Source organism: Corella eumyota, chromosome 1 (genome assembly GCF_963082875.1).
Source record: "Corella eumyota chromosome 1, kaCorEumy4.1, whole genome shotgun sequence".
Taxonomy (NCBI): domain Eukaryota; kingdom Metazoa; phylum Chordata; class Ascidiacea; order Phlebobranchia; family Corellidae; genus Corella; species Corella eumyota.
The window spans coordinates 22,453,649-22,508,064 of record NC_137490.1 but is presented as its reverse complement, the minus strand read 5'-3'; the positions used below and the strand labels follow the sequence as shown (position 1 = coordinate 22,508,064).

Sequence of the window (54,416 nt, the reverse complement as noted above, 5' to 3'; positions counted from 1 at the left end):
TCTTTCTATTTCGTCATCTCAGGAAAATGTAAGTAAAGGTTTTATGTGAAATTTGTTGTTAATGTTTTGTGCATGTATGCGTAAAAAAACTCATAGTCGTATAATAAAGACTAAGTTGATGTAATACGGTACAAAGTTTTCTGTTAAAACTGCATAGGTTCGCGTGCGAATGTCGAAAATTTTATGAAAGAATGTTTTTTTTTAGAATAACAAAATACATTTAAAACCGCGATTTTTTGGTAGAATAACTTCGTTTTAGTATAACAAAAGCTTTTCAAAAGAAAAAAAGGTTTAGACCAGTTAAAGCAACCAGGTAGCAAATGCAGTGTTCTACTATAACTCGTTGGCATATTTATACTTTAATTTAAAAAACAAACTAGATGCTACGGTATTAGAAATAAATTTACAAAAATAAAATTAAAATGTATGCCTTGTAAACCTATAAACGAGTCAGAAAATGTCGTTATTACTGGCTAACACAAGAATTATAGTTTTTATTTTTAGTACAATTTTATTATAAGTTTGTTCCAAAAAATTTAATATTACAAATTTTGTCTAGGACGTAGTTTTACAAACAAGCTAACAAATTGTTGACGACTAATGCTGTTTTTTTAACTTTTATTGTGACATCATTTTATTGTTCAAAAGTCGACGTCATCATAACCCCCTCGCGCGTCTATTCATGATTAATAATAAATAGACGCGACCTTTAAAAGCCAAAAGAATTTTATTCTTGTCTGAAGTAAATTTACTCGATAAGAAATAAGCATGTAGTGTTTAACTTTATTATATCTAGAAAACTTGTAAACATCCAGGAAAAACTTATATATATGAATAGCCAATCATAAATAGAATTTTGAAAATAAAAAATATAAGTCAGTTTTTTTTATGCAATATTTGGTTTAAAAAATGGTTTTAAATTTATTTTAAGGGTTAAAAAAGTTTTTATTTTTTAATTAGTTACAGTGTTCAGCTAAAGATTAAGGAAACTAAACCTTTATTTTAATTGCAAAATTTAGATTTATTAACTGGACATAATAATGTCCTACTGTGATGACTCAGAATATAACTGGTCAAATGGTTGCTTAATTCGTTATGACTCACCGGAATTTAAAGAACTTTCTTATAAAGATGGTTACTTGTCAAATGGTTGTTATATTCGTTATAACTCACCGGAATATGAGTCAATTTATTATTACGGATGGTTGCGGGACAAACTTTTCGACAAAGAACTCAACATCACTTTGTACTCAGGGATCAAATATCATTCTCCCGACAGGACCCACGGAGAATGTAATTGTTATTTAAAAAGATTGCCATATTGTGGCGGTATCTACGATGAAATACTTCACGATGGAAATCCTTGTCGCATTCTTATCGACGATCTTTGGGATGCAGCTTATGGTTGGGAAGAGAATCTATTAGAATATAGGTCAGCGTTGTGGTATGGATTTGGCATTAATATAGATCAGCGAATAAGAGAAGGGTGGGCTAAAAAAAGAAGGGAAATTAATAAACTTACCACTTTAAAAGACAAAGCTGACATGAATGCAAAACGATATATAAAACAAAGACATCGAAGCCCTATACAACCACTTCCACCTTTTCCTAGTAACTACGAAATTCCTCTCAAAAAACTGAACCCTTTTATCTATTTTTATTCGCCTGAGAAATTTATACCTGACTCTGCAACTAGTAGATCCATTCCTCTTGCGGATCTACTAATTGGTTCCGTTACTCTTGAGGATCTACTAGTTGGTCCAATTTCTCTTGAGGAATAACTAGTTGGTTCCATTCCTCTTGAGGGATAACTAGTTGGTCCAAGAGGAATGGGACCAACTAGTAGATCCTCAAGAGTAACGGAACAAACTAGTAGATCCTCAAGAGGAATGGAACCAATTAGTAGATCCGCAAAAGGAATGGGACCAACTAGTTATCCCTCAAGAGTAGTGGAACAAACTAGTAGATCCTCAAGAGGAATGGAACCCATTAGTAGATCCTTAAAAAACTATTATTAAACTATTTAAATTTGTTTATAACGTTTATAACTTTATAGTTTTGTAACACAAATGTTATAGGGTACCTATGGGTAAAATTGATAGAAGAAGCTAGTTATATTATTTTATAGTTTTTGTGGAATAAATTTACAATATTTACCTTCATAGTTTAACTAAACTTTTCTTGAGTTTACCTCAAGACAACCTTAAACTAAATTTCAACTAAAAAATGTATTAAAATTAAGTCATTAAACTTTAATGCTAAATGCTAAATGGCCAACCTTACAATCTAAACACGGGCTAATTTTTTTCGCTTTGTTCTGAGTTTTGCCTATTTAAAAGAAAAACTATTGACTTTAATGCCTGTTCATTAATCATTTATTTCGGGCTTGATAAGTTAAGTTAGCTATTGGTATAAAAAGCTTACAATATAAAGACAGTAAACTAATCGGTTTTTATTTCTGTATTGTATATCTAAATTACCAAAAGCTTGTAAAAAAACAATTTTTCTTTTGAATTGTAATACAATATAAATACATATAGTTTATGTTTGTAAAAAGAGAACTTTATGTAAAGCAAAAACTACTAAATTTAAAACGTTTTAGCGACAAAATACACTATAACTTGTTTAAAAATGGTCGTGCAAAATAATGTGAATTTTATATCGAAAAAACATATCTTACAAATGTTTAAAAATAAGTACCGTTACTAGTTACAATAGTATTTTTAAAAAGCTGGTGTTCGAACTTATAAAAAGTTTGAAACTGTTTTAGTGAATCACGACTAAAACTGTTTTAGTGAATCAGTCCAGAAAAATAATGGATATAGAAATAAAATTTTTATATCAAACAAATATATATTAGAAAACATGTTTAAAAATAAGTACGGCCACTGGTAACAAAAGTATCTTTACATAGGCTAGTGTTTAAATAAAGAAATGATTAAACTTTGTTAGAGTTCCACAGCGAGTAAAAACATTTTCTCCCAGATGATAATGAATAAAAGTAGCGCCATTAACAACTGGCGTCCTAACAAGTTTATTCTTTGAATTGAAAAGGGTCGTATTACATTATAAATAAAAAACTGTTATGTAGGTTGTTACATAAATTACGTTTTTATATCAAACAAGGTTGTTATTATAAAGCGGTTTAGAAAATGCTTAAGCAAGGCAGTCCTTTTAAAAAAGCAATAAAGTAGCAAAAAAATAATATAAACCGTTGTCGATTTTTTTAAATATTTTATTTGACCAAATTTTTTTTTAAATTGGTAAATATATGACATAAAAAAAAGGTTTAAATATTTATTTAATAGTTAAATAATAAAAACACGATTTTTAAATACAACCACTAAAACTTTAAAGCTGCTATTTAAACAAAGTTGCTATAATTACTCACCACTCTTTAATAAAAATATTTAATTTGGCTTTTTCTTAAAAAGTTTAACTATTTGAAATGTTATTATTTTATCAGTAAATGGTTGTATATAAAAAATGGGAAACTATTTGTTTGCTGATTCCTGGCTTAAAGAAAATATCAAACATGGAAGATTAAACATAGTTCTGCGCTCTAGGACTGGTGATTACCCTCCCATGAATCAAAACAGTTGTATTTGTAACCATTATAACTTGCCAAACTGTGGTGGGATCTATCATAAAGTTCTTCATAATGGAGTTCCATGTTTTTCTCTTATCAATAATCTTGAGGTGGCTGCTATATCGTGGAAAAACGATTTAAAACAACTGGAACCACTTTTGAATGAGCGATATGAAATTAATGTAGAACAACGTTTAATTGCTGGGTGGAACAAAAAAATTGCAAAAATTGGCTACTACAAAGAACTAAGAGCTCGAGCTGATTGGAATTCGGGTAAACCCCAGACTTTATACTTTATTAGTTTAGATGGATCAGAAGTTTCGGCAACACGCATTTATGGTTTACCAAATCCTAACTAATATGTAAACATTAATACTTTTGGCATGTTTTAAATCATTAAATTAATTTTGTCATTTTTTTCCGTCGCATTGTTGTAATATTAATTGTATATCGTATTTATTATTTACTTTTATCAATGTGCGAAAAACCAAAATAAAAAAATGGACATTTAAAATATTAACCTTTAAAATTGTATTCGCGATTATGTAGCATTATTGTTGTGTGATTATTTAAAAATTTGTAGCATAAATGTTGTTGTATTTTGTAATAAATTTTAGCCTGGATTAAGTTTTTGTTTTCTCTTACGTATCTTACAAACGAATTAACAACATGATGGTTAGTGTATAGAATAAATAGGTTTACAACATTTTTGATGTTGGGTTTAAATTACTTTAATAGACTTAATATAAAACAAACCTAATCCGGACTAGCCTTAATCCTCTGCTTGTCAGTTGTCAAACTTATTTAAATTTTGCGCTTATTAATAGCATTGGTTGTTTATCACATTTTTTGTCTTCCTTTTCAATGTAAAAATCGCAAAAGCTACCACATGATGGTGACAGTTTTATAACACTAAAAATATTAATTTTTAGCTTAAAAACATTTTTAATAAAAATGCCGGCAGCGTGGTGTATTGGTAAAAACACTTGCTACACCACTATGAGGTGGTGGGTTCAATCTCCACTGCTTTCATGTTGTAGCGCCCTTGAGTAAGGTGCTATAAACGATATAAACTTCTGCTGAGCCAGCACTTAATCAGCAGCATGATGACCGGGCAATTATAATCCATAATATCCCAAACTGCCACAGGCACCTCGAGACTGGGTCGGAGTAACTGATGTTACTCTATGTTTAAGTCGCGCATTCGACTTTCCCACATCGAGGATAAAAACGTATACAAAAAAAATGTTGTTAGTTTAAAATTTATGGTTTTACAACAATATTACTTAGGTTAGACCCTTTTAATATATTGTAGTGAGCAAAAATATTACATAATATGTTAAAGCAGTTTGTTATAATTTTAATAAATGCAGATATAAATAATAAACAACAATTAAACAAACTGCTTTGTTTACTTTGTATGATGTCTATGGATGTGGTCATGTGACTTTTCGACGCTTGGGTGTTGACAATTTTACATTTGTGACGTCATGCGGTCAGCTGATTGTTATTTGTTGTGTGCAGTTTTACGTGAAAATTCTTTGTTATGGTTTTAACTGTTTACATTAAAACAATGAACCAGGTTAGTTAGAAGTTAGGTTAAGTCAAATTACTTGGATTTATAAAGCTCTAACAGTTTAAAAGGTAAACAGTCGAACTTACATATTTAGAATTTTCAGAAATTTTTTAAATATAGTTTTGTCATTTTGTCAACTGTTCTGGTATGCTTAGATGTTTACCTATTAGTTAGTATTTAAATAGTGTTATCTTTGTTTTACGAACTTTGAAGTAGATTGTGTAGTTTTTATCACTAGTTTTTGTTTACATTTTCTTTTTTCTGTATAGTTATTTTATGTTTTTTTCTATAGATTATCGCATTTTAATATATTTAAGTAATTCAATATCATACTCTAAAAATGAAGTGGCAATTTAAAGCAGATCATAGTTTCGAACATCGCTCGAACGAATCAGCAAAAATCACAAACAAATACCCGAGTCGTATTCCTGTTATCGTTGAAAAAGCCGAAGGTTCTACAATCAAGGACATTGATAAAAGAAAATATTTAGTTCCTGCTGACATTTCTGTCGCTCAATTTATGTGGATTATTAGGAAACGAATCGACCTCTCTGCAGAAAAGGCGATATTTTTGTTTGTTGATAAAATGGTTCCTAATTCTTGTGCGACGATGGAAACAATTTATTCGGAGCACAAAGACGAAGACGGTTTCTTGTATATCGCTTACAGCGGTGAAAATACCTTTGGAGATTTATAAACTTTTTATTTTTAGAACACATTTTATCTTATTTACCCCATACATGTTTTATTGCTGTACCAACTGATATTTACTTTCTGTCAGATCATTTCTCCTTTTAAAAAGCTTAATATATAACTTGTATTTTGTTTTATATTTTGTGTTGTTTTCTTTGTGTTTAATGTTTTAATAACATAACAAAAAAACTTTCTTTTATTTGTTTATTCATGTAATCAGTTCTACATAGATTTCATTGGTATTGGTTTTATTTTAATTAGAAAAAAATAAATAAAAAAATGAAAACATTCGACTTTTTTATTCTTTAAAGTTTTTTTTCATTTTAGTATTTGGTGTCATAAATCATTAAACTTATTGAGGAGATTTTATCATTACCTGACTAGGCATAATTCAGATAATTCTTACATATATTTCAAAATTAAAATTCTTTGTGACTTTCTTTTTATTTTGAAAGTAAAGATTTAAAAAACTACATTTTTTCGTTATTATACACACTATTAAAGCTTTTCAAAAACCTAATATTTTGTTGTCTTTGTTTTCAGATGTAAAGAATGTAAATTAAGATGAAACTTAGGTTTAGTTTGTTAGTGTTTATAACACTGACCACTAGTGGTTTATGTCAAAACAACAGCACACCACCCACAACAAATGGTACCGATGTCACAAAGTTAAACTGTAGTGACCCTACTGACCGATTGAATTTACAGTGCATCAATAACGATCTAAAAGGAAGGAATTCCTCGATTTTGATAGTTTTTATTGTGACTATTATATCTGGGTTATGGTGTGTTTATTTAACTTACTATAACTCCAGATTTGTCGGTTTTATTCTCACAAAGATAATCAACCAATTTTCAAAAGGTAAATTATATGTAGATTAAATGTGTTTTCTTTAGTTTAATTAAGTGTCATTAGATAAAAAACACTCACACCATTACTGTAACAGACCAGCAGCATAGTGTAGTGGTAAGAACATTTCCTACACCACACATGAGGTCATTGGTTTAATCCCCACAGATATCATGCTGTAGCTCCCTTAAGTGAGGCGCTATAAACGGTATGAACTCCTGCCAAGCCAACACTTAATCAGCAGCATAATTATCGGGCAATTAAAATCTATAAAAACTGCCACAGGCAACTCGAGACCGGGTCGGAGTAACTGATGTTACTCTATGTTTAAGTCGCGCATTAGACTTTTCCACATCGAGGATAAAGATATATACAAAAAAAACAAAATAATTTACTTTTATTTACCAATATATTTTATAGGCTATATATAATTACAACATAAATTAATTAATATTGAATCATAAACAACATTATGACAATATTTATCTTTTAAAAAATGCAAGCTATTTGTTATTGTTAAAACTAGTCATCAAACATAGCATTGTGAGTCATAAACTGATGGTTTATTACTTAATAATCACCTTTATTAAGTGATTTACAACTGTGCAATAAATTAACATTAATTAAGCCAACCAATAAAATAATTAGCACAATTTTGGGCATAATTTTTAATTGTAGAATTTGTATGCAATAACTTAACATTTTTTATATTTTGCATTTGTTAAAATAATCTCTTTTGTATTATAATTGTAATTCCTGGCATATTTGTTATTAAGATTCTTTAAAATCTACGTAAAGGCCATTTATAATACACCCCTTTATGAAACCTTACTTTAATGATAGGTTATTATTATTTTATAATCTAGATAATTAATATATTCATCTGGTTTCCAATATTTCAAGGTTCTTTGAAATATATATTTAGATACCTTAATTCTATATAATCTAACTTTAATATTATTAAACAGCGATCGTTTATTTATTTATGAACAATAGAACTATTACATATTGTTCTTGTTACTTAGTGATCAAAATTTTTGTGATCTAAGTCCAATTTTCTAATTTCAAAAATCTCAATTTTTTCAGACGCTTATATTCACCTTGGTTCATTCTCAGTCTCAATTTTATCCGGGAAATTAATGATCCGTGACTTCCATTACATCACAACCGACTACTCGATTAAAATTACCGACGGTTATTTTATTTTTCGTTGGTGGAGAAGTTATAAAAACACAAAACTTATTAAAGAATCAGGTTTTTAGTTTGTTTAACTTAAACATTCCTACCTCTAGAATATTTGATTTTAAATCTAACTTTTAACTTCTTGATTTTTATGTTATTACTTTTGTTTATTATTATTCATCCTTAATGTGAAAAGGTCAAATTTACGACCTAAACCTTGAGTAACAACAGTTACCTTAACCTAGCCTCGAGTTGCCTGTGTCAATCTGAGATATTATAGATTATAATTGCTCGACAATTATGCTGCTGATTAAGTGCTGGCTCAGCAGGAGTTCATACTGTTTATAGCGCCTTACTCAAGGGCACTACAGCATGAGAGCAGTGGGGATTGAACTGAGGACCCCTAAATAACCAAACTACACTACACAACAAATTAAATGCACTATGCCAATAACCAACTTTAAATATTGATATACAAATTTTATATACACATTGTAAAATATATACATGGCGTTTTTACTACAAAATTAACATTTTCGTATATTTCAGATTTAAACCAGGGGCATACAAGGTTAAGCATAGTTCTACATGGATTAGATTACCACCAATACAATCGCAATAATGAATACAATCGACTTCGAAATTTATTTGGAAATCAAGACCAAGAAGTTAAACCAGGTAAACTTAAGTTATTCTATAATTACTTTGAGTGGCAGCTTTCTGCAGTGGTCAAGTTCATTGAATTGCCACATGTGGTCCTGGGTTTAATTTGAAATACTACCAACTTTTAAGTGTAAAAACAAGATTTTTTTTTGCAAACTCTGAAGTTGACTTTTTTTTATGTTAAATGTAAATATTGTAAAAAATTTCTTTACAAAACTAAATGTAATAAAAACACCCACCATTTATATTGTTAATAAAATCAAAGATTAACATTCAATCTATATCCTTAAGTTGAAAATACACAAACTTCAGCTTCTTAACAATATTGACAAATATTTTAGACTCAGAACCTAAACTCAAAGAAGTTGAATCGACAAAGAAAAACGATATTGTTTGGTGGAGAACTTTGTTCCCAGTTATTAAGATTAATATCAGTTATGGAAGGTTTATTTTCGGGAACAGATTGTTACCAAACACTCAAGGTAAGTGGGATCGAATAATGTCTTTATTGTTTGTAAACTTTTATCATGAATTTAAATTGAATTTCTATGTCATTTAATTATTTGGCTTACCTGTTATTATCATCAATGTTTACTTTACTTATTAAATTTATAATGAAGCTAAGTAGATGATATAAAAATACTTATTTCCAATTTATAGGTTGACAAAATAAATAAAACTACTGTTTGTGGTACTCAGGTAAACTATCACGGGCAAATATTAGTTAAGAGTTGGACCCATATTACAACAATTAAAATCCCGTAGGCTATTGACTAGTGTTAGCTAATATGTTTAATAAATCTATGAGCAGCATTAATTATTTGGTTTAAAGTTAACTTTAAGGGGTGTTTTGGTAATAATATTTTTTATTTAAAGTATATTTGTATTTAAACTGTTATGCCTATACTGTATGGGTCTTCTTTTATACTTTTAGTTTTTTTTATATTTAAAAAAATATTTTTCAGTTATTTCCTTTGCTGAAATTGAATTTCAATATAAAACAACATTCGCGAGCAACAAACATGACCTATTTATGCACGTTCTTGATGGCAAGGTCGGCTCTTTAAAGGTGACACTTGTCCCCAGTGTTGGTTATGACCCTTCCTTCACCCCAGCAATGTTAGGGGTGATAGGGATCCATAACGAGCCCCCTCCAAGGAAGATGGGGGAGGGTTACATCTTGTTTCAATCGGGGGATGTCGATGTTAAATACACTTGGGATGAACCGGGTAAATTTTCAATTATTTTTAATTTTGTTGTTAACATTTCTCAATTTAAAATAATATTGTTTAATAAAATATACCAGGTTTACTAGTTAAAAGTGTATGCTATTTATTTAGCCAGTTATTAGATAGTAAATAAAGTAAGAAAAGCCTGCTTCTCAATTACTAAAGCACAAATGTGGTCAAGCTCAATAAAACACACAAGCTATGTTAACCAATGTTTATTACACCCTAATTACTCTATTTTTCCAGGCATATTTTTAAAGTTCAAATGTTATACATTTTGTTGAATTTTTTTGTTTTTAAGTTAATTTAAAGTGTGTGGTTTTTAATATTATAGGCAAATGGACCGAACAAAGTCTTCAATTTGTAAATGAAGAAAGAACAAAGTTGGATCGTCCGATTTGGGAGCTAACTGTTAAATGTGAACAGGGAACTAAAACTTCTCTCAACTATGGACCATGGGCTGATCGGTAAAACCTTAAAATTTAAAAAATTTAATTAAGTTTTGTTCAATTTATGCATGTAAGCTACTTATTTTTTTGTTTCTGTGAGTAAACACTGTAAAAATTCAACATTGAGTTTGTAATTGACTTTTCTATAGACTTATCTTTATATTAATCATCTAGATTTACACACCACAGACGAATAGTTAATTTTTTGACTTAACAAACTTATTAAAAATTTATCGCAGGCAACGAGAATTATTATGGAAATTCTTCTTTCCTGCTGATTATCAAAGTTTAAAGGTGAACGACAAGCCAGTAATTGGCCACATGAGGGAGCCACAAAGCTTCAAGATATACATGGACCTTTTAGATAAAGCAGATATCGATATTTTGTTTACAGAAGGAGATAAAGTGAATGGGATAAGAGTTCACACGTCCAAGGTACTAGAAAAAATATTTACAATATTATTATTACTTTGGTGTTTAATTTGGTATTTTTTTGGATTTTATGGTAAATTAAAATGTTTAAAAGTTGTAGGATTAATTTTTGCTACAAAAAAATTTTGAATTTTTAAAATAAGCTTGTTTTTAAGGCATTTAAAAATATCAATATTCTTACTATTTTATATAGGCTATATACATTTTTTTAACGGTTGCAAGTGTATTTTTTATGCTTAATTTATTTTTATTTAGTTTATAACTTCTAAAAAAATCTTTCTTTTGTTTAATTACTTAACATAAGGGATAAAAACCAGTGACCTAATTTTAAAATATTGATTAAAAAAGTAGTGTAAATTGACTTTTATTCTTACTATTTAGAATTTTTGCTTTTAGCTTTTTTTGTTAAATTTAATAAGATTATTGTCTTATTATTAATTAATTATTTTTCTAATTGTTTTTCAATTTTTTTTAAAAACTAATTTAAATATTTTATTAAAGGGTTCTTGTATTGAGATTGATATTCCTATGATAGTAACAGATGATGGTTACTCCACCCATATTTCAGGTTTATTATATATTTTTTTTGTATATATCTTTATCCTCAATGTGGGAAGGTCAAATGTGCGACTTAAACATAGAGTAACATCAGTTACCCTCACCCAGTCTCAAGTTGCCTGTCGCAGTTTGGGATATTATAGATTATAATTGCCCGGTAACTAGGCTACTAATTAAGTGCTGGCTCAGCAGGAGTTTGTACTGTTTACAATGCCTTACTCAAGGGCGCTACAGCATGAGATCAGTGGGGATTAAACCCACGACCTCATGTGTAGTGTAGCAAATGTTTTTACCACTACACCACGCTGCTGTTGCCATTCACAACCTTATACAATATTACCAGTTTTTAAAGCATAATTTTTTTTTTCTATAAATGGTATTGAAAATACTAAATCTGATCTAATCACTATACCTTCATTAATTATTTAGGGATAGAATTTAATTGGAATTTTAGGTGTTTTTAATTGTATTTAAAACAAGTAGCAATGTTATACTTATAAATAATATATTTCTGGGGGGAATCATTATATTTCAAATATACTATCAAAGACATATTTTGTTAAAATAATACATATTATGATTCATTTTCATACACTTTAATTAAACATGATAACAAATACTCTACTACTATATGATATATTACTAACACAATAAAATAAGATTAATTAAGTTATGTTATTCTGCATAGACCTTTAACCTTACCCATTTTACTTTAAGTTGTGATATATATTACTTTATTTTTTTTAAACAAAAACAATTTTGTAAAAATATTTTTTTTTAGGTCAATTGTTTTTTGTTGAAGCGTCAACAACTTTAGAATATCGGAAGCTTTTATCTGCGGAAACCCTGCGTTTTAACATCACTTCCCATTATCCACTCATCTGGAACCAATCACAAACATGGGATTGTGACATCACTGCAACAAAGGTTATGACTAATTTTATATATTTTCAGTTTCAGTGCTTTTTAAATTTCTCAGTTTTTTTCTTTTTGAGTCATTACATTGTTTTTCTATTGAATCTAATTTGTTACTGCAACCAAGTATATAGTTGACTTGGCTAGTTTGGGATATTTTTAATTATAATTGCTCGAACATAAAACTACTAATTAGGTTTTTGGTTGGCAGAAGTTTAAAATAAAACCGGCAGCGTGGTGTAGTGGTAAGAACACTTGCTACACCATCATGAGGTTGTTGATTTAATCCCCACTGATCTTATGCTGTAGCGCTCTTGAGTAAGGCGCTATAAACGGTATGAACTCCTGCTGATCCAGCATTTTATTAGCAACATTCTTATTGGACAGTTATAATCTATAATATCCCAAACTGCCACAGGCAACTTGAGACTGGGTCGAAGTAACTTTTTTTTACTTTTTGTTTAGGTCGCACATTCGACTTTCCCACATCGGAGATAAAGATATATATACGAAAAAAAATGTTTACGGCACCTTACTTTAGAGCGTTACTGATTAAGAGCAGTGGGAATCAAACACAGGAAGTGTTTTTACCACTTCACTTTCTTTTATTTATACATTACTGTCTTGTCTTTATGGTTATGTAAAACATTCAATTCTAAAATGATATTAAATTTGAGAACTTCTCAGATCGTTTTTTAAAGTGTTTAAAAATATATTTACAGGCTTCAGCATATTTAGTTTTTGCGCACAAAGATTTTCTGGCAAGTTTAATTGATGATTGGTCAAGTAAATCGTCACCTGATCTTCTGTTCTTTGTTCCTTATTCATTCAACATTAAAACTTTACTGAAGGACTTTGAACTTATTTTACCAACCAATTCTTATAACTGGATTGACTGTTTATCCAAACCTAAAGATAATGGTGAGATTGTTTATATTTTTAAAGTATATTTAAAAACTAAAAAATGGTTAATTAAGAAATATATTTCATTGTTGATAATATATTTAAAATTTTTAAATATTATTTTTATTACTTTTTGTTAATACCAGTTAAAACATTTTTTTTTATACTATAAAATTCTACTAAAAGTCTACATTTTTTGTTGTTATAAGGTCACATGGTTATATTAGTCAACTCTCAACTAATATTTACCTATTATAATTACTTTCGTACCACCTATGGCAGTTTTTTTTTAATTTTAAATATGCTTTTAAACCGACAGCGTGGTGTAGTGGTAGGAATACTTGCTACACCATACATGAGGTCGTGGGTTCAATCCCCACTGATCTCATGCTGTAGCGCCCTTGAGTAAGGTGCTATAAACGGTATAAACTCCTGCTGAGCCAGCACTTGATCAGCAGCATAATCATCGGGCAATTATAATCAATAATATAATAAACTGCCACAGGCAACTCGAGACTGAGTCGGGGTTACTGATGTTACGCTATCTTTAAGTCGCGCATTTGACTTTCCCACATCGAGGATAAAGATAAATACAAAAAAAATAATTGGACAAATATATATCATTCACTAAGCTTTATCACAGATTATTTTTATGACTTATTTTAAGCTTATGTGGGAGTTTGTGGAACTGAACTTAGCATTGATTTTCTTCTTCCCTTCGAGGATTTCCTTCCACCAACTTTCTCCATTCCTTTTAAGTTTATCCTCAATCAGGGTGAACTCTGCATCCACCTCCCTGAGTCAAATTCAGCTCGAAATGTCCTCATCAACCTGGCTCAAAGTCAAGATGAGTGGAGTAGGAAATTTGAGTCAGATTTTGGTGGTACTGACTCAATTCATAAGATCAGGTAAAAAATTTTATTGATAAGTATACTTAAAAAACTTAACTTATTACAAACAACCATTAAAAGAAAAAGGGTTGTTTCTATTCAATTAAAAGTCTTGGTTACCCATAAGAAATCAAACATTATTGTAAACCTTATTTTAAGATTTCTCATGATCTAAATTGTAAAAAAATTGCTAAGGGGTTTTTCTAGCGAGACACACATGAATTGAAAGTAGAGAGAGTTTAAGTTTTTACATAGTTTTGGTTTTACATGTTTTTTTTGGTAGTTTTCACAATAGGGATCTTGTTATTGAAAGGGTTTGTTGGAAATCACCTAAATAAAGTTATTTTTAAGGAGTACTACTAATATTAAACAATAAAAGGTATATATAGGCCAACCGGTCATGCAGTTTTGTTTTCTGTAAACCATCATCAAGGCAGATTTGAGACTTGCATTCTTGGTTGAGATGCAAAAAGTTTTTTTTCTTACTTTTGTAATTTTTTGAGGACATTTCACCCAATTTTTTTTTTATTTAAACAGAAAACAGGATACCTGGGGTGAGATAAATGAGGGTAACTGGGTGAAATGCTGGGATGTGCCGGGGTTAGAGTTAGTGTTAACGTATACCTGGCATCCTATTGTTACAACTTTCCAATCTGAAGATATGTTCCGTCCACCTGGCAGTTTCTCTAAAAGACATTCCAGTTTTTCTAAGCGGTAGGCACTTTTTAGTAAACACTTTTTATATTTTTAAATATTAATATTCTGACAGTAACAACTTGATGGTAAACACTTTAAATATTTTTAAATTATTTAAAGATTTTCGGCTTCTGATGACAAAAAATCGAAATCGAGTTTACTGAAACCTCGAAGTGGTGTAACCTTTGACCCTACAACCTTGGAATCAGATGAGATTAGAGTTGACCTCTGCATGACCCCTAATTCGACCTTGTATTTGTATGGGTCATTACTTGACCTTTTAATTGCTATTAAGGTAAAAATATAGTTTATATCTTTTTAATTAATATCTACTTTTTCATTATTAGATTTTTAAATACTGTTATGGTTGTAATTGGTATTAACTTTTGTATTTCATGAAATTTATGGTCTTTGACAGAATTCCTGAACTTTTTCCTCACCAAATTTTTTTCATTTTTTTATGATTTTTTAAAATACGAATTCATATACTTTAACTTTAAAGAAACTTTAGTGAAATATGATCTAAATTTAATTAATTTTTTGTTGATTATCTTCAGGATATTTTAAGAATAAGGCTTTGATTTTAATTTGTTATGTTTTAGGAAAACTACTTTGGTATAGATGATGTTTATACAGATTTTATGAGCGAGAATCCTTCGAGTAAAGTTGAAAATCTAATCTCTGTTAATACTGAAGCTAACCCCCTGTTTTTCAGGTAATTTAATTTAAAACCATGGTTTGAATTTAATAACAATTATATTTTTATCTTTTTTTAATTTTTTTTCATATCACCTTAAGGTGATAGGTTTTATATTTTTTATTGGGGAAGGGTGTGCTGTTATGACGTGTTTTGAGCTATCCGTAAACGCCGGGTTCAAGGGCGAATAGTGTGACGTTGGTGCGGCTCGAACTCGAAACCTTTCGATGTGTATAAGCTATTCGTTAACGCCAGGCACAAGGGCAAATAGTGTGACGTTGGTGTGTCTTAAACCCGAAACCTTTCGGCTCGTAGTTCCAATGCCATGATCGTTTTTTTAATTATATGTATATATATATAACAAACTCCTTGGTGACATACAAACGTGTCTGTAAAACTTTAAGGTTTATAAAATAAATAAAACTGCTGTTTGTGGTCTGTGGGTAAATTATTATCAGCAAATATTAGATTAAAGTAACAACCATATTACAAGGAATACAATGACAACCATAGGGTTGGCTATTAATTAAGTTTTATAATTAAAAAAGCCTATTTAAAATTTTAAACTATTAAAAAGAATTTTTTTTTAGATAAATTTCTAAATAAAAATTTTAATTAATTTTAGACCTCTACAAGTTACGTTGGATCTTCATCTCTATGACATCACAGGAGTTCTGCCTGTTTTTGTGACCTCATTGTTTCCATGTCAACCGAGCATTAAACTAAGAAGTTTAACTTTTGAGATGGACAAAAATTATCACCAGACCAGGCTTCAGGTAAACAAAATATTGAATTTTTAGTAAATTTTAGGTTGTTTAAAAATGACAACGATTTGTTTATTTAAAAAATTAGAAAAATAAATAAGTTTGTGCCACAAGCTCTGGGTTTGATTCCCACAGTTATTGTTTTAAGCAACATTTAATAAAGCTTAAATTTAGAAATATTGGTTCTGGTGCCAACAATTTCATGTTTAGTAATATAACTAATATTTTAAACTGTTATTGGTTACTATTGGGTCATAAGTATTATATGTTAGATTTTTGATCAATAAAACAAAACAAGTAATTAAATCACCCAAAACAATATTTTAATATTTTTATAAATTTAAAGCTTCTATTATCAACCCTTGAAATTGAAATCCCTGACAAAATCAGTGACCCAGAACAACCCCGATCTACCCCAACACTTGGAGGCCCTGAAGGTCGAATCATGTTGCGAGATCTTCAACTTAGAGGTCATGCCATGTTCAGTGGGGCTGGTTTACCCATGGGGTCAACCACAATAGAGTATGCATGGTTATTGGAGGTGTTAGTGGGGCCTATACTGGGAAAGCTTTCAATGGCACAGGTTTTTGATTTATTTTTCTGTGTATACCTTTACCTAATTTATATTTTGTTTTTTTATTGATACTTTTTTTTTAATTCGATTAATTCAATTTTGTAATTGGTTCGAGTATTTAATTTTATATTTGGTTTAAACTTTATATTTTTTTATGTTATTTTTTTATTCTTAATGTTGAAAGGTCAACTACACTGCCTGAAAGTAAAGTAACAGTTACTCTGACCCAGTCTTGAGTTAACTTTGGCAGTTTGGAATAATTTAGATTATAATTGCTCGATAATTATACTGCTGATTGGGTGTTGGCTCAGCATAAGCTTATACAATTTATAGGGCCTTACTCAAGGGTGATACTGCATAAAAGCAATGAACAACTTTTATGTTGTGTAAAGTTCAATGCTTAACCACTCGTCTTTGCCATCAATTCTTTTTACATGATATAAATTGTTTTACTTTTTTAGGTTCAGCTTATCTTGGATTGGTTTCAAACTTTTATCATCTTGTTAAAAAACTCGGAATATCAACTCAAACAAGCTTTTCCTGACTGCACTTTACCAACTGGTATTACATGGGACCAAACTAAAAAGGTTGGCGTCACATTTTCGGTTTAAACTTTAAAGTTGTGGTTAAGTAAAGGGGGGTTATACTAAAAGCAGTCACTTTTAGCTTTTTTAGACACAATTTTAAAGCTTTTCAAAAATAGCTTCGTTAGCTTTGACAAATTTTTATTAACTTGTTAAGATAGTTCTAAAAATGAATAATAAAAAAATTGTTTTTGCCAAGTCTCAAAAGTGTAAGGTGTCTGGTTGTAGTGAAACCCAAAAAAAGTTTTAAAATGTTTTAGTTAAATATTTATAACAGAATTTTAGTATTTTTAACAGTAAAGTTATACCAAAGACTTGCTATTAATAGAGAGGTATTAATTTTCCATTAACAAATTTAATATAAACTGCAATTTAAAAAAGATATAATGAATTTGCAAATAATTGTAAATTCTTTAAACTTTTCTAGAATGGAAAACCTATTGATGAAAGTGATGTCAAATATTTAATGAACCGCGTCAAAATTGACTCTCTACACCTTCGTGTGGTGGAACAAATATCTGCAATCGATCTTTTAGTTTCTCCGATCACGATTTCAAATGGGAATGTTCAAGATAAAGGAATCTTGGAAGCTGTTAGTATTGTGGCTGAGGATGTTAAGATTCAGCACAAAGTTTGTAAAAAAGGTGAATCTTTGTTTTTTTGGTTGATATAAATAAGAACATTTGTTTTATTCCAAATTTGCTTGATATAAATTATATTTATAGGAAAAATTTAGTGGGAAAGTCCTGTCTTTTGGTTTAGATTTAAGTGTTTTTTATATTTTTTTCTATTAATTCCCTTTTTTATTAATTATCAAGTTTTTTATAATTTTAATAATTAATGTAATTTTTAAAGCTTTAATTTAAAGTAAAAATATAAATTTTTAGGGGATGAATGGTTAGAAGGAGGTGAAGTTCGATTTGGTCCCCTTATTACCCAGGTAACCATAGCAACAGAGGAGGAAATGATGACATCACTACAGGATGAGTTCCTCCGTTTCCATGACAAGAAGACAAGGAGGTTGGACTTTCTGTGGGATGTAAGAAAATTTATTTGTTTAAATTTTGTAATTGATGTTTTATAATTTAAATTTTTTTTTAAATTTTCGGCTTCTTTCGTTAAAAAATGTAATAGTCAACTAAGGCTAATTTTTATTTTAATTCTATTATAAAAAGAATAAATAAAAACAATATATAAAAATATTGTTTAAAAATTAAAAAAACTTTAAAGATAAATAATCGGTAAATAAATTAAAAAAATATTTTGAAAAAATCAGATCTTTTAATATTTTTCTTTTTTAGTCTGACATCCCAGATGGAAATCGTAAAACAACTCCTGGAATGGATTCCTTGTTAGAAACAGTAAAGTTCATGAAATCATGGGGATGCACCTTTTTCACCCCCATTTCAAGCAAGGACCCCACTTACTACTATAAGAAACATTTGTTAAAAGTTGGTGAGAGGGATTCAGTGGGGTACAATGACGAAGGTAAGGGTGAAACATTGAAACAATTACATAAGAATAATGTTTGGCATAGCTTTAATGATTTAAATGTGTAAATAATGTTTAAATTAAAAGTATCAGTTTTTAAATGGGTATAGTGAGCACCATTACACTATTACCAATCTGTAATTACTTGAAGTTGGGCAAGCAGGGTAGTAGATTAAGTTAATTTATATGGTGAGGGCAAGCAGGGTAGTAGATTAAGTTAATTTATATGGTGAGGGCAAGCAAGGGTAGTAGATTAAGTTCAATTTATATGGTGAGGGCAAGCAGGGTAGTGAATAAGGTTAAGTGGTATAATCATAAAGATTTAAGCAAATTGCTTACTTTGCCCAGGTTGCAAGGTTAAATTACCTGTAAGGCTGTTCATGGAGTTTTTAAAATATTTTATGGATTAACACAGTAAGCAAGGTTTCATAAGTCGATTTTTTATGCTCATAATCATATTCAAATTAAAATTTATTTTCCACAGAACCTCCCCTTCCACTAGATGGTGTGGTAGACTTGGATGACATGGATATAGATGATCAGGAAGATGAGGAGGAACAAGATGAGGATGTTTTTGATCAGAAGATGGATTTTGGCATGAGTTTGTTGTCTCACGGCAAAAGGTTGGAATTTAACAAAAGATATCAACTTAACAAGATTTTACTTGATTAATTTTGTTTTTAATTTAACAAATTAAGTTGTTATAGTAGGGCGGGATTTTTTATTAAATTAATGTTTTGATTTTTTTAAAGTCTAATAAGTTTTATAATAAAGTTTTGAGTTTGATATGTCTTGGATAAATTTAAAGCGTTGTTTAAAAGTTCTGTATTTTAATAGATTATTGACAAGATCTTTAACCTCCAACAAGTCAACATCTTCTGTTAAATCAACACCACAACATCAACAAATAGAAGATCAACAAACTAAAGTTGATCAACAAGTTGAACAACAAAGTAATCAACAAATTGTTGAAACTGATGGAGTACCTGCAGGAGTTATTCTTATGCAAGAAAATCTTACAGAAAGTAAGTTTATTATCTTTATTTTTGTTTGTTTTTTTTGGAAATGAGTTAAAGTAATAGATCATACAGCAGTTAGAATGTAAAAACATGGTTTTAAAAATAGGTTAAGTTTTAAAAATAGGTTAAGTATTAAATCAAAATTAATTTGCGACATTACTAATAAAAAAAAATAAGAAACTTATCAAACTTATGACATCAGTTATTTATACTAATAGTCAAAACAATTTGTCATATTTGAAAAAGAAATCTTTCACTAAATTTATGACATTAGTATTTTTTTAACAATATACATATATTAGTCTTAAGTATATACATGCATTACCAATTGTAGTTCAATAAATTTCAAAATTTTTTATCTTTAGATAAAGTAGATGCTTTGCCACCTTTACCCAGAGCTTCAACCAGCAACCTTAACATCCCAACTGCTCAAGAAAGAAGAGAAAAATTTAAGAGGCCATCAATCTTGAAAAAGAAAAGATCAATGTCAATTGCTACAAACTCTTTGGATGAACGGGAAGTTGATTTTGTTGAGCGTGGAAGAGCAAAAACCTATTCAAGTCTTACTACAGAGAAGTTAAAACCTGTTAGCAGCAGAAGTTTGATTAAAATGAGCTCTCTGTCTACCTCAAGTGACCACATGGGGGTATCAAGAGCTGTTTCGACGGAATCAAATTTATATCGCTCTGCAGAATCAGATTTTAAAAGCACTTCATCTTTAACTTCTGAGATTTATTTTTCTGCGGAATCGGATTTGGAAAATGAAACGACCCCAAAGTCAAAAAATGTTCCTGATGCAAGTTTAACGGTTGTTTACATGAACGAGGAAGATTCTGTTTCTGTGACATCACAACAACGACCATCTTTGACATTATCAACTCGACCGGAATCTCTTGAAATTGATTTGAATTCGAAACCAAATGTTGTCAGAAAACTAGAATTAGAGAACAATGCCTCGACAAAGGAATTTAAAAAAGAAATAAAAGAAGAATTTCAAGATTTTCCCAGCAAATCTTTGCATGAAAATAAAGCCTTGTTTGAGTGTTACAGCTCTATTTTAACTTCGCTGAAAATCAAGAGTTCAACTACCACTGATTGGTTGCCTGAATTTGTTGTATCGAAACGGGGGATCCACCCTGATGTAATGATAAATAAAAACGACGAGTCATCGATGTTGAAAAGGAAATGTTCGGTTGATGTTTTAAATGTGGGTGGATGTGAGAACAAACATAAATCTACCAACGTTAAACTTCATATTAAGGTTTGTACGATAAAATTGCTCAAAATTTTATAAGTTTTTTGGTATTTCTTAGGTTTGTTTTAGATTGAAATTTCTTATTTTTTTAAATTTAAATTTCGGCATATAACGATATAAAACTACCTTTTCTAATTAACACATTTAATGCTTAAAAAGATGCTTAAAATTTTCTTACGCTTGTGTTAGATTATCTATTTTCAGTTTTTTTTAATCCAATTTTTGGCATTTTTAATATGTAAACCACCTTGCTAAATGATTCATTTAAAAACTTTTGTTGCTTTCCTTATCAATCTTAAATGGCTTAAAATACTAATATTGTTTATAAATAAGTTTTTTTACAAATTTGATTTTAAAATAATAAAAAATTATTTTTTAGAATTCAGTTGATATCCAACTAAGTCCATATTTTCTTTCAACCCTTCAACAATTTATTGATGCATCTATAGGCATGTTAACCCACAAACATCCTATCTCGATTCTGAATGGGTTAAGAGAGGAATGTGTAGGAGATGCTGCAACCAAATTTCATGTTCAACAAAAAGGTAACATTTTTGGCAATTTTTAAAGTTGTTGTATATTGGTTTTGTAACATATTGATTCTTTTTCTTTATTTTAATTACTTGATATTTATCTTTAATATTGGGAAGCCAATTTCACAGCCTAAACATAGAGTAACATTTTCAACCCTGACCCAGTCTAAAGTTGACTTTAGCAGTTTGGGATAATATTAAATATAATAGTCGGATAGGTAAACTGTCGATTGGTTTTGGCTCAACAGAAATTTTGACTGTTAATGGCAAGTAATTAACTTAAGAATGCTGCAGCATGACAGCAGTAAAAAACTAAACTTATGGCCATATGTTACTTATACAAATGTTCTAACCACTACATACAACCTGCCAATAGTGTTATATTAAAATGTAAAGGTTCATTTAAAATTTAAAAGTTAATCTTAGTATGATTTTTAAAAGCAAAAATATTTTTTAATTTTAAATAATTTTAATTTTTTTAGCTGAAATTCCTCAACGTCCTGGAGTAAAAGTCCAACTCTGCATGGACACAATCAGAATCAATATTGTACAGGCCACTAGAGGGAGTGATCCTGTGTTTAATTTAAGGTTAAATGGGTTGAGTCCTTCACCCAGCATCTCTGTTCTTTCTTTTAGGTAGGTTGTATATTTAATATTGTTTTTATTAGTAGTGTTATAAATTAACTTCATTTAATACTTAGATTTTAAATCAAATTTTTAAATAGTTTGTGATTTTTTTGTTAATCTTTATTTAATTTTTATTTTATTTAAGGTTGGATCAGTTTGATTTTGATGCTGAATTAAACAAAAAAGAAGACAAACTAAGGATGAAAATTTATCATCAGAATAAACAAAATGAGGTACACAACAAATTTAAACGAATAGTTAACCAAAATTTTATAATTTTGTGCACTTAAAGTGAGTAAGAAAAGAAAATTTTTTTTTGCAATATTTTTTACTATAATAAAATTAAAATAGGGCACAGAATAGATTTTTTTTTAATTTTTTTAATTGAAGTGGTCTTCTTTATTCCTTATTTGTTTAAAATTAAAAGTTTAAAACTATTTGTTTTTAATTTAAATACCTAAAATAACAGAATACCGAAGAAGAGCAAATTATTCCAGCCCAAGTGAAATGTCGGTCCTCGATTAAATCTTTGTCGCTGCAACTTCGATCGTTAAGCAAAGATGGGATTGCTCCTGTTCACTCATGCGTAACAGCGCTGTCTGATTCTGTTAGTCGGTCTCCTTTTACTTTCAATGAAGAAGATGTTTTGGATGACGTAAAAGTTATGATGGATTCTTACAATGGTGAGATGTTTGTTTTGTGTTGTGATTTTGCAATAACTATTTAAAAAACTATTTTTTTTTTACTTAATATAGGCATTATTTTAACTGTTGTAATACGGTTATTAAACAATGTCACTGATAATAGACTTATGCACCACAAACAGCAGTTTTTAATTTTAAAAGTTTACAAATTAAAATATGTCAGTGATATTTTACCCATGCACCACAAACAGCAGTTTTTTATTTTAAAAGTTTACAAATTAAAATATGTCAGTGATATTTTACCCATGCACCACAAACAGCAGTTTTTAATTTTAAAAGTTTACAAATTAAAATATGTCAGTGATAATTTACCCGCACACCACAAACAGCAGTTTTTATTATTTTAATGGACTTTTGCTAAGCTTTATTAAATATAAATGTCTTGATAACTTCTGGTTTGTGTATTTATACTTGCTAACTCTAACTTATGTGGATATACTGTTGACTAATTTCATTATATTATAATAAGTTTAATAATTTAATATGAAATTTGTTGAAACTAAACAGAGGGGTCAACTTATAAGAAAGATTTTTTGTCTTCTCCGAAACCTTGGGGTTGGATCATGATTGAAGCAGGGATGAAGAATTTATCGGCTGATCTTACTAAAATACCCGGCAAATCTGGAGGTAAAACTACATTTATATTTATTCTGTTGCTTTTAAAAAATTGTTTTAATTAAAATGTTTAGATCTTAAATTTTTTTTTGTATATATATTTTTATCCTCGATGTGGGTAAATCGAATGCGCGACTTAAACATAAAGTAACATCAGTTACTTCAACCCAGTCTCGAGTTGCCTGTGGCAGTTTAGGATATTATTGATTATAAATGCTCGATAATTATACCGCTGATTAAGTGCTGGCTCAGCAGGAGTTCATACCGTTTATATTGCCTTGCTACAGCATGAGATCAGTGGGAATTGAACCCACGACCTCATGTGTGGTTTAGCAAGTGTTCTTACCACTACACCATGCTGCCAGTCATTTTAGTTTTTGAAGTTTGAGGTATTGTTTGTGTCTTCAGATAACTTCAATAAAAAGTATTTTCAAATTCAATATGCAGCTAAATTGAGTTTGTTAGTTTGGAATTAAAAGGTTCCAACATTCGTATCTTTGTGTGAGGTTTTGTTTGTGTCTTAAATTTATATACTTAAAAGTTTTTTTAACTTTTTTTTAAATTTTTAAAGATTCGGCAAATGAGGTTAATAAAACGGAAAGTTCTGCAATACCAGGTAAAGTTTTTAATTTTTAATTTTAACTCCAGGACCAAGTTATACAAACTTGTAGCTAAAATTAAAAATACTTTTCACCAATTTATAAAAATTAAATTCTAATAGGGACATCTAGTGACATAGCAATGCCGGACCAACATGTATGTCAAGGTGAACTCAACATTGACCTTTTGTGGTTGAATGTGGTTGCACCAACTTTGCCGTCCCAGAAACTTAAGTATGTTTTCAAATTATTTTATTAAAAAAAATGCTACAAAGTAAAATGTAAGTTTGGCTGCATTTTTTTTCTTAAATTTTGTTTTATTATTGATTTATTTTTAAAGTCGGACATTTCGAACGTGGAACTTGCTTACTGCAATAGCGCCCTCAGTGTCTGCTTGGCTCCAACCAGCTGATCGGTTAGGTGGCGCTATAGACAAATACTTGCAAGCATCCAAAACTCGAAGATATTCGTCTATAAGTGCAATGATGACTCTTGCAATAAAAAGTGTGATGGGTGGAAAGAATAAAATGAAGGAAATAGAAGGAATTAAATTGAACAAATATGTTAAATTAACTGATAAGTCCAAGTAAGTATTAGGACTTTAAAATTAAGTAAAAATTTTTAGGTAAATTTAAACCTAAAGTGTTACTATCATTCTTTAAAAAAGGTTCAGTTTTTTAATATCAACCTAGTCTTATTACAATAAAATCTATTACTAGTATTAAAATTATATAAATTGGTCATCTTTTTACTTTTTTACTTTTTAAGTAAGTTTGTTTATCTTTAGTAATTTAATTTTAAAGTTATTTTGATCATCTTTAACGTTTTTATTTTTAACATCACTTGGTATTTACTTTTTATATAATAAAATAAAACATTAAACCTTAGGGCAATTCGTGAGGACAAAAGTTTTTTGCTCTGTGATGCATTGCAACGATTTCTAACCAAGCCTGAAAATATCAACAACGTTCAACTAGCTATCAATGAAGAACTTGGGATTCCTGCTTTGGTGACTTTGGAGAAGGGGTTAAAAGTTTTGGTCGGTCCTTGGTATGAGTTTGTATCTCAAAGTGAAAACGGAAATGATAAAAGTAGAAGGAAGAAAACAATCACGAGCAGTGCTGTAGTTTTACCATCAACAAAGTAGATTTTTTTTATAAATTATCTTATATATAAATTAATTTTTAAAATACTATTTTAAAAATAATAAGATTTGGGTAGTTTTTTTAATTTTTTTGTTATAAAATATAGTTTGTAATAAACTTACAATAACAGATTTGTTATAAAATATAGTTTGTAATAAACTTACAATAGTTGTGTTGTTATATGTTAATTTACTTAATACATGTTTCCAAATAATTATTAAATTATAATTTTCTAGGGAGAATCCTGTTGTTGGGGTGAAATATGATGGCAACCTTGACATTTCTACAATTTTGGTAAAATCGAATATTGATCCACTAAATGTTGAACCGAAACCTAAAACAAACAGAGATGATGGTCATGTTGGGATACTGAAATTTTCTGGTGAGAATTTTTATTTAAAAAAAAAATTTCAAGATTTTATAAAAATCTCTGCTTTAAAAAAGGTATGTGGATTAAAAAAGATATTTTTCTACATTCCAGTTAATTTCATTTTCATTCAAGTGTTTTTATGTTATGCAACCATTTAAGTATGATTTGACTTTTTTTAAAAAAATTAACATTTTTTATTAGTTAAATGTATTTTTAAATTACATTCAAGTTATTAAAAAACATTTTTTTTAATTTTCCTAACAAAATCTCAATTTTATAACAAGGTTTTTGATGCTTACATGTAGTAAATAATCACAATACATTTTTTGTAACAAAACTGTTAAAGTAATTGTGTATTTTTTAAATTTCAATAAAGTTTAATATTAAAATCAAATACTTTAAACAGAACCAGGAGTAATTAACGAAGACATTCCTTTAATCACAAGTGATCCAATACAAAAACAAATTGTTGAAAGATCTACCCACAGCAAAGCAAGAACAGTGGCTTATGAACAACAGCAAAGCATGTACAGGTAATTAAATGTTGTTTAAATAATATCACTTATATTCTAAACTATTTCTTTTATTGATTATCCCAACGTTTCTTTAAATTTGTGAAAGTATCTTTTAAATTGTGCATTTTTTGAGCTAAAAATATATTTTTAAAAACAACTTCTTTAATAATTTTTTTTTATATGTTTTTTAAAAAAGTAATTTTAATTTTAAACTAAATTGGAATTGTAATAGTTGGATGCAGCAAGCACAAAGGGGAGAGGATTTAGAGGCCCAGAAGCATGAAAGGTTTGTTGTTTAATTTGATTATTTAAAAACTCGATTTTGTAATGTTTTTTGCTAGTTGAACCATTTTAATTAACATAGTTCAAGAGATGTTTTGTATTACAATGTTTCTGATTTGATATTTAAAGAACAGATACTATTTTAAGCTCTACGTAAAATGTTTGTGTCTTATATTATGACTTTGTTTTATGATATTGTTTTATATCTGAACAAATTTACCACAATTTATAGTTTTCATGAACCTGATGGTGGGGTTGAACTTCAAACACTTTTCTCCAAATTTAAGAAAGATGATTTCAGCAACCAGGAGAAAGCACAGGTTAAATGCTTCTTTAATTTAAAACTTATTCCAAGACAGATTTTAAACAATTTTTTGTAGCAAATACTGTATATTTTTTAATACCTTAAAAGCTATTTAACAGTTTTATCCTTGAATTTGGTGATATCTGACTTCTCTATTAGTTACAAAGTAAACTAAAATTTTTATTTTTCAATACCATATATTTTTTATACAGGTGATGTTTGAAACTTTTCTGATCAAAATAGGAGTGCACCAAACTAGCGTTATTTCATCCAAGACACTTGTTCAATCTTATTGCTCGGGAAGCTTGCTCCTAAATGCTCATCTTAAAAATCTGAGGTGGGAAAGTGGATAAATATTTTGTGTTGAATTTAAACTTTTATTAAAATAAACAATGTAAATATAACAATAAGAAAGTTTAAAAATCAAGCATTAAGCCAGAAACTTTACTGCTCTGTATTTTGCAAAGATATATTAAAGTAAAGATATATTAAAGATATATTAAAGTAAAGATATATTAAAGATATATTAAAACTTTATTTTGTATTTTGGAAAGATATATTAAAGTATGCAACATTCAAAATAAATCAATAAGCAATATATATTAAAAATGTGAAACTAAAACATGTTTTAAGCATTGTTTATTTTTGTTGTTTTATTCAGAGTGGACAAGCATAATGCTGATCGAACATATTCCAAAGAATCACTAAATCGTAAACGACGACAACATTCAAAAAGAAGAAAACATCAGGGAAGTTTAAGGCAACCTAGCAGGTTTGATTGCTCACAATTTTAATTTTATATTGGTTGTTCTTTTGTGAAAAAATTTTTAGTTAACTTAATTTTTTTCACCAGCTTAATTATTCTTTATAATTTATACTTTCTCTTATACTAGTTAATAGCTTATTCTGCATTTGTGATTTTAATTGTCATACAATGGTTATAACTAATATTTGCTTATGATAATTTACCCATGTACCACAAATGGCAGTTGTATTTATTTTATTGGTTATATATTGGAAATAGATATATATATTAAAAATAGGGTTTATGAAACTTATACTAGAAAATTTTAACTAACAGAGTATGCAAATATTGTACACTAATAACGAAATCTTTAAATATAGAACTTGGTCACGTGGCAGATACAGCGACAAAAGAGATTCAACAATATTCTCCTGCCAAGGTTTCATGTTTAAAACATCAGCTTGTGATAATGAAGTTCAACCAGCAAGGGTTGAAGAGTAAGATTGTTTGTTTGTTATAGTTTTAGATTAAAATATTAAGAATTTAAAACTGAATTTAAACCTAGATTTCTTGGGTTTCTATTCTGATTTTTTTTTAATTTTTGTTTATTTAAAATCGCCATTTATTAAACATTTTATTTAAATTCATGTTATTTTTTAATTTTGTTCTTGTATAAAATCTAGTAAACAGTATTTTATGCAAGCAATTAATATATTTAAGTTGTATGCTATTTTAACTTAACAATTTCTTTTAAATTATCTTTGATTTGTTTAGACTTGACTCTCCTAAAATATCCCCTAAAAGTAAAAAATCTCGGCAAAATAATAAGAACAACAACAAGAAATTGGAAGAAAAATTATTGAATGAAAAAAACACCAAAATGTAAGATTACAGAATCAATATTTTTAAATGTGGTATTTAGATATCAGCTTACAAAAATGGAAAAATTATCAATATTTTTTTTTGCAATATTTATTATTATAATTCATGGTCTACTGTGGTTTTTAAATAAAATCTTATGTTTTTATTTGCTTTTAGTAGTTACTAGTTGATAGCCGCCTAATGGTCAGGATTTTAATTGTTGTAAAATATTCACAATTTATAACTAATATTTGTTTAAGATAATTTGTCTGCCAAGCACAAAAATATATTTTTTTCTTGCTATATTGTTTTTTGAGCTCTTTTGTTTAAGGTTTATATATGAATGTATAACTAAACACTTCATTACAGGTCTACCCTGAATGTGATAGTGGATTGCACCATAGATATGATCAAGCAAAGAGTTGATATTGCCCTGATCAGACTTGTTTATCAATTTGTTCAATGTTCAGATGCAATCCAGCAAGCGATGACAGATATGCAGGTACCTAATTATTGTTTAATCAGTTTGTTTTGTTATTAAGTATTCATAGTTACTGTATACTACACATACTTGTCAATATAGATCTAATGGGACTTATTAAAGTTATATATGTTTAATTTATATGCCCACAAAATAAATAGAACTGTCGTTTGTGGTGCGTGGGTAAATTATAATAAGTATATATTAGTTGCAATTGCGATCATATTACTACAACTAAAATGCTAACTATAGACCAGGTTGAACTTAGAAGATTTACTCCTATTATATATTGGTAATAAGTGCTAATAGTCTTAACTAACATGTTATAGGTGAATAAATACACTGAAGGTTCAATCTCCCCTGACCCAAGCCACAAGAGAATGGGATCCAACATTTCAGCTATTAGCATGCTTAGTTCACAACCTTCTAGTTTAAGGTTTGTATTTAATAAAGTTGCTTTAAACTTAATGTTAAGGTTTTGTATGCAAGTTGTGTTTACACTCAAAACATGTATATTTTTTGCATTTTATTACGTTAATGTTTGGAAATTAGCTCACTTTGAAATATTATGTACAGTAAACTAATAACTTTATCAATTAAATTAGCTAAATTAAAAAATGTGATTTCTTAAAATTAAACTATTTAAAAAATAAATCATGTACTGTTTATTAAAATATTAACTTTCTTTCCATAAAGTAGCAAACCTTCAATATTGAAAAGACGACACACTTCACCAACTCATCGTCGAACTCCAAGTGAAATAAATGAAACAGCAAGTATGGCATCATCTACAAGTACTAACAGTGGAGATTTTGTGCAATGTTGGCAGGTTTGTTGACTCTGATCTTTTTATAGAGTTATGGAGATTGCTTTGTTACTGATTGTAAGACTGCTTGTGCATTCTGGTCTTATTTTCACATGTAAGCTAGATATTAACCAACATCTATTGACTTGAAATCTTGCATCGGAGACCTTTTTGTAATATTTTAAATGTTATATAAACTGGTGTTTATCTTACTAAACTTACTGCTTATCAAACTGATTTATTAAATAAATACCAATCTGCTACCATAGTAACTTAACTTTTAATTTTTACAAATAAAATGTCTTTGTCAGTTATGAATGTAATTGCTTCTTTAATATTGTTTAATTAATACCCTGCTTATTTAATTATAATCTGTGCAGAATTAGCGCTAGTAATGCTTTTGATATAAACATTTTTGTTAATATTTTTAAGGGCAATAAATAACACAAGTAAAGTTTTTATTAACCTTTAAACTTATAGATTATTTATTGCCAGTTTTTAATACTTTTATTGTTACATGCAGATATTGTACAAGCTTGTTGATATGCATAATAGTGAAGCTGGAACTTCTGCATTGAATTCACCTCTAATTCAAGGTAAGGCAACAGTTTACTTTAGTTAAATGCCTGTTCTACAGAATTCATGTAAACTGCTGTAATGACAAATACTTTTGGTGAACCACAAATAGCAGTTTCAAATATAAAAGTGAAATGATTGTATATATGTTCATTTAAATATGTATACATACATTTTCTATTAAAGTTTATTATACATAAATATATCATTTAAAGCTATTTAATATAAACTTGGTCTAACAGTTTAAACATAAAACTATTCAGTCTTTGTATACCAATATACAAATGGTGAACTTTTATATATTTTTTTGTTTAAAAATTAAACAATTACAGAGTAAACACTTTTTCTTTTCTGAAGAGTAAATAAAGTAAAAACTTTTTCAGATGACTTTATGTATGAGAATGAACGCAAACTTAATCGTGGAATGAGCTCACTCGTTCGAAACTCAAGTTTCTCGCAACCTTATGTTTCAATGATGATCTTATTCAATGCACAAGTCAAAAGGGTAGGTTATATTTGTATTAACTTAAATTATTTATTACTTTGTAGATTTAAATTAATATTTATTTTTTTTGTATATATCTTCATCCTCGATGTGGAAAAGTCGAATGCATGCCTTAAACATAGAGTAACATCAGTTACTCCGACCCAGTCTCTAGTTGCCTGTGGCAGTTTGGGATAGTATAGATTATAATTGCCCGGTAATTAAACTGCTGATTAAGTGATGGCTCAGCAGGAGTTTATACCGTTTATATCGCCTTACTCAAGGCTGCTACAGCATACGATCATTGGGGATTGAACCCACAACCTCATGTGTAGTGTAGCAAGTGTTCTTACCACTACACCACGTTGCCATTTTAAACATTGGGTGGTTTTATTTAAAGAATAGTAAATTCAGTATTTGTGGACAATTTTTTATTTATTACTATATAGTTAGTTTAGTTTTAAAAAGTTAATTTTGTTTTTCTAAATATTTTTCTAAATGTGTTTTTTTTTATAAAAAGGAGTTTATTAACAAATTTTTATTGAATTTTAAATCAAATATTGTTTTTTAATTAAATTATCAAAAGAAAGTATCCTTCTATTTTTTGATACTTTATTGTTGTAAGTTAACATTTATTTTCACTCAGGTTCAGTTATTAGCTGAGGTTATAGATCTCAAACTCAGTGCAAATATTTATGAGATAAATGCCTCAGTTTCTCATACCAAGAAGTCTTTTAGTGTTTATAAACATGAAGCTAGCTCTTCTCTTAAAGCGGGACTGGACAAAATACTTTGTGATATTGCTGAGAATGCTTTTGGCTCAAAAAAGGTGATTTTAAAATGTTTTGGCTTTGGCGAAAAGCTCTTCTTTTAAATGAATGTCAATTATTGCCATTTTACTCTAAATTTAAATAAAATTAGTGTATAAATAAGAAAAGAATTAAATGGAAACTAATTTTAATTAATTTAATTTAAACTATTTTTAAAAGCAATTGTTTTGTTAATTAAAGACCATATTTTTAATTGAAAAACTAGTTCAATAAAAAAATAAAAAATAATATTTTTAGACAATTTTAACTTGTAATGTGAACAAATCCACCCTTGATGCCTCAACCAATCACCGGCGAGCAAGTGAACAGGGTAACAAAGGCTCTCTTGTGATTGGTCAGATTGTGATTGATCTTCCACAACATGCAGCATCACTCCATGATGTTGTATCACGAGGCTCACGACATCTTTCATCTCATATTCATGAGTTTGCACAAACACCAACTTATAAACAGTAAGTTTTGAAAGAATCTTTAAACTTTATTTGGGTTGATTAAAAAAAGGGTAATTTTTAGGGAATCTGTGTAAACTTTTTTTGCTTTAGAGCTTTTACTATTTATAAAAGGATTTTAATATACTGGCAGTGTGGTGTAGTGGTAAAAACACTTGCTACACCACACATGAGGTCCTGAGTTTAATTCCAACTGCTCTTATGCTGTAGCGCCCTTGAGTAAGGCGCTATAAACAGTATGAACTCCTGCTGAGCCAGCACTTAATCAGCAGCATAATTATCGGGCAATTATAATCTATAATATCCCAAACTGCCACAGGCAACTCGAGACTGGTTTAAAGTAACTGATGTTACTCTATGTTTAAGTTGCGCATTCGACTTTCTAACATCGAGGATAAAGATATCTACAAAAATATATATATATTTAATTTTCTATTCTGTTTTTTATTTTCTATTTTTTTTTTTTTTTTAGATATAGTTTAATTAAAGTTATATTTTTTACTAAAATTTATATTTTAATTTCAAAATTCTACTTAGTTTTAGTTTTATTTTTTTTATGATTTACTTTTTTTTATAAACTTTACTTAAAATTATTTTCAAGGTCATTTGAAGTTGTTGATGGCATTCCAATTACGACCCCAAGTACAACGACCTTTGGTACGTTGACCCCCGTAACCCCTAATGCAATAACAGCCATCATTGACCTCAGTCAAGATTCGAGTGATGTTGTTAACGTACCGGTTGTGTTAAGGTAAATATTCCAAAAAAATATTAATTTTAACAAATCTTTTTTTTTCATAAATTTTTATAATTTTTTTTAGTTTCTCTCTTCTTCTTGAAGGGATCGAAGCGGGAGCAAATATTCTTCCCTCTCTTAGAGCAAAATATGTCACAAACTCCATCCAGGGAAGCGGAAGAACAGGAAGTGATGCGGAGTTTGTTCTATCGATGCCAACTCACTCTCTTCAGTTTGCAACAAGTGAGGTAGGACTTCCAAAATATTTAACTTTTTAGAGTGTAATTTTTCTTGATTGTTTGGGGTTAAATTTCCTTTTAAAATTTGAGGTTAAATTTGAGTTTATTGTCACAAGTTTATTATTTTATGTTGTTTTAAAGACTTTTTTTATTAGTTACTAACAATTTTTTTATTTAAAAAATTAAGATTATATTTAGTTACTAAACAGTTTTATTTAAAAAAAAACAACGCCTACAATTTATTTAGACCTAGTTTGTGAATTGCTGAAACTACTTTACTTACATAAGTACATAAGTAAATTAATCTGAACTTAATCTTTTTTTGTGATCAGACCCAAACCCAATCAGATTTGAACCCAGTTTCCACCACTATTGACCTTCCAGCTATTAGTTGTGAGGGGGAAGTTAAACAACAGAAAGATGGAGTCAACCACATTCCCCACCCAGGTTCATTTCCTTATTTTGTAAAGTAATTTTTGCTTCAAAGTTAAAAAGAATATAACTTGAACTTTGAAATATAAAAAGTTTTAAATTTTAGGGTGTAATCTTTGCCCTAAAATTGTATAGAATATAACTTTATTTGAAATTCTGAAAACCATATTAATAGCATCATTAAATTTAGATTTGTTCATTTAAAATATTTCTTGATTCAAAGTTTGTTTTTTAAAGGATTTTAAATTTACATTTCTTGAATAAAATTCTGTTTTTTAACTGTTTTAAATATATATTTCTTGATTAAAATTCTGTTTTTCAAATGATTTTAAATTTATATTTCTTGATTAAAATTCTGTTTTATTTAACAGAAGGAGAATTGCAAATGAAAGGAGGTGAATTCTTATCAGTTTCTATCAATATTGGAAGTTTTGAGCATACCTTAACAACTGATCTACTTAATCAACTTATTTTCTTACAAGAAATATTTATGAGTGAAGTAAGTAAATTATAAATTACTTTAAAGATACAATGTAAAACCCAAAATAATTAAAGTTTATTTGTTTTATTGCCTTAATATTAATTTATTGTACAATTGCGATATTTAAAATAACAGTTTTCAATTGTTTTAAGGTTAATGAAGTGATTCAAAAAGTGTCATCTGCTGAAAAACCAGTTCCATTGTGGTCAGAGAGTAGTCTCCCATCAGTCGCATCCACCAGTGAGCAGTCAATGTTGTATCAACTACAGCTACAATTAGAGGTCGGTTTATAAACACATTTTTTTTAAAAACTTAGTTATGTCTATATGTAATGGAGCTCAGTAGATGATGTATATATTTATATATATGTCTTATCTATAAAATAAATAAACTGCCATTTGTGGTGTGCAGGTAAAATATTGCTGGCAAATATCAGTTGTGACCATATCACAATAAATTGAATTCCAACTGTAGGGCGACCCACTGACTAGTTTAATTTAGGTGTTGTTATCAATTTTTGTATTTTGTTAATTAATGTACATTAAACTTGTACTGCATTCTCTTACATAAAAAGTTATACACAGGGCATTCAAATAACAGCCAGTACTCCATCCAGCAATGCAGTTAGGTTAAAAACAGGAACAATGGTGTTCGAACTTTCAAACAGAGTGGTGAGGTCAGCTGACAGAAAACTTCGTAAGTTTGATTTGATTTACTTAGATTTACTTAGATTTATTATATGCTAGTTTGTTGAATTTTAAAATGAATAAATAAGTTTTCTAAGTTTGATAAATGTTGCGATAAGGTTAATGTTTTAGACTTTGTTTGTTTTTTACTAGTTTTGTTTTTTGTTAAACTTTATATAACTTTACTTATAAATTACATATAAATACATATGTAGTTATTGCTCTATAATAAATCTGTTAAACAAGTAAAGGATAACATTTTAAACTTTCAACTGTTTTTTTTTATCTAAAACCTAATAAAATTTTTCTAGAAAACATCCCAAAATATTTGAAGTTGTTCGGCAAAGCTCAAGTTGATTTAACCCTAGCCTTGGGAGCTCTAATCATCAACAATGTTTATCCTGAAGCAGATCCTGAGTTCCAACAAATGGCTTACTTTACAACAAGGATAGGACTTCAGAACTCAACTCAACAGGCTCAGGATACTGGAAACAGTAAGTTTGTTGAATAGTTTTTAAGATATACTTGTAGCAGTTGTTTTGATTATGAAAATAATTAAAAGAACACATTACATATTTGCCTTTATTTAAAATCAGGCACATGTGGATTACTAAGAAATTTTAGTTTAAATACTGACTGATGTGCAATTTTTTGCAAATTTTTTTGTCTTTTTTAGTTAATTTAAATGTTTTTGTTTCAATAAATTTACTTGTTAACAAACAAATGTACTGGTATACCAGTTTTCAATATACTTTTAGTTTTTAAATGAAGCAAGAGATATTTTGTAGTTTTTTTATATTAAAAGTGTTTAATTCTTCTTATGTATATATATCTTCATTGGTACAGAATTTTATAACCAAATTTTTTATAAAATTAACTAACAACATATGGTTCACATATTTACATTTTGTGTTTAACAAAACATTTTATTTCAAGCTTTGTCTCCCCCTAATTTTGCTCAATCCATTCAACTACAAGATAACAACGTCATCCTAATAAGTCTAACTCGTCCAATCTTCTTTGTTCAACCTACTGCATTTGATAAAGGTAAATTAACTAAAATATTTTCAATTTTTAACGTTGGATTTACCCTAACTTTATTTATTTTGAAAAAATATTCACAAGAATATGAAAAACCTTTTAAATCAACTATTGGCAGTTTGTATAATGTTTCGAGACTTGATTTTTTTGCAAACTTAGGTCTAATAGTTAACATACTTGCTTTACAAAAACTTAAGTATATATTTAAAAGCTTTTTTATTGTAGCAATCCTAATATTTCTTGCATACAAAAGTGCTTATGAAGATTGGGTTGAGAAGAGATCTGAATTAGGAGGAACTGTGAGATACGCTACAAGACAGGTTTAACTACAGTCATTGCTTTTTTGTTTAATTTACATAAAGTTTTATATATCAGTTGGTCGTAATAATTTAAATGGCATTTTAAACAAACAAAAATATAATGCAATTTGGACGAAAAAAGAATTAATTTTTTTGAATAAAACACAAATATAACATTTTAATAATGGTTTCGTAGAAAGGACCAAATCTTTTATGTCATTTATTCTTAAGGTGATAAATCGTTAATAAAAAGTGTAAGACTATGTTTTTAAATGTCTTTTGTTATATTGTTTGCTATAAAATATAATATTGTCTGTTTACGAATTATGTCATAAAATTTTAAGTTATTTTTAAATAAACTTTTTGCTTTTTAAGGTTGTAAGTGCCATCCAAGTAAAACGAGCACAACACCAAAGTACCATACAACAACACAGCAACCTTTTTCTACAACTATCCGTCCATGACCTGGGCATTTGCTTGCCTGTTCCTAAAGACATTCAATCTTATAACGTAAGTTGTTTAACATGTATAACATAAGATGTAAGCCCTTTTTGTACTTTTAAATATTATAAAAAAATGTATTTAATATTATAAATATGTTAAGGAATTAGAATTTTAAAATACCTTAAAAGAAATATTTACAATGTTATGTGTTTATTGTTGTTTACTTTTTTTCAATTTAAAAATAATTTTTAAAGTCAATGTATCATGTACATTTCAATAATGTAATGTTTATTGTACAAAACTATCCGATATGTTACCTGCATGCTTCAAATGGTGGATTTGTGTTAATTTGTAGGCCTATAAATTGGACATACAAACATTACATATATTTAGAGAGAGTCTACTAAACTCCTTTACATATAGATCTTATGCTAATTTGAAAAAAAAATTTTATTTTACAAATATTTAAACAAAATTTAAAATAAAACTTATTTTTAATAGTTATCTGCCCATGATGAGTTGTCTTCAGCTCTTGTTCTTACAATAGGAAGCACCTTGATCAACGCTTGTTACGCTAAATCTTTGGTAACCACTGGCAACTTCAAGGGGTTTTGTGTAAGGTTTGCTGATGACTTCCAGACCTCCTGGGACGACTGGTCGCCGACTCCGGTGCCAGGAAAAAATATTGTTGCCATGAATTCGTTTGTTGTACCACAAGGATCTTATGAGGTTAGAATTTTTAATTTCTAAATGTTTATTTATGTGTTTAAGTTTTGATATTTTTTATTATATTAGAAATTTGCTAATTATTTTTTTTATATTTAAATTCATCCTTGATTTGGGAAGGTTGAATGAGCGCGAGAGTAACATCAGTTAACCCGACCCAGTTTTAAATTGCCTGTGGCAGTTTGGAATATTATAGATTATAATTGCCCGGTAATTATACTGCTGATTAAGTGCGGGCTTAGCAGGAGTTCATACCGTTTATAGCTTTTTACTTAAGAGCGCTGCAGCATAAAAGCAGTGGGGATTGAACCCACGACTTCATGTGGTGTTAGAACCGATGGTTAATGGTCCACTTTACAGGCTGCAATGTTTGTAATATGCTTAAAACAAACCAATATTGGCCAGTGATAATTTACTGGTGTCTTAAAGTTGCTTTATTTTTAAACTAAAGGCTGGACATAATTTTTTTTGGACATACTTGTATATATTTTTTACACTTTATTAATAGAGTTGTATAAACTTAAAAAAAAGGAAGATTTTTTTCTTCTTAAATTAATCATTTGCATTTAAAGTCTAACATTTTACTTATACCACCAATCTTCACACAGATCTGTACAGACACCACCAGTTACAACAAAACCTCAGGAGTGATGGCACGAACCAGTGTGAACGTAGTGTGGCAGATGAAAGGAATTGACGTTGAGTTTGACACCAAAATTGGAGCTCACTTTGCTCAACTAATCGACACTCTGACAATCATAACCGGACAAGACGGAAGTTTTGGACGCGATTCATCCGTCAACGACCGACTTTGTTCTGACTCAGGGAGCATGGCTGACATGGATGCGATGATGTCATCATTTGACGATGTTATCGACTCTCCATCATTACCGATTTCTCCGACTAGCAGGAAAGATCGAACGAGGAAAATTGAACAAGAACTTAACGAGGTTCGTTTAGATTAATGTTAATTTAATTAAGTTTGTTACTACAAAGAAAAGTTACCTTAAATTTAACTTTGTATTTGAGATAATTTGATATTAACTTGAGTTTAGTTACTCCAGCGAAAAGTTAACTTAAATTTAACTCAAGATTTGAGTTAACTTAAGAATAACTTAAGTTTAGTTAATTTAAAAAAAAGTTAACTTAAAGTTAACTCAAGGAACCTTGGAAACTCAAGACAAACTAGAGTTAAGTTACTCCAAGAAAAATTAATTTTAATTTAACACAATATTAGAGTTAACTCTAATTTAACTCGACTTTAGTAATCTTCCTTAAGTTTTAAGGAAATTTTATTGAATCGAACTTAATTTAATTTATTTTAAGGTTGTGAGGACTGTAATTGATTTAAGAGCTCTTGGAGCCAAACCTTCAATTGTGGAAGAACAAGAGAGAAAGATGCACGCACTTGAACTCACTTTATCTTCGATGTTTCGACAGAATTTTAGGAATAAATTAAGGAGGTCGAGCGCCAAAACTAAGAAGGCCAAAAAGGTGTTTTAATTTTTTTTAATTTTCAACTTTTAAATTGGTTAACTTTGGGATATTATGATGCTAGTTTTAAGAAAATTATTTTAATTATATTTTATTTGGAATTTATAACAAAAGAATAATAAACTTTTTTGTAGAAGTAAATTTAATAAATTAATTAACTAAATAAATAATTTTATTCAATTAATTAACTTAATAAATACATTTCACTAATAACTTAAAAATAAAAATAATTTAAATTAATAACTAAACTAATTAAATAATTTTAAATAACTAATTAAAAATAATTGTAACTTCAACTAATTTACTGATTAAATAATTTAATTAATTAACCTAATTACTTTCAGGAAACCCGACGACAATCCCGCCCCCTTTCCAGTGAGTTTCACCCCAAAGTTCAGACCTCAAAGTCAGCCTATTCCACCCTCCCTGCAATGAGGAATGTGAGGGATGAGGGAAGAAGGATCTCGTGGAATGATGAGGAATCGGATGAAGATGATTACGACAGCACTTCCACTTCAGAGTCAGGTGGGATAGAAATTCTAGTTTTTTTATTTAAAACTTTGTTTTTATTTAGTATTTTATATTAGTTAGAGTTTTATTGTTTTTAAATTCTTTTTAACCTGTTGTTTAAAGTCTATTTGGTTTTCTGAATTGACCAATGATTTAAAGGTGGGGATTTTAGGCATTTTTTTACAAGCTTTATTAAATAAAAGTTGGAAAATGTAGCATATTTAGTAAAATAAAAACTTCAAATAGTGTCAAACCGTTACACTTTATATCTTCCAGTCAATAGCCAGCTCTACTGTCGAAATTTTATTTGTCGTATTATGGTTGCAACTTTTAGTTAATATTTGCTTGTAATAATCAACCTGTGCACCAAAAACATCAGTTTTATTAATTTTATATTCCTATAAATTGGACATCATCCACTTAGCTTCATTATATATTGATTGACATAAAAGTTAATTTTTACAGAGTTTGAGGAACTTGATGGAAAAGTTTTCCATCCTCAACCTCAAAGATTTGTTGAAGATCGAAATATGTCGATTCAATCTCAACCTACTTCTCAGGTTATTAGAAGTTTTTTATAAAGTTTAACATAATTATTTTTGACCAAATTATTTATTTTTAAAAAGTCTGCCAAATTAATCTTTTAAAGTGGAGGAAAAATTAATAAAAATATTGCAAATTTTTACCTAACTCTGGTTATTGTAAAGTTTCTGCTTAACTATGCTCTAAATTCAGTCTTTTCAAAACAAAGCTCACCAAATATATAAAAGCCTCACTTTGTTAAATTTTGCTTATGTTTTAAATTAAGTTTTTACATTTAAGTTAACCACATTCCAGAAACTTTTTTAATAATTTTTGTTTGTTAGGTAATGGGACCTGAAGCAGAATTAGAAATGATCCTGGACATAAAAGTGGAGATTGATGGAGGAAAGATAGTTTGTCATCCACTTAAGTCCTCAGACACAAACGTTGATTCTTCAAGGTATTTGTTGAAGTAATATTGCCTAAGATATGTTTAGAATTTGTATTTTTAAATTTGCATTATTGTAACTTGTGTTATTTAAAAACTTTTAATCCCTAAAATATCTAGAAAATTTTTTTTTAATTATTTTATTCTCTTTAGCTCCACGTTTAACCACCAACGTTTACTTTCAACTTCTGTCACTGATTCAAATGAGACAAACTTCTATGTTCCTGGTGTAGAGGTTAAAGTTCATTACAACTCTGAAACTAAAGATTCAAATTCTCCCAACACTCCAAAATCTCCTAATTTAAACAACATTCCTAACATACAGGTTGGTTTTGAGTCTTATAGGGTTGAAATCCTCATTCTTTGATTTTTTTTACTGCTACTGCATTTTGACTAATATAATAGGGTTGCAACTGATATCTGTTCGTGGTAATGTTATTTACCTAAACACTATTAATTGCAATTTGTTAAATTATATTAAAAATATTAGTGTTTTAGCTACAAGGGTTTAAGTCACTCCAAAGCCACACTATCCACTCTTGAGTATGGCGCTATGAGTAGCTTAAAAATACATTTAAACAGAGCACCTTTTCTTAAAAAACCTTATAACTTTAAGTTGATTTCTAAAACAATGAGTGTATATACATTTAATATTTTCTGAAAATTTAGTATATATTATTATGTTTATTTTTCATCTAATTTTACAATTTGAAATTTTTAAAGGTTGACTCCCCCGGTGGTGGAAATATATACAAAACAAGTTTATCCTCAACTTCTTCCAACAGAGCTTGTGTTTACACCTGGTTCTCCATCCAATCGCTCCCTGAGATGGTGATAAGTCCCTGCTTCCTGGATTATATGGAACAAACTTTAGCCAATTTACCTTCCAGTTTCAATGTTGGGGAACCAACCAATATATCAGTGTCAGGTAAAAACTTTTGTTTTATTTTTTAATTTATCGACAATATAAAAAGTCTTTACTCTCAAATTAAATTTTATAATTTTTTTTACACTAGACCTAAGTTTGTAATAAATTTTTAAAGTTTCAGTTAAGTAATTAATCTTCAAATTGTTCTTATCTAAATATATGTTAAACATCCTAAATTCATTTGTATGTTTTGGGTATTTAAATATATTTAAAACTTTAGGTAAGCCCAACACAAATCAGCAGGGACTGATTATAAAATATAAAAAAAAAAATAAGAAAACTTGCACCAGGACTGCAAGACTGGTTTTGGGCAACAAATTTTACTACACAAAATATTTTCCTTTGGCCTTTCTACATCAAAAGCAATTAAAAAAATATTATTAGCTTGATTTTATACTTCTATTAAATATTAAAAAATTTAATCATTCTTATAAACCACATTTAAACTTTTCAGACAATGACACAGACTCTTATGGGGATCCAGTTGAGGCATTTAACACAACGATGGCTTCACTACCAGTTGATGTGGTTGTCTATGTCCATGTTCACCCCTCACATGTCTCTTTTAACTGCCAACCCATGTCAAGAGTTGAGTGCTTGCTACATATTCCCAACCTGGACCTAGTGTTCAGTAGTATAAGAGATACAACTGGAGCTGTGGTTGGGGCAAACTCTTTTTCTTTTGCTGCTGATAAGAATTCATCCGATTCTTTGTGTAAGTGTTTTTGTTATTTTATCTTTTAAATATTTCTACTTCACTACAATTTGTTTTGAGCATGTTTTTTGTTGCTTTTATGCTGTTGTGCTCTTAAGTAAGAAAGTATTAATGATATAAACTCCTGCTGAGCCCGTATTTGATCAGCAGCTTAATTACTAGGCAATTATAATCTATAATATCCCAAACTGCCACAGGAAACTAGAGACTGGGCCAGGGTAACTGATGTTACTCTATGTTTAGGTCGCGCATTCGACCTTTTTACATCAAGGATAAAAATATAAGTTACAAGTTGCTTAATTTATAAATTTTTTTTAAATTGAAATTTTGTTTCAGCTTGTAGTAGTTTTCCAAGTGGGTTAAGCTTCACCGCCGTGATGTCTGATTTTTCCGTTTATATTTTCCACCCTTATGGAACCCAACAACAACAACAGCAAGGGTGGGATAATAAGGTGGGATCGGGGAGGAATGATTCACTCAGTGTCGACCTTGAAGTTGTTAAGGTAAACACTTTTTTATTTTATATGGCAAATACTTGTTTAGTTTTTATTGTAAAAATTTTTTTTTATTAATTAATTTTAATTAACAAAAATTTTATGTTACCTAAACTTTTGTACATTTTTTTTGGCTAGACATTTTGCCTAACAAACAATCTTACCAAAGATAATTAAGAAAAATTTATATTAAACCAAATTTTTTCTAATTAAAATTTTTACTTTAGATAAATATTGTGCGCACCAGAAAGGGATCAACTCCATTAGATTGCAATGTTTCTGTGTCATCCAAACCAAGAGAAAATATGATTTCAATCAACATCTCTGCTTTAGTTGATATTGGTTGGTGTTTTAATATTCTTAAAACTTTTTTTTCTATTTTTAGTTGGTTTTAAAATTGACTTTGTAGAAATTAAAATTTTTTTTTTGTTAAAGTTCAAGAAAATTAGCAATATAACTTATGCATTATTTATTAAAGTTTTTTTTCTCTTTTTTTGTATATAAATTTATCCTCGATGTGGGAAAGTCAAATGCGCGACTTAAACATGGAATAACATCAGTTACTCCGACCCAGTCTCGAGTTGCCTGTGGCAGTTTGGGATATTATAGATTATAATTACCCGATAATTATGCTGCTGATTAAGTATTGGCTCAGCAGGAGTTCATACCGTTTATAGCACCTTACTTAAGGGAGCTACAGCATGAGATCAGTGGGAATTGAACGCGATTGAAAAAATTAATTTAACAATATTAGTTACATGTAAAATATAATAAAAAATTTTATTTTTAGGTAAAGCTTCGTTTAAATATGATATGAGAAGATTAAGTGAAATTTTAGCTTTTCCAAGAGCCTGGTATAGGAAGAGCATTGCCAGAAGATTGTTCCTGGGAGATACTTCTGAAATACCTACAAAACCAAAGTAACTGTTATTTTATGTTGTTGTTTGTAAAAGATTTTAGTGAACAATGTATCTTTATTTTAAAGACTTAAAATGAGCCAGCACTTAATCAGCAGTATAATTATCGGGTAACTATAATTTATAATATCCCAAACTGCCACAGGCAACTCGAGACTAGGTTGGAGTAACTGATGTTACTCTATGTTTAAGTCGCGCATTCGACTTTCCTACATCGAGGATAAATATAAATACAAAAAAAAAAGTTGGTGTATTAACAAAATCTTTATTTTATTTTCAGAGTGGAATTGGAAAAGGATAGTGGAAGGTTTGTACAGAAAACTTTAAATATCACTTATGATAATAATAAATGTTAACTTGCTTTTGTTTTAGACTAAGGGGAAACTCGAAACATGAAACTGGAATATTTAGTTTTCTTGCTGAAGAGTCTCCGATGGCTTCACCAAAGAAAAGCAAAGCTAAAACTAAGCAACCTGGTAGGGTCAAGTTTAATAATTTTTAGTATAATCAAGTTTATTTTATGCATTTATTTATCCTTGATGTGAAAATACTAACTTTACAGCCTAAACATCGAAGACTTGTGTTTACACATTTCTTAGTTGATGTTTAGTATTTTGCTTACTATATTGCATGTTTACTAATCTGCTAATTGATTTTTGCTCAACAGAAGTCAATTTATAACCATTTTAATACAGTCCATATAACTTGAAGTCGGTGGGATTTAAACCCAAGAGCTCATGTGTTGAATTCAAATATTTAAGCTACTACACAAACCTTATTATAACAATGTTTGAGCATTAAAATTGGATTTTGTTTATATTTAGATGGGATATCAACAACTTCAATCGAGCAATCCTGGAAGGGAGTTGTTTTGTTTGGGTTATCCATGAGTAGATTGGATGTTTCTATGAATATGAGTAACGTAATGGGGAATACTGTATGGTCATGTGATGGACTGAAGTCCAATGGAAGGCTTTATATTCAAAGTACAGGGGATAAGGTTGGTGGAAAGTTGTTTGAAGGTTTCAGTTAATTTAAATCTTTGTAAAAACTAATACTAAATATGTTTGTAATATATTACTGTTTTTATTAAAACTTTACAAAGAACTATGTTTTTAAAATATAAAAAGATGTAGTACTATTTTGGGTTAAATTTATAAGTTTAAACTACTTTTTTGTTATAAATAAACATCAGGAATTATTATATTTATATAATTTAAAACTTAAATATTTGTACTTTTGCATTTCATTAGAATCTTGATTTAAATTTAATTTTCATTATTTTTAGGATATATTTTTATCTTGTGGATTGGATAACTCGCAACTTCATGCCAAGAGTGGAATAATTGGGGGAAACATCGAGCTTAAAAACATGAAAGCTAACTGTAAGTTTTTATGTAAATACATATTTATGTAAAACTTCTGTTTAATTTAATAATACAAGCTTTAACAAAATTTAAAATATATTTAACTTTTTTGGGGGATTTTAAGTTTTTTGTATATTATTATAATATTTATTGTTTTTTGTATGATTTTATGATATAAATTTCGTACATTTAAAAAACACATAATATTTTAATCTTTTTATATTTCAAGTTTTAATATATGAATTAATATGTTGGGAAAAGAAGTCATATTTGATCAGGGTTTATAACTCATTTAATAAAAACTTTTAAATTTAAATTTTTAATAAAAAAAAAAATTTGAATCCTTAAAACAAAACATTTGCAAACCCAAGACTAACAATTAAAATTTTGCCAATAAAATTTTATTTTAAAACAAAAAATAATGTAAAATAACAGTTCGTATTGCACTAATGCTATATTGTTCACTCTTCAGCCAGGTGTTTACAGATAGCTTTGAGCCAGAGCATAGCTAAACACGTCACAGTTGCACACTTTTCCCAAATAAAATTATGAAACCTATCACTTTAAGATGATACTGAAAAAAAACTGTAATAAATGTGATTTTGAAATTTATTCTCAAGGTCACCTTCTTGAACCCAGTATCGGCCAACCCATGCACAAAGTAAACGTTAAACTCGATAGTTTAGGGGGTCGCATCGAGTATATGGGGGGCTGTGTTATGATGGGGAGATTGACCCATGTTCACCTTAAACTGGGTGATGAATGGGAGGGACCCAAACCTAGTGCTCCTATTAGTGTTGAGAAAAGGTAAATACTTTTAAAAGTAACAACTTTTTTATGGTTCGAAATCTTAGATTTCGAAACATATTGTTATTGTCATTATATTTATTATTATTATTATTATTATTATTATTATTATTATTATTATTATGGTTCGAAATCTTAGATTTCGAAACATATTGTTATTGTCAGTGTATTTATTATTATTATTATTGTTTTTATTCTTTCTAGTCAGAATTTTGAAAGACGATAACTTTTGTTCTTTAAAACTAAAAGTTCTAAATTTTTAGTATGTTTGTTATTATCCCAACGAATCGCAAACCTCCTATTTACGACATTTAATTATCACTAATTACTAATTAATAGGTGTTTGTTTATTAAAATTTAAAGGTTGTTATTAATTTTTTAAATCTTGGTCAATTGTATATTATGATATTACTAACTCAAAAATAAATTAAAATTTTAATTTTTATCACTAATTACTAATTAATAAGTGTTTATTTATTAAAATTTAAAGGTTGTTATTTATTTTTTGAATCTTGGTCAATTGTATATCATGATATCAGTAACTCAAAAATGAATTAAAATTTTAATTTTTATCACTAATTACTAATTAAAAGGTGTTTCTTTATTAAAATTTAAAGGTTGTTATTAATTTTTCAAATCTTGGTCAATTGTATATCATGATATTAATAACTCAAAACTGAATTAAAATTTTAATTTTTAATCACTAAATACTAATTAATAAGTGTTTGTTTATTTAAATTTAAAGGTTGTTGTTAATTTTTTAAATTTTTGTCAATTGTATATTATGATATTAGTAACTCAAAAATAAATTAAAATTTTAATTTTTGACACTAATTACTAATAAATAGGTGTTTGTTTATTTAAATTTAATGATTGTTATTAGATTTTTAAATTTTGGTCAGTTATATGTTATAATATTTATAACTTGAAAATGAAATAAAAATTAATTTTTTTTGTTCATTATTGTTTTTATTCTTATTTGACGAATTTTGAAAGACGATAACTTTTGTTCTTTAAAAGTAAAAGTTCTAAATTTTTAGTATGTTTGTTATTATCCTAACGAATCGCAAACCTCCTATTTACGACATTTAAATGTCACTAATTACTAATTAATATATTTTATTATTAAAATTTAAAGATTAAATTTTCTGAAATTTTAATATGTTGTAGGTATTATTATTTTGTATGTTGCTGTTTAAAATGAAGATTTAACTCTAGCTAAATATCGTTTAATCATTATTTTAGTTTTTTTATAAAATAACGAATCAGTGTGAGTTTAACGCTTGAATAATTTAATAGCGTTCTGGTCGCCGTCAAAAATCGTCCTTTTCGCTGTCAATTGAAGTAAAAAATATTGGTTGAAAATTTAAGTAAAATGTTAAAGGATAAGTCAAAAATGTGTAAAATTTTTTTTTAATTGTTTTGTTATTATTATATTTTAATACTCGTTTAATTACTAAAAAATTAAGATCGGTATTTTGCTTTTAAATTTAGTTTACTTTTCTATTACAATATCAATGAATGCGTGTTCGTTTGTTAAAATTAGGTTTAAATATAAAAAAGTTCATATTTAAATCTATAATTTAATTAATAAACCTACTAAATAAATTATATTCATAAAAAAGAATCAAACGATTTCGAACCATATTTTATTTATCAAATAAATCTAGTTTAAATTTGTTTCTATTATAAAATAAGATTTTTAAAAAAGTTTTTTTAAGACCAAAATTTTTAAATAAATTGCCTCTTTAAATAGTTTTAAGACATTGTAATAGCATTTATGCAATATTGTTAATAAAGTTACAGTTTTTATTTAGTTTTTTGAATATCTAAAATCTAATTTTACTATAAAATAAAAAAAAAATGTTTTTTACAAGTTAGGATTTTTTTTACAATTATTTATTAATTTAAAATTTAGATTTTCTAATTAGCAATATTTTTGTTTACAGTGCAGTCTACGTTCCTGGTGATATAGGATGGGAGGATTTCTCACTAATAATAACTCGATCCACTACTCCAGATGTTATTAAAATGTTGGCAAAACTTGAAGAGTTTTTCACTCAACAACTTCAAAATTCTTACCGAGCTTTCTACTCACTTCGTGCTGGGGGAAGAGAGGCCCCGATCAGACAACCTTCTGTGAGGTCACAAGGTAAAGGGAAATTTTTTATTATGACGATCTTATTACTTTTTTAGATATATTAAGTTCAATTTTTAAAAATATTTTAAGTTTGCTAAAGTGTAATGTTAAATATTTTATTTTTTTGTGAGCGGTTGTTAGTTAAAATGTTTGTCTTTTTTACACGAGATCTTTAGCTTGATTCTTAATAGTTTAAGCTGCCTTTTAGTAAAGTGCTATAAAATTGTTTTTACAATAAAACCGGCAGCGTGGTGTAGTGGTAAGAACACTTGCTACACCACACATGAGCCGTGGGTTCAATCCCCACTGCTCTCATGCTGTAGCGCCCTTGAGTAAGGCGCTATAAACGGTTGAAACTCCTGCTGAGCCAACACTTATTCAGCAGCTTAATTATCGGGCAATTATAATCTATAGTATTCTAAACTGCCAAAGGAAATCCAAGACTGGGTTGGGGTAACAAATGTTACTCTATGTTAAAGTCATAAAGTTGACCTTTCCACATTAAAGATAAATAAATACAAACAATATTTTAAATTCTTTACTTTATCCTCTCTTCTAGTTATATATTCTCATCACCGCCACTGGCCGACTGTTTACTCTGCGATCAACGACACTTTCCGCTCACTAGGAGTCGCTGTCACTCCTCAGTTCCACCTGGGTGGTTCCATCTGTCTCCATGGTAACAGTCTGACGGTTGTTTGTTTCCATGGCGCCAACTTCCGGTCGGTTTATTGGTTTTTGTTTAACATATTGGAGCCTAACATTGTGTTTTCGACCGAAGTTCAAGAAATAAAAGGTTTAGAATATTTTTACTTTTATATTTATTTCTTTTACAACTTTTTTTTGATTAATTTTGTTTAAAATTTAATTTTTTTTGTCTTAAAATTTTTAATTCTAAAAAAATCAGAATCAATTCGGGGAGACGAATCTTCGACCTTGGCGACCCAAAGTTTGACCTTTAACCTTGGCCACGATTATTGGTTAAAAACCGGGGGTCCAACCACCGATCCCATGGCAACCGTGTCACGTGTTACCCGATCAAGTCATCAGAACCCACCTCCGTCATCAGCGTCATTGGATGAATGGTTCGCCTACGTCACAGCCTCCCACAGTCAAGAACTAAGCATGCTCCGGACTTTAAACGCCATCAACGAGCCAGAAGTCCCAGGTTCGAACCCAGGTAGCGGTAGAGTGGGGTCAACATCGAGTTATAGTCATGATACTGATATTATATTCGCTCTTCCCAAGTTGCAGTTGGATTTTAAGACTGAACATGTACAAGCTTCAACTGAACCTGATCCAGAAGGTAAATATCTTGCTTATTTTATTAGGTTACAACAAACAGAACTTGTGACTCATTTGTGAATATATTAGAACAAAGCTTTTGACTAAAATAAAATTAAAAAAAAATGTATTGCAATTAAGCTCGTGACTTAATTGCGATTTTTTAAATTGGGCTTGTGACCTGATTATAGCTTATAAATTAACCATGAGGTCACAATTAATAATGACGTCATTTTTCTTAAAACTCTTTGCCGACCCAGACAAGGAGAACCGACCAGTTGTGGAATGTAGTTTCGTCACCGAATTCACCGACCACATCTGCGTCACAATGGACGTCGAACTCATCATGTGTCTGCACGACCTTATTACGTCATACATGAAAGAGAAACAACAAGCGTTGTCGAGTCGAACCCGGTTGACCTCGGGTCAGGGGTCACAGCAACCTGACAGTTTCACCTTTGACCGAGTTGACCTTCGCGAGTTCGTTTGTAACACGTGGCAGCTCGAACCTACTGTGAGGTAATTATTAATCGATTATGACGTTTCATTAGTTACAATATCGAGAATTTTGTCAATTACTTACGTCATTCAACATAATTATGACGTCATAAAATATAAACAAAAGTTTGAAGAATATAGTAAAAAATAAAAGTTAAAATTTTTAATATTTTTTATTAATTAACGTTTTTAATTAATATTTAATTACTTCCAGGTTAATATCATGGGCTGGACGGAGAATCGAACCCGTTGGTGTGGATTATATTTTACAGAAGTTGGGGTTCAGGCATGCCAGGACCACCATCCCAAAGTGGTTCCAACGAGGAGTTCTGGATATTCTAGATCACGCTTTAGCTATCATTGTTCAAAACCTTGTGGTGACTGTGACGCAACAGAAGAGCCGCGATAATTCGTAGAAGTTAGGGATTGTGACGTCATAAAGAGTCACTTATATTAAAGTTTATTCTACTTTTAGGGTAAAAATGTTGTAATGTATTCTTTCCACTTTTAAGACGCCATTCTTGATCAAAAAATTCTTTTTTGGAACAAAACGTGATCCCTGTGCTTCACTATTGGTTGAGATTTGATATCTTCTTCTTCCTGGACATCTGAACTTTCTTAAAAGTTTTCCTAAAAATTGATGACCTTTGGCAACTCATATTTACTACCTTGCTTTAGCTTATATATAACCCCATTCCAAAGAGGTTTTTTCACTAAATTTTATGAAGCAGATTTTGTTTAATGATCGCAGAAAGTAATTGTATTACCCAGTAAACCTATTTAAATTTCGTATACAGAATATTAGTGGGTTTAGTTAAACTACAATCATATATATTGAACCATTAATATAATTCTCTTTATGTTACGTCATAACCATGTGTTGTGACGTGTCCTCTACGTCAAACGTGACGTCATTTACTTTCTAATTGGTTGTGACGTCATAAGGGTTTACTATCAAATGGAATTTGTTGTTGTTGTTTAATTTTTTAATTAATTTAGTTGTCATATCATTATACGGTGCTACTAATTGATTTTATTTCAAATTTTGTCAAAATATTTGTCCACTGTAATAAACATATAATTGGATGCTTAATTGCCGCTGGATGTCGTTATTAAAAATATATGATATCTATGAAATATAAAACATTGAAGAAGAAATAGAACAAAAATTAAAATTGAATTTTTGTGCAAAAAATAAATAAAAACGACTAAAACTAAGCACATACGAACTTTATAACAAAAAACAACAAAAAACTTGAAATATATATTCTATGAAAATAAAAAAATGGGTTATTTTTGGCGAAAATTAGAAAAGTTTATTTCATCGTTTCTGGGTTAATTTTTTTATCCGCGAGATGGCAGTGTTGAGTTATTTAATTGTAACGTCAAACGTTCTCGGGTCCTTTTGGTTTTGGTAGAAACTTTTTGGTAATGACTTTTACGGGAACGTATTCTCGTCTTCTGCTAAAAAAAATAAGTTTGTTTATATTTTAAAAACACATTTTTTTAATAGAATTCAAAGGTTTTCGGTTTTGTAGAGAATTATTATAAACTTATAGCCATTTTGTAAAATAATAATTATAAACTTTTTATTTGTATCAGATAAGTTTTGTCTTTAAATAAAGTATTAATTGTCTTAATTAAAAGTAATTTTGGTTGACTTAAAACGCTTTAAACGTATTGGTAAAAAGTTAAGTAAATATTAAATAGAGAACTTTTTTAATAAATATTTAACTAAAACATTTTTATGTTTGCTATGTCTAGAAAATAACTGGTCGTAAAGTTACTCATGTGAGTTTATTAGCTCATTAAACTCTGTGTTGTGATGTAACAATCTTTCCATTGTGAGTCAAATTTAATAAAGTTTTAGGAACAGAAAATGTGACATTTTTTTCTAGGTGAATTTTTAAATTGGGATTTTTTTTTAACATTTTTTTCCTAATATGATATTTCATATAAAATTTTACACATCTAAGTAATACCATGTTGTTATAATTAACTTAATTATTTTTTTAATTTTATTAAAAATCAATTTTTTACCTTTTTATAACGTACAAGGCTGCAATTACTAAAGTTAGAGCGACCAAAATTCCTCCAGTTATTAAAATAATTTCCATTGTTTGATCACTTTTAACTTCCTTTGTGACGTCATCATGGACTAATTGTTGCGGTTCAATGACCTTGATTTCAAAATGTATTTCTTCTACTGGTTCTTCAGCTAAAATTAAATTTTAAAATATATTCAAAAACTTGGTTTAATTTGAAAAAAAAATATTTAAAAAATCCAACTTTTTATTTTAAAACCGGCAGCGTGGTGTAGTGGTAAGAACACTTGGCTGAACTACATGAGATCTTGGGACCGATCCCCACTACTCTTATGCTGTAGCGCCCTTGAGTAAGGCGCTATAAACGGTTTGAACTCTTGCTGAGCCGGCACTTAATCAGCAACTTAAATATTAGGCAATTATAATCTATAATATCCCAAAGGCAACTCGAGACTGGGTCGGAGTAACTAATGTTACTCTATGTTTAAGTAGCACATTCGACCTCTCCACATCAAGGATAAAGATATATACAAAAACAAATATTTTAATTTATTTATCCATAAAAAAATCGAATAATGTTTTAGTTGTTTTTAAAAAAAAGCCGAACTTTAAAATTTTAAAATATTGTGCTTTAAACTAAAAAAAAAACAGGTCGAAAATAATTTTACAACTTTTAGTAACTAGTTTTATTTTTATTGTTTTATGATTCGGTTACTAATCTATTTGTTGTCCTAGTGTCTCAAAATTTATTTAATTTCTTGGAACGAATTTTATTATTTTACAGAAAAAGTTTAAAATATTGTAAAAATAAATAATTTTTCTTACTTATGACGTCATAATCGCTTTGTGTCGTCGTTTTCGCTGTTAGTTCAATTTCGTTCGGTTTCTCTATGACGTCATAACGCTCGTCGCCTTCGTAACTGATTATGACGTCATTAAAATCGTCGAAAAGATTTTCCACTTCGGCTATTTCCGCTGCTCGAACTTTGGGGTCGATTGTCGGGGTCGTGACGTCACGTTTTGGTGACGTCACTTTTTTTGTGGTTGTCGTCGATGTTTTAACAAGATCTAACAAAAAGTAATTGTTATTTTTATTGTGACGTCACAAGGAACAAACAATGGCGGAAACTTAAATGAGGAAGCGCAAAAAATATTTTAAAGTTTACTAAAATTTCGATTATTTACGTCACAATCACTAAATTGACGTCAAAGGGTTTTGATTGACGTGTTGTGGGTTTTGTTTTCTTGTTTAAATAACAACAAAGATTATTGTTACGAATTTGTGGGTGAATGATTAGTTTTATGACGTCATAAACAGGTTAATTTACTTATGATTCATTAGACATTTTGACAACAAAAATTTTGACTAATTTGTGACATTTTTGTCTTTTTTAGTAAATTTAAAGTAGTTTTTATTATGTGTCGGTTACTTTGGATATTTATCTGCAAAAAAAGTCGTTTCTAAAGATGTTTAACTGCTTTAAAATTTGTAAAATTTTGTTGTTTTTCGACTTTGTAGCTTATGTAGTAATACCGTTCATTCTAAGTCCCTTTAACTTTATTTTAAACCCTTCTTGTGGGTGAATAGTGGTTCTACTAAGCCTTTAATATCAGAGATTTCAACTTTAAAGTTTTGGAATTACTGGGTTTAAAATTTTTTGTAAAAAAGCAATAAAAATTTCATTTAAAAGTCGTTTCAAAGCACGACCTGTTTTGAGTTTTTATTTATTTGATGTTTGTGACGTCACAAATTAAACATACGTAATAAGTAAATATTTATTTCCTTGATAAAATATTTTTAAAATCGATAAAATTTAGGGTTTCCTTTTTATTTAAATAAATTATAATTTAATGTGAAAAAATAAAAACTAAAAATTGTAAAACTTATTATTCTAACCAAGCATTTTATATCGTAAAAGTTTTAATATTGTTAATTAAATTAACTTTCATGCAATTTAAATACAAAATTTTTAATTTTTATTAAACAAATAATTTTGTACCAAGTTTTGGCGGCAAAATCGTTGGTTTCGTTGTAGCGACTTCAACCGCAGCCTGTTTTGTAGTTGCCGCCAACTTCGCAGCTTCTTCGCGAATTTGTAATCCTTTGTCTAAAACAAAAACAAAATTATTAATTGTGACGTCATATTGGTTGTTATCTTGTTTGTGACGTCATACAATAAATGATCATATTTGTTTGTTATTAATTCACGAATTTGCGGATAGTTATATTTGTAAAACCAACTGATTGGTAATTGTTTAGCTAATTGTTTTATGACAATGGTCTTTGTTGGTAACTCACCGTAGCAAGGGTTTGCATAAATTGAGTTAAAAATCTTCGAACATTTTTGAATTTTCTAAAAAAAAAATTTTAATTTATTAAAAATAAAAGAAAGACTGAAATTTAAACTTTAAAAAATATTTTAATTTAAACTCACGGTCATTTTATATTCTTGTTTGCAATTACAATTTTCAATAAAAGAATTCTTCATTAACATTTCAATTTCTTCTGTGCATCTGGTCACGTGTTTTAACTCGGCTGTGCAGTTGTTTCTATACATCTATGACGTCATAATAAACAGATAATTAAATAATAATCATGATTGTGTTTAAATAAAATCAATTTTTAAGTTAAAAATTACGTTAAAACTAATTTAAAAAAATGACAAAATTTTTTTTTTAAATTATTCAAAAATTAACGAAAACCCAATCGTTAATTTTTTTTTTTTGAACATTTTTTTTAGTTTTTTTCTTGATGTTTTTACCTACCGTGCATCTTTTTTTAACTGATCTAAAAATCGAATAACAATTTTTATCATTCCGACATTTCTTAACTGCATCCACACAGGAATTAGCTTCTACTCCGTTAAATAAAAACACCAAACCATAACAACATAGACTTAATATAACTATTCTCATTTTGAGCTTTTCTTCTAAAAATAAAAAAATTTTGTTTGATTTTTGTTTAAAATTGATATTTTTTAGGTAGTGTACACTTCTATAATATTTTTTATCTTGGTTTTACGCACATTGATAAAACTAAATAATAAATACGATATACAATTAATATTACAACAATGCGACGGGAAAAAATGACAAAATCAATTTAATGATTTAAAACATGCCAAAAGTATTAATGTTTACATAAAGATTTTAAGTATGTTATGGCATGGTCACCAAACCCAAACATAAACTAATCATCTTGTTATTTAGTCCTCTTGTTTAAGTGATG

The 54,416-nt window shown here is 28.7% G+C and overlaps 3 protein-coding genes across 4 annotated transcripts; 2 read left to right on the top strand and 1 right to left on the bottom strand.

The window, feature by feature from the left end:
• The first annotated feature begins 5,353 nt into the window (after positions 1–5,353).
• On the top strand, positions 5,354–6,402 carry LOC145762243 (gamma-aminobutyric acid receptor-associated protein-like 2). The gene has a single exon (XM_082574637.1). It carries the CDS (start codon positions 5,506–5,508, stop codon positions 5,860–5,862), a length of 357 nt encoding a protein of 118 aa, XP_082430763.1. The 5' UTR covers positions 5,354–5,505; the 3' UTR covers positions 5,863–6,402.
• Positions 6,403–6,413: 11 nt separating this feature from the next.
• Positions 6,414–50,535, top strand: LOC145762201 (bridge-like lipid transfer protein family member 1). Its single transcript, XM_082574633.1, is given in 79 exon segments — positions 6,414–6,720; positions 7,795–7,962; positions 8,440–8,568; positions 8,895–9,035; positions 9,519–9,782; positions 10,117–10,249; positions 10,471–10,666; positions 11,165–11,231; positions 12,003–12,148; positions 12,859–13,057; positions 13,707–13,947; positions 14,467–14,643; positions 14,746–14,920; positions 15,228–15,340; positions 15,948–16,098; positions 16,433–16,669; positions 17,122–17,247; positions 17,672–17,888; positions 18,132–18,283; positions 18,546–18,732; positions 19,220–19,358; positions 19,573–19,760; positions 20,120–21,015; positions 21,389–21,554; positions 22,025–22,178; positions 22,315–22,402; positions 22,639–22,852; positions 23,381–23,500; positions 24,060–24,104; positions 24,210–24,321; positions 24,428–24,673; positions 24,976–25,230; positions 25,469–25,614; positions 26,009–26,135; positions 26,350–26,403; positions 26,632–26,719; positions 26,916–27,040; positions 27,365–27,475; positions 27,829–27,945; positions 28,223–28,330; positions 28,679–28,811; positions 29,120–29,226; positions 29,487–29,619; positions 30,119–30,191; positions 30,555–30,676; positions 31,302–31,484; positions 31,723–31,937; positions 32,536–32,685; positions 32,756–32,918; positions 33,242–33,356; positions 33,713–33,840; positions 33,975–34,103; positions 34,407–34,518; positions 34,820–35,044; positions 35,445–35,555; positions 35,775–35,869; positions 36,224–36,358; positions 36,794–37,021; positions 37,627–37,968; positions 38,345–38,512; positions 38,857–39,037; positions 39,488–39,582; positions 39,889–40,004; positions 40,146–40,317; positions 40,716–40,920; positions 41,375–41,635; positions 41,972–42,138; positions 42,357–42,471; positions 42,920–43,049; positions 43,327–43,353; positions 43,419–43,522; positions 43,871–44,046; positions 44,335–44,431; positions 45,034–45,220; positions 47,170–47,372; positions 47,920–48,156; positions 48,268–48,666; positions 48,905–49,163; positions 49,357–50,535. Coding segments are annotated over 79 exon segments (13,416 nt in total). The 5' UTR covers positions 6,414–6,422; the 3' UTR covers positions 49,559–50,535.
• Positions 50,137–54,138, bottom strand: LOC145762217 (uncharacterized). 2 transcript variants are annotated; one of them, XM_082574635.1, is made up of 7 exons: positions 53,954–54,138; positions 53,623–53,745; positions 53,487–53,541; positions 53,188–53,295; positions 52,013–52,255; positions 51,183–51,360; positions 50,137–50,606 (listed from the first exon to the last, which is right to left on the bottom strand). In XM_082574635.1, the coding sequence occupies exons 1-7, from the start codon at positions 54,101–54,103 to the stop codon at positions 50,528–50,530; spliced, it is 936 nt and encodes a 311-aa protein (XP_082430761.1). In that variant the 5' UTR covers positions 54,104–54,138; the 3' UTR covers positions 50,137–50,527. The 2 variants fall into 2 exon arrangements, with proteins under 2 accessions (XP_082430761.1, XP_082430762.1); XM_082574636.1 differs by having other exon boundaries at positions 50,137–50,603.
• Positions 54,139–54,416: the final 278 nt, after the last annotated feature.

Excerpts from the sequence above, each read along its gene's own strand:
- LOC145762217 (XM_082574635.1), bottom strand. The coding sequence starts at position 54,103 with ATGAGAATAGTTATATTAAGTCTATGTTGTTATGGTTTGGTGTTTTTA. Across the intron at positions 53,542-53,622 it reads AACAAGAATATAAAATGACC|AAAATTCAAAAATGTTCGAA; the intron begins GTGAGTTTAAAT and ends TTTTTTTTTTAG. Across the intron at positions 50,607-51,182 it reads GCCTTGTACGTTATAAAAAG|CAGAAGACGAGAATACGTTC; the intron begins GTAAAAAATTGA and ends TATTTTTTTTAG.
- LOC145762243 (XM_082574637.1), top strand. The coding sequence starts at position 5,506 with ATGAAGTGGCAATTTAAAGCAGATCATAGTTTCGAACATCGCTCGAAC.